Genomic DNA, 66,365 nt, shown 5'->3' with positions numbered 1-66,365 from the left:
GGTGTAGCAAGCGCAAAAAACCGCGTGTTTGGCACTTATTTGGGCCCGTTTGGTCCTATTTTGAGGTCCAGCGGCGGGCACCGTGGGTTAGCGTTTTGCGCCTAAGTCCACGGTGCCCCAGTATGACGGCGGGGGAAGGAGTTTCAGGAGGGATGCGGTTTTGACTTTGGGCATGTGCGGGGGTGCTGGGCGGATGTGGGAAGCGCAAAAACCGCGTGTTTGGCACTTATTTGGGCCCGTTTTGGCCCTATTTTTGAGTCCTTAGGGTTGGAGCTAGGGTTACGGGTACGAGCTAGGGTTAGGTTTATTTCGACCCCTTTGGTCGAATTTGGGTGCAGTCTTCGTTGGGACGTGTTGGGGGCTGTGTGCGGGGGTGGTGAGCGCAAAAACCGCATGTTTGGCACTTATTTGGGACTAACCTAACCTAGCCTGCACAAGTTGAGGTAACGGTGAGTGTTAGGGTTACAGCTAGGGTTAGGTCATTTCGGCCCCTTTTGGTGGATTTGGGTGCGGTTTTGGCCTTTGGGCATGTGCGGGGGTGCTGGGCGGGTGTGGCAAGCGCAAAAAAACGCGTGTTTGGCACTTATTTGGGCCCGTTTTGGCCCTATTTTGAGTCCAGCGGCGGGCACCGTGGGTTAGCGTTTTGCGCCTAAGTCCACGGTGCTTAGTATGACGGCGGGGAAGGAGTTTCAGGAGGATGCGGTTTGACTTTGGGCATGTGCGGGGGTGCTGGGCGGATGTGGGAAGCGCAAAAACCGCGTGTTTGGCACTTATTTGGGCCCGTTTTGGCCCTATTTTGAGTCATTAGGGTTGGAGCTAGGGTTACGGGTACGAGCTAGGGTTAGGTTTATTTCGACCCCTTTGGTCGATTTGGGTGCGGTCTTCGTTGGGACGTGTTGGGGGCTGTGTGCGGGGGTGGTGAGCGCAAAAAACCGCATGTTTGGCACTTATTTGGGACTAACCCTAACCCTAGCCTGCACAAGTTGAGGTAACGGTGAGTGTTAGGGTTACAGCTAGGGTTAGGTCATTTCGGCCCCTTTTGGTGGATTTGGGTGCGGTTTTGGCCTTTGGGCATGTGCGGGGGTGCTGGGCGGGTGTGGCAAGCGCAAAAAACCGCGTGTTTGGCACTTATTTGGGCCCGTTTGGTCCTATTTTGAGTCCAGCGGCGGGCACCGTGGGTTAGCGTTTTGCGCCTAAGTCCACGGTGCTTAGTATGATGACGGCGGGAAGGAGTTTCAGGGTCGATTTGGGTGCGGTCTTCGTTGGGACGTGTTGGGGGGCTGTGTGCGGGGGTGGTGAGCGCAAAAAACCGCATGTTTGGCACTTATTTGGGACTAACCCTAACCCTAGCCTGCACAAGTTGAGGTAACGGTGAGTGTTAGGGTTACAGCTAGGGTTAGGTCATTTCGGCCCCTTTTGGTGGATTTGGGTGCGGTTTTGGCCTTTGGGCATGTGCGGGGGTGCTGGGCGGGTGTGGCAAGCGCAAAAAACCGCGTGTTTGGCACTTATTTGGGCCCGTTTTGGTCCTATTTTGAGTCCAGCGGCGGGCACCGTGGGTTAGCGTTTTGCGCCTAAGTCCACGGTGCTTAGTATGACGGCGGGGGGAAGGAGTTTCGGGAGGGATGCGGTTTGACTTTGGGCATGTGCGGGGGTGCTGGGCGGATGTGGGAAGCGCAAAAAACCGCGTGTTTGGCACTTATTTGGGCCCGTTTTGGCCCTATTTTGAGTCCTTAGGGTTGGAGCTAGGGTTACGGGTACGAGCTAGGGTTAGGTTTATTTCGACCCCTTTGGTCGATTTGGGTGCAGTCTTCGTTGGGACGTGTTGGGGGCTGTGTGCGGGGGTGGTGAGCGCAAAAACCGCATGTTTGGCACTTATTTGGGACTAACCCTAACCTAGCCTGCACAAGTTGAGGTAACGGTGAGTGTTAGGGTTACAGCTAGGGTTAGGTCATTTCGGCCCCTTTTGGTGGATTTAGGTGCGGTTTTGGCCTTTGGGCATGTGCGGGGTGCTGGGCGGGTGTGGCAAGCGCAAAAACCGCGTGTTTGGCACTTATTTGGGCCCGTTTGGTCCTATTTTGAGTCCAGCGGCGGGCACCGTGGGTTAGCGTTTTGCGCCTAAGTCCACGGTGCTTAGTATGACGGCGGGGAAGGAGTTTCGGGAGGGATGCGGTTTGACTTTGGGCATGTGCGGGGGTGCTGGGCGGATGTGGGAAGCGCAAAAAACCGCGTGTTTGGCACTTATTTGGGCCCGTTTTGGCCCTATTTTGAGTCCTTAGGGTTGGAGCTAGGGTTACGGGTACGAGCTAGGGTTAGGTTTATTTCGACCCCTTTGGTCGATTTGGGTGCGGTCTTCGTTGGGACGTGTTGGGGGGCTGTGTGCGGGGGTGGTGAGCGCAAAAAACCGCATGTTTGGCACTTATTTGGGACTAACCCTAACCCTAGCCTGCACAAGTTGAGGTAACGGTGAGTGTTAGGGTTACAGCTAGGGTTAGGTCATTTCGGCCCCTTTTGGTGGATTTGGGTGCGGTTTTGGCCTTTGGGCATGTGCGGGGGTGCTGGGCGGGTGTGGCAAGCGCAAAAAACCGCGTGTTTGGCACTTATTTGGGCCCGTTTTGGTCCTATTTTGAGTCCAGCGGCGGGCACCGTGGGTTAGCGTTTTGCGCCTAAGTCCACGGTGCTTAGTATGACGGCGGGGGGAAGGAGTTTCGGGAGGGATGCGGTTTGACTTTGGGCATGTGCGGGGGTGCTGGGCGGATGTGGGAAGCGCAAAAAACCGCGTGTTTGGCACTTATTTGGGCCCGTTTTGGCCCTATTTTGAGTCCTTAGGGTTGGAGCTAGGGTTACGGGTACGAGCTAGGGTTAGGTTTATTTCGACCCCTTTGGTCGATTTGGGTGCGGTCTTCGTTGGGACGTGTTGGGGGGCTGTGTGCGGGGGTGGTGAGCGCAAAAAACCGCATGTTTGGCACTTATTTGGGACTAACCCTAACCCTAGCCTGCACAAGTTGAGGTAACGGTGAGTGTTAGGGTTACAGCTAGGGTTAGGTCATTTCGGCCCCTTTTGGTGGATTTGGGTGCGGTTTTGGCCTTTGGGCATGTGCGGGGGTGCTGGGCGGGTGTGGCAAGCGCAAAAAACCGCGTGTTTGGCACTTATTTGGGCCCGTTTGGTCCTATTTTGAGTCCAGCGGCGGGCACCGTGGGTTAGCGTTTTGCGCCTAAGTCCACGGTGCTTAGTATGACGGCGGGGAAGGAGTTTCAGGAGGGATGCGGTTTGACTTTGGGCATGTGCGGGGTGCTGGGCGGATGTGGGAAGCGCAAAAAACCGCGTGTTTGGCACTTATTTGGGCCCGTTTTGGCCCTATTTTGAGTCCTTAGGGTTGGAGCTAGGGTTACGGGTACGAGCTAGGGTTAGGTTTATTTCGACCCCTTTGGTCGATTTGGGTGCGGTCTTCGTTGGGACGTGTTGGGGGCTGTGTGCGGGGGTGGTGAGCGCAAAAAACCGCATGTTTGGCACTTATTTGGGACTAACCCTAACCCTAGCCTGCACAAGTTGAGGTAACGGTGAGTGTTAGGGTTACAGCTAGGGTTAGGTCATTTCGGCCCCTTTTGGTGGATTTGGGTGCGGTTTTGGCCTTTGGGCATGTGCGGGGGTGCTGGGCGGGTGTGGCAAGCGCAAAAAACCGCGTGTTTGGCACTTATTTGGGCCCGTTTTGGTCCTATTTTGAGTCCAGCGGCGGGCACCGTGGGTTAGCGTTTTGCGCCTAAGTCCACGGTGCTTAGTATGACGGCGGGGGGAAGGAGTTTCGGGAGGGATGCGGTTTGACTTTGGGCATGTGCGGGGGTGCTGGGCGGATGTGGGAAGCGCAAAAACCGCGTGTTTGGCACTTATTTGGGCCCGTTTTGGCCCTATTTTGAGTCCTTAGGGTTGGAGCTAGGGTTACGGGTACGAGCTAGGGTTAGGTTTATTTCGACCCCTTTGGTCGATTTGGGTGCAGTCTTCGTTGGGACGTGTTGGGGGCTGTGTGCGCGGGGTGGTGAGCGCAAAAACCGCATGTTTGGCACTTATTTGGGACTAACCTAACCCTAGCCTGCACAAGTTGAGGTAACGGTGAGTGTTAGGGTTACAGCTAGGGTTAGGTCATTTCGGCCCCTTTTGGTGGATTTAGGTGCGGTTTTGGCCTTTGGGCATGTGCGGGGGTGCTGGGCGGGTGTGGCAAGCGCAAAAAACCGCGTGTTTGGCACTTATTTGGGCCCGTTTTGGTCCTATTTTGAGTCCAGCGGCGGGCACCGTGGGTTAGCGTTTTGCGCCTAAGTCCACGGTGCTTAGTATGACGGCGGGGAAGGAGTTTCAGGAGGGATGCGGTTTGACTTTGGGCATGTGCGGGGTGCTGGGCGGATGTGGGAAGCGCAAAAACCGCGTGTTTGGCACTTATTTGGGCCCGTTTGGCCCTATTTTGAGTCCTTAGGGTTGGAGCTAGGGTTACGGGTACGAGCTAGGGTTAGGTTTATTTCGACCCCTTTGGTCGATTTGGGTGCAGTCTTCGTTGGGACGTGTTGGGGGCTGTGTGCGGGGGTGGTGAGCGCAAAAACCGCATGTTTGGCACTTATTTGGGACTAACCTAACCCTAGCCTGCACAAGTTGAGGTAACGGTGAGTGTTAGGGTTACAGCTAGGGTTAGGTCATTTCGGCCCCTTTTGGTGGATTTGGGTGCGGTTTTGGCCTTTGGGCATGTGCGGGGTGCTGGGCGGGTGTGGCAAGCGCAAAAACCGCGTGTTTGGCACTTATTTGGGCCCGTTTGGTCCTATTTTGAGTCCAGCGGCGGGCACCGTGGGTTAGCGTTTTGCGCCTAAGTCCACGGTGCTTAGTATGACGGCGGGGAAGGAGTTTCAGGAGGGATGCGGTTTGACTTTGGGCATGTGCGGGGGTGCTGGGCGGATGTGGGAAGCGCAAAAACCGCGTGTTTGGCACTTATTTGGGCCCGTTTGGCCCTATTTTGAGTCCTTAGGGTTGGAGCTAGGGTTACGGGTACGAGCTAGGGTTAGGTTTATTTCGACCCCTTTGGTCGATTTGGGTGCAGTCTTCGTTGGGACGTGTTGGGGGCTGTGTGCGGGGGTGGTGAGCGCAAAAACCGCATGTTTGGCACTTATTTGGGACTAACCTAACCCTAGCCTGCACAAGTTGAGGTAACGGTGAGTGTTAGGGTTACAGCTAGGGTTAGGTCATTTCGGCCCCTTTTGGTGGATTTGGGTGCGGTTTTGGCCTTTGGGCATGTGCGGGGTGCTGGGCGGGTGTGGCAAGCGCAAAAACCGCGTGTTTGGCACTTATTTGGGCCCGTTTGGTCCTATTTTGAGTCCAGCGGCGGGCACCGTGGGTTAGCGTTTTGCGCCTAAGTCCACGGTGCTTAGTATGACGGCGGGGGAAGGAGTTTCGGGAGGGATGCGGTTTGACTTTGGGCATGTGCGGGGGTGCTGGGCGGATGTGGGAAGCGCAAAAACCGCGTGTTTGGCACTTATTTGGGCCCGTTTTGGCCCTATTTTGAGTCCTTAGGGTTGGAGCTAGGGTTACGGGTACGAGCTAGGGTTAGGTTTATTTCGACCCCTTTGGTCGATTTGGGTGCGGTCTTCGTTGGGACGTGTTGGGGGCTGTGTGCGGGGGTGGTGAGCGCAAAAACCGCATGTTTGGCACTTATTTGGGACTAACCTAACCCTAGCCTGCACAAGTTGAGGTAACGGTGAGTGTTAGGGTTACAGCTAGGGTTAGGTCATTTCGGCCCCTTTTGGTGGATTTGGGTGCGGTTTTGGCCTTTGGGCATGTGCGGGGTGCTGGGCGGGTGTGGCAAGCGCAAAAACCGCGTGTTTGGCACTTATTTGGGCCCGTTTTGGTCCTATTTTTTGAGTCCAGCGGCGGGCACCGTGGGTTAGCGTTTTGCGCCTAAGTCCACGGTGCTTAGTATGACGGCGGGGGGAAGGAGGAGTTTCAGGAGGGATGCGGTTTGACTTTGGGCATGTGCGGGGGTGCTGGGCGGATGTGGGAAGCGCAAAAACCGCGTGTTTGGCACTTATTTGGGCCCGTTTGGCCCTATTTTGAGTCCTTAGGGTTGGAGCTAGGGTTACGGGTACGAGCTAGGGTTAGGTTTATTTCGACCCCTTTGGTCGATTTGGGTGCGGTCTTCGTTGGGACGTGTTGGGGGCTGTGTGCGGGGGTGGTGAGCGCAAAAACCGCATGTTTGGCACTTATTTGGGACTAACCCTAACCCTAGCCTGCACAAGTTGAGGTAACGGTGAGTGTTAGGGTTACAGCTAGGGTTAGGTCATTTCGGCCCCTTTTGGTGGATTTGGGTGCGGTTTTGGCCTTTGGGCATGTGCGGGGTGCTGGGCGGGTGTGGCAAGCGCAAAAACCGCGTGTTTGGCACTTATTTGGGCCCGTTTGGTCCTATTTTGAGTCCAGCGGCGGGCACCGTGGGTTAGCGTTTTGCGCCTAAGTCCACGGTGCTTAGTATGACGGCGGGGGGAAGGAGTTTCGGGAGGGATGCGGTTTGACTTTGGGCATGTGCGGGGGTGCTGGGCGGATGTGGGAAGCGCAAAAACCGCGTGTTTGGCACTTATTTGGGCCCGTTTGGCCCTATTTTGAGTCCTTAGGGTTGGAGCTAGGGTTACGGGTACGAGCTAGGGTTAGGTTTATTTCGACCCCTTTGGTCGATTTGGGTGCAGTCTTCGTTGGGACGTGTTGGGGGCTGTGTGCGGGGTGGTGAGCGCAAAAACCGCATGTTTGGCACTTATTTGGGACTAACCTAACCCTAGCCTGCACAAGTTGAGGTAACGGTGAGTGTTAGGGTTACAGCTAGGGTTAGGTCATTTCGGCCCCTTTTGGTGGATTTAGGTGCGGTTTTGGCCTTTGGGCATGTGCGGGGGTGCTGGGCGGGTGTGGCAAGCGCAAAAAACCGCGTGTTTGGCACTTATTTGGGCCCGTTTTGGTCCTATTTTGAGTCCAGCGGCGGGCACCGTGGGTTAGCGTTTTGCGCCTAAGTCCACGGTGCTTAGTATGACGGCGGGGGAGGAGGAGTTCAGGAGGGATGCGGTTTGACTTTGGGCATGTGCGGGGGTGCTGGGCGGATGTGGGAAGCGCAAAAACCGCGTGTTTGGCACTTATTTGGGCCCGTTTGGCCCTATTTTGAGTCCTTAGGGTTGGAGCTAGGGTTACGGGTACGAGCTAGGGTTAGGTTTATTTCGACCCCTTTGGTCGATTTGGGTGCAGTCTTCGTTGGGACGTGTTGGGGGCTGTGTGCGGGGTGGTGAGCGCAAAAACCGCATGTTTGGCACTTATTTGGGACTAACCCTAACCTAGCCTGCACAAGTTGAGGTAACGGTGAGTGTTAGGGTTACAGCTAGGGTTAGGTCATTTCGGCCCCTTTTGGTGGATTTGGGTGCGGTTTTGGCCTTTGGGCATGTGCGGGGGTGCTGGGCGGGTGTGGCAAGCGCAAAAAACCGCGTGTTTGGCACTTATTTGGGCCCGTTTGGGTCCTATTTTGAGTCCAGCGGCGGGCACCGTGGGTTAGCGTTTTGCGCCTAAGTCCACGGTGCTTAGTATGACGGCGGGGGGAAGGTGTTTCGGGAGGGATGCGGTTTGACTTTGGGCATGTGCGGGGGTGCTGGGCGGATGTGGGAAGCGCAAAAACCGCGTGTTTGGCACTTATTTGGGCCCGTTTTGGCCCTATTTTGAGTCCTTAGGGTTGGAGCTAGGGTTACGGGTACGAGCTAGGGTTAGGTTTATTTCGACCCCTTTGGTCGATTTGGGTGCAGTCTTCGTTGGGACGTGTTGGGGGCTGTGTGCGGGGTGGTGAGCGCAAAAAACCGCATGTTTGGCACTTATTTGGGACTAACCCTAACCCTAGCCTGCACAAGTTGAGGTAACGGTGAGTGTTAGGGTTACAGCTAGGGTTAGGTCATTTCGGCCCCTTTTGGTGGATTTGGGTGCGGTTTTGGCCTTTGGGCATGTGCGGGGGTGCTGGGCGGGTGTGGCAAGCGCAAAAAACCGCGTGTTTGGCACTTATTTGGGCCCGTTTTGGTCCTATTTTGAGTCCAGCGGCGGGCACCGTGGGTTAGCGTTTTGCGCCTAAGTCCACGGTGCTTAGTATGACGGCGGGGGGAAGGAGTTTCGGGAGGGATGCGGTTTGACTTTGGGCATGTGCGGGGGTGCTGGGCGGATGTGGGAAGCGCAAAAACCGCGTGTTTGGCACTTATTTGGGCCCGTTTTGGCCCTATTTTGAGTCCTTAGGGTTGGAGCTAGGGTTACGGGTACGAGCTAGGGTTAGGTTTATTTCGACCCCTTTGGTCGATTTGGGTGCGGTCTTCGTTGGGACGTGTTGGGGGGCTGTGTGCGGGGGTGGTGAGCGCAAAAAACCGCATGTTTGGCACTTATTTGGGACTAACCCTAACCCTAGCCTGCACAAGTTGAGGTAACGGTGAGTGTTAGGGTTACAGCTAGGGTTAGGTCATTTCGGCCCCTTTTGGTGGATTTGGGTGCGGTTTTGGCCTTTGGGCATGTGCGGGGGTGCTGGGCGGGTGTGGCAAGCGCAAAAAACCGCGTGTTTGGCACTTATTTGGGCCCGTTTTGGTCCTATTTTGAGTCCAGCGGCGGGCACCGTGGGTTAGCGTTTTGCGCCTAAGTCCACGGTGCTTAGTATGACGGCGGGGGAAGGAGTTTCGGGAGGGATGCGGTTTGACTTTGGGCATGTGCGGGGTGCTGGGCGGATGTGGGAAGCGCAAAAACCGCGTGTTTGGCACTTATTTGGGCCCGTTTTGGCCCTATTTTGAGTCCTTAGGGTTGGAGCTAGGGTTACGGGTACGAGCTAGGGTTAGGTTTATTTCGACCCCTTTGGTCGATTTGGGTGCGGTCTTCGTTGGGACGTGTTGGGGGCTGTGTGCGGGGGTGGTGAGCGCAAAAAACCGCATGTTTGGCACTTATTTGGGACTAACCCTAACCCTAGCCTGCACAAGTTGAGGTAACGGTGAGTGTTAGGGTTACAGCTAGGGTTAGGTCATTTCGGCCCCTTTTGGTGGATTTGGGTGCGGTTTTGGCCTTTGGGCATGTGCGGGGTGCTGGGCGGGTGTGGCAAGCGCAAAAACCGCGTGTTTGGCACTTATTTGGGCCCGTTTGGTCCTATTTTGAGTCCAGCGGCGGGCACCGTGGGTTAGCGTTTTGCGCCTAAGTCCACGGTGCTTAGTATGACAGCGGGGGAAGGAGTTTCAGGAGGGATGCGGTTTGACTTTGGGCATGTGCGGGGTGCTGGGCGGATGTGGGAAGCGCAAAAACCGCGTGTTTGGCACTTATTTGGGCCCGTTTGGCCCTATTTTGAGTCCTTAGGGTTGGAGCTAGGGTTACGGGTACGAGCTAGGGTTAGGTTTATTTCGACCCCTTTGGTCGATTTGGGTGCGGTCTTCGTTGGGACGTGTTGGGGGGCTGTGTGCGGGGGTGGTGAGCGCAAAAAACCGCATGTTTGGCACTTATTTGGGACTAACCCTAACCCTAGCCTGCACAAGTTGAGGTAACGGTGAGTGTTAGGGTTACAGCTAGGGTTAGGTCATTTCGGCCCCTTTTGGTGGATTTGGGTGCGGTTTTGGCCTTTGGGCATGTGCGGGGTGCTGGGCGGGTGTGGCAAGCGCAAAAACCGCGTGTTTGGCACTTATTTGGGCCCGTTTTGGTCCTATTTTGAGTCCAGCGGCGGGCACCGTGGGTTAGCGTTTTGCGCCTAAGTCCACGGTGCTTAGTAGTATGACGGCGGGGGGAGGAGTTTCAGGAGGGATGCGGTTTGACTTTGGGCATGTGCGGGGGTGCTGGGCGGATGTGGGAAGCGCAAAAACCGCGTGTTTGGCACTTATTTGGGCCCGTTTGGCCCTATTTTGAGTCCTTAGGGTTGGAGCTAGGGTTACGGGTACGAGCTAGGGTTAGGTTTATTTCGACCCCTTTGGTCGATTTGGGTGCAGTCTTCGTTGGGACGTGTTGGGGGCTGTGTGCGGGGGTGGTGAGCGCAAAAACCGCATGTTTGGCACTTATTTGGGACTAACCTAACCCTAGCCTGCACAAGTTGAGGTAACGGTGAGTGTTAGGGTTACAGCTAGGGTTAGGTCATTTCGGCCCCTTTTGGTGGATTTGGGTGCGGTTTTGGCCTTTGGGCATGTGCGGGGTGCTGGGCGGGTGTGGCAAGCGCAAAAACCGCGTGTTTGGCACTTATTTGGGCCCGTTTTGGTCCTATTTTGAGTCCAGCGGCGGGCACCGTGGGTTAGCGTTTTGCGCCTAAGTCCACGGTGCTTAGTATGACGGCGGGGAAGGAGTTTCAGGAGGGATGCGGTTTGACTTTGGGCATGTGCGGGGTGCTGGGCGGATGTGGGAAGCGCAAAAACCGCGTGTTTGGCACTTATTTGGGCCCGTTTGGCCCTATTTTGAGTCCTTAGGGTTGGAGCTAGGGTTACGGGTACGAGCTAGGGTTAGGTTTATTTCGACCCCTTTGGTCGATTTGGGTGCGGTCTTCGTTGGGACGTGTTGGGGGGCTGTGTGCGGGGGTGGTGAGCGCAAAAAACCGCATGTTTGGCACTTATTTGGGACTAACCCTAACCCTAGCCTGCACAAGTTGAGGTAACGGTGAGTGTTAGGGTTACAGCTAGGGTTAGGTCATTTCGGCCCCTTTTGGTGGATTTGGGTGCGGTTTTGGCCTTTGGGCATGTGCGGGGGTGCTGGGCGGGTGTGGCAAGCGCAAAAAACCGCGTGTTTGGCACTTATTTGGGCCCGTTTTGGTCCTATTTTGAGTCCAGCGGCGGGCACCGTGGGTTAGCGTTTTGCGCCTAAGTCCACGGTGCTTAGTATGACGGCGGGGGGAAGGAGTTTCGGGAGGGATGCGGTTTGACTTTGGGCATGTGCGGGGGTGCTGGGCGGATGTGGGAAGCGCAAAAAACCGCGTGTTTGGCACTTATTTGGGCCCGTTTTGGCCCTATTTTGAGTCCTTAGGGTTGGAGCTAGGGTTACGGGTACGAGCTAGGGTTAGGTTTATTTCGACCCCTTTGGTCGATTTGGGTGCGGTCTTCGTTGGGACGTGTTGGGGGGCTGTGTGCGGGGGTGGTGAGCGCAAAAAACCGCATGTTTGGCACTTATTTGGGACTATCCCTAACCCTAGCCTGCACAAGTTGAGGTAACGGTGAGTGTTAGGGTTACAGCTAGGGTTAGGTCATTTCGGCCCCTTTTGGTGGATTTGGGTGCGGTTTTGGCCTTTGGGCATGTGCGGGGGTGCTGGGCGGGTGTGGCAAGCGCAAAAAACCGCGTGTTTGGCACTTATTTGGGCCCGTTTTGGTCCTATTTTGAGTCCAGCGGCGGGCACCGTGGGTTAGCGTTTTGCGCCTAAGTCCACGGTGCTTAGTATGACGGCGGGGGGAAGGAGTTTCGGGAGGGATGCGGTTTGACTTTGGGCATGTGCGGGGGTGCTGGGCGGATGTGGGAAGCGCAAAAAACCGCGTGTTTGGCACTTATTTGGGCCCGTTTTGGCCCTATTTTGAGTCCTTAGGGTTGGAGCTAGGGTTACGGGTACGAGCTAGGGTTAGGTTTATTTCGACCCCTTTGGTCGATTTGGGTGCGGTCTTCGTTGGGACGTGTTGGGGGCTGTGTGCGGGGGTGGTGAGCGCAAAAAACCGCATGTTTGGCACTTATTTGGGACTATCCCTAACCCTAGCCTGCACAAGTTGAGGTAACGGTGAGTGTTAGGGTTACAGCTAGGGTTAGGTCATTTCGGCCCCTTTTGGTGGATTTGGGTGCGGTTTTGGCCTTTGGGCATGTGCGGGGGTGCTGGGCGGGTGTGGCAAGCGCAAAAAACCGCGTGTTTGGCACTTATTTGGGCCCGTTTTGGTCCTATTTTGAGTCCAGCGGCGGGCACCGTGGGTTAGCGTTTTGCGCCTAAGGTGCTATACGGCACCTTTCCCTCTAAGAGGTTTGCCACCGAAAGGCGTGTCGGCGAACTAGTTATCAGGCTAGAGTCTCGTTCGTCATCTGAATTAACCAGACAAATCACTCCACCAACTAAGAACGGCCATGCACCACCACCCACTGAATCAAGAGAGAGCTTTCAATCTGTCAATCCTTCCAGTGTCCTGATCAGGTGAGTTTTCCCGTGTTGAGTCAAATTAAGCCGCAGGCTCCACTCCTGGTGGTGCCCTTCCGTCAATTCCTGGGGACAGAATATGTAACGCCCATGACGACTTCAGATAAAAGGGAGCAGCTACCTGTCACCTGCTTACAACGCTGCACCTTACATACAGGAACAGCATTGTTTAGACAGTCACACATTCATATTCAGTATTTAGGCCACAAGCCCACTGCTCATTTTCGACATGGAGTAAAAATATGTAATTCCCTGTTTGTTTTCCAATAAATTGTTTTATCAACCCCCCCAACCATGATCTCATAACGTTCAGAATTTCTCTACACCTAGTGGTTATAACACTTTAACTAAAGCATACATAGGTTGAAATGAGTGTGTTCTTCATGACATAATGGGGTATCTACAGTGAACATGCCACCCCTGTCTCTGTACATTCACCACCAGTAGTTTACAGTAGCATAACAGTAAACCAACCACCCTGTGATGTGTGAAACTGTTGGTTAGTTTCATATTTTAAAATAGCCATATATTTTATCTTTGATATCATTGAATGCGAAGTAAATGTATTAAACTATTATTCGGAAATTGGAAGGGCTGGGGAGTAGAACTATTGCACATCTAGCGAAGTCAGACCAATCTCATGGCACAGACATACGTAACTAACACGACAGGCAAAAATCGCCCGCAATTTCCCCAACCGAGCTAGAGTTTTTCATATTAAACACTACTGTTTCAATGACATAAAGCGCTTGGATATTTATATTGTACACAGACCAACATTTCACTCGAAATGGCAGTTTGGATACAAGCTGACATATTTCTTTGAAGACAGATACTTTCAAGAAAATTACTGAGACGGTCCCCACAAAAGAGAAAATAGTGCAAAGTTTTGCACAGAATCGCGAATCAAACATCGACAGTTTGGAGAAATAACAGCCGCGGTGAGCTTCAGGATATTGTTCCGTACAATATTTACGATATCAAAATAGCGAAGGACTATTTTAATTTTTTAGGAACTACTTTATATCACCGACGGCCCAGGGATACATCCATATTTTTATCATAAGTGAAAAATAGTATTTTAGAGAAAACAGGAACGGGAGAATTCATTTCACGGGACATTCCAAAAGAGGTTCCTACTTCACATGCCATCTATACTAGTCTGGATTCCTATTATTCTTCGTATATTATATATATTTATGATATTCAAGGACTATTATTGCACTGACAATGTCCGATTGCGTAAAACAATATCCTTTACAAGTGTCATAACTTTTATGGCCGGAGTTGCTCCCTTCCACCCGGCATCGGATTTCGCTAATTGCTCATTATCCTACAGGAGTATTCCTAATTTCTTTGCATTGTTCAGGTAAGTCATATTAAGGATATAGAAGACATTATGTGCAAAAGTAAATCACCTTTGTGGCAACATAAAAAGTCCCATATATTTCTAATGACAATTTTAATTAAGCAAAATAATAATAAGAGAGCTTCGGTTTCCGTTCATGGCTCTGCCCAACCAAATCAAGCATGTTGTTGTCGGCTTGTCACAAACTTTTATTAATAAAGATGACTTCAGTGGCTCCGAACAAAACCTTGCACTCAATAAATGCATAAATAACTTTGTGATTGTTTTTAACCGTCGTTACACCAAATCCTGTAATTTGTTCTCGTTTCGAGTCGCCTTCATCTTGTGATACCTTCATGTAATGTGCACTTATTTACAAGTGACAGCTCACCTGTGGGAGTGGGGGTATTGTGTTCTTGGCACTGACGACTGAGAGGGGAATGAGTGGATGAAGTACTTATTAATAATTCCTAATGAGAATATAATTGTTGCCCATTATACTCAATGGAACCCTTAACAGTAGTATGTAACATTGTGATACAATCCTGATACAGTGTGACATTCTCACTGTCACAGTGTTCTACAGTGTTACACAGTTCATCCTTTCTCACCCTTACACCCTCCTTTGTTAAACATTGTTGAAACATTGTTCATCGTTGGTAAGCCCTCCTGGGCTTTAACTGAGTTATTCCACACTTCATATTGAGACTATCAGAGCTGTTGGGTGTTGTATGTAGGTGTGGTATGACATGTCAAATTGCTAAGCCTGTGAAGATTGAAGCTGACTTTCATTCAAAGCATAGGCAGGACTATACAGGAGCCATTATGCAGTGTTTCAACACTGATATGTGCTTCTTCACACAGGACAACAGAGGCAGATATTTACAATAAACAAGAAGCATGTAATTGAAGTTGTTTGTATAAAATGCTTCCTTTTGAGTATGAACAGACACTAATACAGCCAGGCAAGTTGTCTCTGTGTCTCCCAGCACTGACCCTTACAACTCCCAGGCTTTAGTGGAATAACTAACCTGAGTGGCTAATGTGTGTATACTGACAGAAACATGGCAATGGTTAATACACTGAGGGGGTAAATGTATCTATTTGACAAGTGATATTTTAAGCTTACATGAATAAAAAATATGATTTTACCTGTTTCATTTCATTTAATCAAGTGTAGATTGATGCTCATGATGTTGATCACTGGATTGTCTAGTCCAGGCTCGATTATTTACAGACCACTGCCACATAGCTGGAATATTGCTGGGTGCGGAATAAAACTAGACTAACTCACTCACTCACTCACTCACTCACTCACTCATTTAATCAAGTAGCAGCATAAATTAAGCTGAGATACTGACACATGCACACTGGGTTCGTATTCAATGCCAATGAATAAGTTACACAGCAGCCAAGACACTATTGGGTTCAGTAATATACAGTCTTTCTTCAGTTTAATCATTCTCAACACTTTGTTCAAATCAGTAATCAGTATCCAGTATAGTGACAAGCAATATGGTGCATCTAGTATGCTACAGCTGATAAGCTAAAACTGGTATGCAACAGCAGGTATGCTACAGCTGGTATGCTACAGCAGGTATATTTCAGAATCTGTTTATAGAACCAGGGGATTCCAGAGCAAATCACAACCGCTTTTAGGAATATTCCAGCAATATGACTGTGGGGGACAGCAGAAATAGGCTTCACACAATGTACCCATGTGGGGAATCGAACCCGGGTCTTCGGCGTGACAATTGGACGGTTTAACCACTGGGCTACCCTACCACCCCGGGCCAGCTCTGAGTTAAATTACCCTGGTTTATATAATGACCAACAGAAGGACAAACATCCTCCCTGGCTACAGACCAAGCTATATAGATGTTGAGGATTCCAGTGTTAGTGCAGTGACACAACCAGTGTGGTACAGTGTACCTGGTGTTAGTTCACTCATGTTTCTTCAGACCAGTATTGCATAAGTCTCTCTAGCACTTGAATGTTATCACTTTTACACACTACATGATATTTGCTGAACAAAGTATCTTGCTGATTACATGCAGCTGAATAACTCTATCTGTTGTCTCATTATATACTGAGGGAAACAAATAAGGGAACACCTCTTCATGGCGGTGTTCCTCTATTTATTCTCAGATTTCCTCCTACAGCACTTTTCAAAGTTGGTGATGAAAATGGGAAAATATTGAAGGAATGCCTGAACTTTCCTGGGTTCCTTTATTTCTTTCTCTCAGTATACATGTATAAACAAATATCTCACTCAATTCACACTGGTATTTCACAACTCTTATAGGTCAATGGTAGCAGATATAAACAGGTGAGTGATAGCCGGTATAGTAGGCTGTGTAGACAAACTTTATCAAAAACAACTTCTGTATTTCCTGAAGGGGGTCTGCTTGAGGGTGAAGTGACTTGTTATTTGTTCATGACATTATTATGGTTCCCTTGTTTATGGTTGGTGGTCCTTATCCAGTTCTGAGATCAGAGATTAGAGATGAATGCAGCTGCTTGTTATTCCATATGTTCTTGTAGCTGGTTGTAGTTAGTTCCTGGGCTCAGAGGTCCCCAAAATAGTTTATTCTCTGCCAGCTATTATGATAAGGGTCTTGGCTCCCAGTGAGGGTTCTGGTCAAACCCCCTTTCCAACTGGCTGGTCTGGTTGTGGGGAATTAGCTCAGCAAAGAGTTCAAAGTTCCAAGAAGCCAATTACAATTCTATTACCAAGAACAGAATAACATGGGGTGGCCACAGACAGTGGGTACAACCCTCTGGGCTGAGAAACATCTTGTATCTACGTAGTGGTTATGTATACCTTTTGGAATAGTATGTCTGTGAGATGAGTTGAGTTTGTATTACTTTAAGCTATAGTCTTTCTATAATAATAATAATAATAATAATAATAATCTACTTCTATAGCGCCGAGTTCCAGCTAGGCTGCTCACAGGCGCTTGTGCAGATCAGTCTATTTCATTTCAAATAGATGTGTCTTTAAATGTTTTCGAAAAGTTGGTAGACTTGGGGCGGATTTTAGTGACATAGGGAGGTTGTTCCATAGCATGGGAGCTGCACATTCAAAGCAGCGGTCCCCGTATTTGGTCCTGGATGGTCTGGTGATAAGCAGATCTTTATCTTGTGATCTAAGAGTTCTTGTTGGTCTATGGTTGTTTAGAAGAGATGACAAGTAAGATGGAGCAGTGTTGGTCTTCAGGCACTTGTAGATAATGGTAAGCACCTTGAATTTTATGCGTCTGGCAACGGGTAGCCAATGCAGTTCTCTTAACCTGGGGGTGATGTGGTCTCTTCGAGGACAACGAGTTATTATCCTGGCGGCTGTGTTTTGTATAACCTGGAGTCGATGAACCAGGGAAGCTGTTATCCCAAACAAAATTGAATTGGCATAGTCAAGGCGAGATATGACTGTTGCTTGAGTGAGAGTTTTGGCGGTTTCATCTGAAAGATATCGTCTTAGTTTACCAATCTGATGAAGATGATAGTGAGAAGACTGGCACATTTGGGTGACCTGCTTGTTCATGGTCATTTGGGAGTCAAAAACAACTCCTAGATTCTTCACTTGGGAAGAGGCAGGCACATTCACAGGTCCAATATTGACTGAGAATTCTGTCATACGTTCCTGTAAGTGCTTTGGCCCAGCAATGAATACTTCCGTTTTGTTGTCATTTAGTTTGAGAAAGTTAATTCTCATCCAAGTTCTGATGTCACTGATGCAGCTTTCCAGCTTCGTTATCTTGTCCTGAAGTGATACAATCTATGCTATTACTGATTATGATGAAAACTAATATTCTATATTAATATTTTCCTAATATATGAATCCTAATATATCGCTTACAGTGGTAATAATGAATATTTGTATGAATTATTACTCCATGATTACATAATGTCCTCAAGATTAATATCCCACAGTGGTGCTCCACTGACAGCTCAAACCTTCTATGTATATAGAAATTCCTTTTTTTTAATTTGTACTTAAAACTGGCTTGTGTATATGTATAGACTTGGTGTTATTGATATATGGCTGAAGTATTGCCGAGAGGTTTAACAATTTTCTTTCACTCACTCACTCACTCACTCACTCACTCACTCACTCACTCACTCACTCACTCACTCACTCACTCACTCACTCACTCACTCTCACTCACTCACTCACTCACTCACTCACTCACTCACTCACTCACTCACTCACTCACTCACTCACCTACTCACTCAGTGACACAACTTGGTCAGCTCACATTGATGACCTGGTTACAGTACTTGGGCCCTCGTATGCCACAGTTACCCTGACATACCACAGTTACCCTGGTGTTCCACAGTTACCCTGGTATACCACAGTTACCCTGACATACCACAGTTACCCTGATATACAACAGTTACCCTGTATACCACAGTTACCCTGATATACCACAGTTACCCTGGTATGATTACATAGACAACAGACAGTGCCTTAATGCACTTGAAGTGAAGGTTATAAACATCGGAAAATTATACAAAACTTGTTTTTACAGTAGTTGAGTGTAAACTCAAAATGTTGCTGAACCATTGTGGGTGCCTATATTCATGAGTGTCCGCCCACATCACCTGTTTCTGACCAGTAAGAGTGGTACAAGTACTACAATGATCTGGGTGGCTGTGCTTCACAGGCTTTATCCAATTACATAATGTGAGAGGGAAGGGCCAGCTTCCGTGTTCTTCAGAGGTTACACAGAGGTTGAACAAAAACAGAGATCAGTGATTGTAAGATTTACTCAAAGCATTATTTGTGATGTTTTACTTGTTTGTATAATCAGTTACATATACATAAACATCATACATTAATATTCCTATGTACTTACATGCTGTTACACTTGTTGACCATGAATGTTATTCCACCACATTATTACCATAGTAGAATGTTATTGCTTTATTTACTTACAGGGTTTCCTCCAAAACAAGAACTTTAGTTTTCATTATATTTGCACTCAATTTCAGTATGTTACAGAATTTTTGAAATGATTTTTCAGTCATCAGGAATTTCACCACATGTAACAGTGTCATCAGCATTCAATAATAATAACTCCCCCAAAATTGCAACATTCGCATGGCTCTCATTTACATATTTAATATGTATGCCATTCTACCTAAGGTGATCAACAAGGATGGCGAACACAAGGGGACAAATGTCTTCCCCACACTGACATTTAAAGTAACTTAAGCAATTGCTTCCTAATTGTATCATATTGTTATAAAAAAAATTATACATATTATTCAACATGGTTTTAGCACAGGAGAAAACCTTTCCCTTGATTCCCATTTGTTTCAGTTTAAAGGAGATATATTACACAACTGTTTGTGATATGTTATAAAGGAGATATATTACACAACTGTTTGTGATATTTTATAAAGGAGATATATTACACAACTGTTTGTAATATGTTATAAAGGAAATATATTACACAACTGTTTGTGATATGTTATAAAGGAGATATATTACACAACTGTTTGTAATATGTTATAAAGGAGGAAACTAAGTATACATCCACACACAAAAATGTCACATGTGCTTTCATTGTGTTCTAAAAAGTAACAAACAACTGCCCAAATCAGATAGCCAGCTTGTAAGAATTTTGCCATTTTACTTTGTTTACAGTGCTTATATCTAAATGTTTGATCCACATTTTTCAGTTGGTGAGTCTAAAATGAAACATACAACTTTATGAATGACAGTAACTTCCCTCTGTGGCACTTGTCTCTGTCACACATCACTGATGTCATAGGCCACAGAGGGAAATCGAGTAGAGGCCATGTGCCACAGAGGTACGGGTGACCAGTTTCAATTAACAATATGTGAATGGCTGAAGTTTTTTAGTGCTTAATTAACTAAGTGTTAGCGGGGTATAATTAATTAATTGTTAAATCGCTACTGATGGTAGTGTGGTAATTGTGGCCTCAGAGGGAAGTGCCACAGAGGTACTAAACAACTTCTTGTTTATTGCATAGAGCTGATTACATAAAAAGAGGAATTAATCAAACTATAGACTGTATCAAAGCACCCAATAGGCTCGTTGTAACTACTTAATATATTTTGTCTATTGTTGTATTTGAAGTGGATTTAATGTAATGAATTGTCACAAATGTATTGAGAATCTTCTCTATGCACAGCATCTGTAGACCCTGAAATTGAATCATTCCTGGTTTATATATTTTATATAACTGTAGTAAATGCTGACAACCATATACATGATACACACTGTTTATATATTTATATAACTGTAGTAGATGCTGACAACCATATACATGATACACACTGTTTATATATTTATATAACTGTAGTAGATGCTGACAACCATATACATCATATACACTGTTTATATATTTATATAACTGTAGTAGATGCTGACAACCATATACATCATATACACTGTTTATATATTTATATAACTGTAGTAGATGCTGACAACCATATATATGATATTCACTGTTTATATATTTATATAACTGTAGTAGATGCTGACAACCATATACATGATACACACTGTCTATATATTTATATAACTGTAGTAGATGCTGACAACCATATACATCATATACACTGTCTATATATTTATATAACTGTAGTAGATGCTGACAACCATATACATCATATACACTGTTTATATATTTATATAACTGTTGTAGATGCTGATAACCATATACATGATACACACTGTTTATATATTTATATAACTGTAGTAGATGCTGACAACCATATACATGATATACACTGTTTATATATTTATATAACTGTAGTAGATGCTGACAACCATATACATGATATACACTGTTTATATATTTATATAACTGTAGTAGATGCTGACAACCATATATTTCATATACACTGTTTATATATTTATATAACTGTAGTAGATGCTGATAACCATATACATGATATACACTGTTTATATATTTATATAACTGCAGTAGATGCTGACAACCATATACATGATACACACTGTTTATATATTTATAACACTGTAGTAGATGCTGACAACCATATAAATCATATACACTGTTTATATATTTATAACACTGTAGTAGATGCTGACAACCATATAAATCATATACACTGTTTATATATTTATAACACTGTAGTAGATGCTGACAACCATATATTTCATATACACTGTTTATATATTTTTCCTTATCCTGACTCATGCTCTTTTGCTTGTCTTCTTCTTCTTGCGAACATAGTGGAACACTTGTATCTCCTTAATTGAAGCTCCCTTCAATGTAAAATCACTAATTGGTACTCACCAAGAGTTGCCTCCCTTGCCCTTTTGGCGGGAACAGGTGTCGCCACCCTCTGGCCTCATGCTTCACTCTCTCCTTCTTCGCCCAGTGAGCAGGATGTGAGAGCGCCTGTGTCTCCTTACACACTATATCCTTTGGTTTTTCTTAGTTTATTACCTCTTATAGGTTACTATAGAGGTATAGCTAGTATCCTTCATTAATTTGCATTGATAATTAATCGTATTTCTACTGTTTATTCACGTGAGTTCGTGATTGTTCAGCTAGATGAAAATCTGTACTATTTGCAGTTTACGTTTTTCTGTTGCTGACCCGCATGTATTATGCCCTAGTTGTGCTACGCCTTGTGCGTTTGATTCACGTTGCAGTTACTGCATTAATCTATCCAATTCTGCTTTTCATAAATATCTTTGCGTCGTGAGGGCGTACTGCAGATAGGTCCGCAAACAAGGGTTAGACATGGCGATACATCGGATTCCCCATCCAGTCAGCTGCTGTCGATCGACCCCCTCCCGTCTGGTGTTCCGCTAGAGACTCCGTCAGAAGATGGGCGTGGGATGCAGTCCGCCACCTCTAAGAAGCGTCCTGCCTCCCCAGACGTCCCGTCATTGCAGCTAAAGTCCAAGAGGGCCACGGCGTCTTCTCAACGCAGACTTTGGACCCCAGGGCAGCGTCGACATCAAAGGGGAAGTCTGAAGTCGTCAAGAACTTTCTCAGCCGAGATCGTTCCAGCCGCTGAACTGGGCCTCTACGATGATCAGCCGATCATCATCCCTGACGTCACGCCACAAGAAGCGACCGGTGACAGCTACAGTGACATCAGCAGAGATCGCCATGCAGCCTGATGTCTCTACACTGATGTCAGACGACTTCCCTGAGGGCTCAGCAGCTGTCATCGCCAGAGAGGGCACCGACCACTTCGTCGCCAGACCATCCCAGACGAGCTGTTGCGGCAGATCATGTCCATGATGGAGGGCCACTACAGACGAGAGAAGCAGCCAGCCCAGGGCCTGAGCAGCGCAGACGACACCCCAGAGGCACCCCAGTCAGCGTAGCAGCCACGACGAAGCAGCCGAGAAGGAAGTCACAGACCACCTCGGCGAAGGACTCAGATGTACAGTCTTCCAGCGAAGGCCTTGCGAAGCGGGGAGAGATCGTCACCGTCCTCGGCCTCATCCTCAGATGCAGACTCAGACCACCAGGCGTCACGGAAGCCGTCCACGGAAGTCAAGGCGCCGCTCCCCAGGTCGGGCGCAGAGGAAGCTGCCGCGAAGGCCGTCCACACAGATCGTCATCGTCCAGAAGGACGTCGAGGGACTACTCAAGAGCTTCACGAAGCTATCAACATTCTCCTCGCAGATCTCCAAGAAGGTCATCCCATAGACGCAGATCACCTAGACGATCTCCACGCCGTTCACCACGCCGATCTCCACGTACATCACCTCGCAGGTCACCACACAAGTCGGCACGCAAGTCTACAGTCAGGTCTCCCCAAGTGTCACCCGACATAGAGATAGCAGCCCACAGTTCACCATCAGAAGAGCATCAACCTCTCATCACCGATGCTGGTACAGAAGATGATGGAGGCATCATCTTCTCAGACGCTGAGATAAGATATTGGATGGTAAACAACCTAGATTTATCTTCACCGTCCAAGAGTGGCAACTCAGCACAGACATACCTGATGAAGGAAGACGATGCAGACGTCGTCACCCTACCTCCGATCGACCCGATTGCTGCGGTGCCACAGAATCTAGATACAGCCTTCCTTAAAGCCACGAAAGTGCAGACACCACATCTGCCGAACTTTCACGCTAAGAAGTTCTCCACGCACAACATGGACCCCTTCCTGAAGGCACAAGACATCGATGACAACTACAAGCTGATCAGCGATGTTAAGAACAAGAACTACAAGATTGGCGATGCATAAGCTGGTGCAGATAGAAAACATGGCGAGCGCATGTTTTGGCCTAAATAGATCTAGAGCGATCAATGAGACACTTATCAGCAGATTTCGTAATCGACCTCTGAAGATGATAGGATGATCTACTCGGCCCTACTGATGCAAAAGAAGGACCAGCAGTTCCTTACAGATCATCTCACATCTGTCTCAGCAGCGCTGACCTTAGCTCGTCGTCAAGGCCTCCTCGCTTCCTGCAGCTGGGGTGAGAACTTTACAGCTCCACTTTATACAGCCCGTGGTCGTCCCCATACATCTTTGACGGAGGAAATAGACAAAGTCTCCAAGAAAGTCACTAAGGACTCCAGAGAAGTCCTTATGATCAAGTCGATGGACACGCTAGCCAGCGTCATCAGACAGACTTCACAAAGATACTCAGGGAGATCTAAGTTCGGGGACTACAGAAGCGGGATAGGAAGATAGCCAGCGCCAGGAAAAGATTCTTTTAAATTAAGCCCATATGGCAACTATAGAGGAGGGTCAGGAAGAGGCAGGACACCCAGAGGTTCCCGCAACTATAAGCGCTGAAAGACAGGTTCGAACGACTGGAGTCTTCCACCCCCAGCCGTTCCAGTACAACCGTCACAAGTGGGTGGACGCCTCCAACTACACTGGGAGAACTGGGGAATGTTACAAGACCCTTATGTCTCCAACATTCTTCAACAGTTTCGTATCCCACTACAGGCCACGCCTCAGCTGACAGTCAACCCTCACAAGTTCGACTTACAGGCACAACAACTACCAAAGTTAAGAGAGGCTGTTACATCACTCATAACCAAGCAGGCCATAGAAGTACTAGATCAAGTATACATCGAATCCAGGCTTCTACTCCCCAGTTTTCCTAGTACCCAAGAAAAACTCCAAGAAGAAATACAGACTCATTTACAACATGAGCTTTTTCAACAGGAACTATCTACGCAAACCACCAAAGTTTCGCATGATACACCTTCCTCAGTTACGGCAGTTGATTTGCCCCATGGATTACATGGCCAGTATAGATCTGCAAGACGCATATCTACACAGCCCAATACATCCCGAATCCAGGAAATATCTAAGATTTACACTAGACGGGCTACATTACCAATGGAAAGTACTCCCATTCGGAATATCATCAGCCCCCTGGCTATTCAAGAGGATAACGAAACCTATTGTCACCTATCTACATCGTCTAGGGCTCGCAGTGCGTTCTACCTCGACGACGGGATACAAGTAGATCAAGATCCACAGCGTCTCAAACTACAGTTAAACTACATCATAAAGCTACTAACACAGCTAGGATGGTTAGTAAACTTACTCAAGTCGGACCTAGTACCATCGCAAGATCTGCAGTTCCTAGGCATCCGATTTATCACGAATCTCAACTGTATCATCGTACCAGAAGACCGTTGGCTCAAGATCCAACAGACCATTCCGCCAGCTCTACTCTCTCCGTTACCACTACGACAATGGCAGAGCTTGTTGGGTCTCCTTATATCAGCCAAAGACATGACAGTCAGAGGCAGATTACAGTTACGCCCATTACAGGTCTTCATCAATGCTCATCTCGACGACCTACAACCATTCAGTCTACCGAAACGTCTCAGACCTCATCTACTATGGTGGACCAGGAGGTCGAATGTCTGCGAAGGTATTTGTTTAGAAGAGCAGGAATTCAAAACCCATCTATATGTAGACGCGTCGCTCCAAGGTTGGGGAGCTCATCTCGCCAACCGGGCGACATCAGGGTTATGGAATCAGCAAGAAAGCAAGCTCCATATAAACATGTTAGAGATGAAAGCTGTAATCAGCGCCATACTTCATTGGAGCACCATTCTACAGAATCGCGCTTAATGATTCATACCGACAACTTCGACAGTGGCGTTCTATGTGAACAAACAAGGTTCAACGAGATCACTGAACCTATTGACTTTAAGCTTTCAACTGTTCGATCTAATCCACGATCTAAACCTACATGTCAGAGCATGTCACATTCCCGGAGCCAAATGTACTAGCAGATGCACTCTCACGGCCACATCAACCGTCACCGACAGAATGGATGCTCAATACAGAAATATTTGCACAGATAATCAAGCAAATAGGAGCGCCGCTAGTAGATCTATTAAGCCACACGCTTCAACAATCAGCTACCGACATTAGGTGTCACCAGTCCCAGACCCACAAGCATGGGAAGCGGACGCTCTAAGCATATCCTGGGAAGGCCTCAATGCGTCGCGCGTTTCCGCCGCCAGCAATAATACCTCAAGTGTTACAGAAAATCAGACAAACACAGAGCCTCCAACTCACTTTGGTCGCGCCCTACTGGCCCGCCAGAATGTGGTTTCCCATTCTAATTCAAGAAATCGGTCAACCAACACTAGAGCTACCCAAGTGCTCAAATCTATTAATACATCCACACACCAAACAGGTGCACGGAAGCCCAGAAGTATTCCAACTTCATGTATGGACTGTATTAAAATGTGTTTAAACAAGAGAGGATATTCTACCAGGGCGACAAAGCGGTCAACGCTTGCCTTACGCAATTCTACCGTGGCAATGCGGCGACAAGTGGCACAGTTTTGAAAATTACGCAGCAAATAAGGGATTTACAGCAAGAGATGCTACTCATCCACAAGTGGCAGATTATTTGTGTTACTTACGGCAAAACAAACATTTAAAAGGTTCGACATTGTCAACATATCTTGCAGCTTAGTTCTGTGATTACTATGAGAGCGGGTGTCAAATTGACTAAAACTCCAGAGTTACTGGCCTTACTACGTGCTTTCGATTGGAGGACCAAAAGCGGAAGTTCCACGCCCCAGCTTGGGATCTGAATATAGTGTTACAACACCTCACAAGTGAGGCTTATGAACCGTTGGAATCGACAAACTTTGAATTTCTCTCACAGAAAGCGCTTTTCCTGTTATCTCTAGCCACAGCAGCCAGGATGTCGGAAATTCACGCACTAGATTATGAGAGGATACAGTTTGATGACAATCAAAACACAGCACACCTGGGACTAAGATGGGATTTCATCGCCAAAATCAACTACCAGGTCAACCAGACAGGTTATTCCATATCCCTGCACTATCCTCGATTCTCGGATCTCAAGATACACTGGACTTATCTCTATGCCCAGTCAGAGCTCTCAAAATCTATTTCTGACGTTCCAAAACAAAGGCGAAGATTTCTCAAGCGATTATTCATTCCCTTGTCGGCAACAACTCAGACAGAAGTCTCTCGTACCACCATATCTATATGGATAAGAACTGTCATGCTTGCCTACACAAGGCAGCAGGACTGGACCCTCCAACAGCATCAAATCCCCATGAGATCAGGGCATTGGCTTCCACTCTGCGCCCTACGGTAACTGTTCATTGAATACAATTATGGAAGGATGCTTTTGGAAATCTAACATGGTGTTTGCTAATCACTACCTGAGATATCACCACCGAGGGCGTCTCAGGTATTCACCATTTCGGTCCCTTGGTCCTCGCTGGCAGCAGTTGACAGTCCCGTAAACGTTAACCGCGTAGTCTTCACGAGATTAATATGCATAATTGCTACATGCATTATCTAGCTTATAACTCTACGGAGTTCTAGCACTATGTATATACTTAGCTTAGGTCTACTCACCCTTAAGCTTTACTGATGATTATGTTCAGTTGTATAGCTTCTCTATCAGAGTCGCTTTGATATTGTTATTTGATAATATCACAGTATATTATTATTGTAAATACCCCAGTATGGCAATATAACCTATGGCTTATAATAGAGGAATTATCCTAAGTCTATGCCTTTATGAAGTTCCCGTAGGGGTTATTACAGTTATATCTATATAAATCACTAATTCTATAAATCCAAAGTATTCTGTTTTGTCCACCTCCGTTTCCGTAGGATTCTACAAGCAAAAGAGCATGAGTCAGGATAAGGAATAATAAGTAATTTTTAGAGTAAAATTGATATTTTATACTTATCCTGACTCATGAGGTTAGCCCTCCCATCCTCCCCACATAACACTTTGGATTTCCCTGTAAATTCAAGTGTTGGGCTCGCAAAATCAGGAGAGAGTGAAGCATGAGGCCAGAGGGTGGCGACACCTGTTCCTGCCAAAGGGCAAGGGAGGCAACTCTTGGTGAGTACCAATTAGTGATTTTACATTGAAGGGAGCTTCAATTAAGGAGATACAAGTGTTCCAATATGTTCGCAAGAAGAAGAAGACAAGCAAAAGAGCATGAGTCAGGATAAGTATAAAATATCAATTTTACTCTAAAAATTACATATTTTTTCTTATCCTGACTCATGTTTATTTGCTTGTCTTCTTCTTCTGGCGAACCTAGTGGAACACTTGTATCTCCCAATTGAAGCTCCCTTCAATAAAAAATCACTCATTAGTACTCACCCCGAGTTATCTCCCTTTCCTCAAGCGCGGGAAGGAGGGCGCCACCCAAGCCCATGTGCCTCGCTCTCTCCTTCTTCGCCCAGTGAGCTGGACGTGAGAGCACCTGTGTCTCCCAACACATATATCCTTATTTAAATCTAGTTTAGTTCCTCTTATACGTTAGTATAGAGGTAGTACTAGTATATTTATTCTATTTGCATTGATTATTAATTGTGTTTCTGCTGTTTACTCACGCTTTGCCGTGATTGTTCGGTAGGCTACATTAATGAAAATTTGCACAGATTGTAAACTACGTTACTCTGATAACGATCCTCATTTAAAATGCCCTAGTTGCATTACTCCATGTTCCTTTGATTCTCGTTGTAAATTGTGTAACAATTTACCTATCTCTGCCTTTGACAAATATTTATGTTCCGTTTACAGACGGAAGGCAGATAAATCTCGTAAACAGATTTCAAACATGGCTAATAGTTCGCAAATTAATGTTTCATGTCAACTGTTGACTGAGGACTCGTCACCGGCTGGTGTCTCAGTCCAAGTCGAGGAAACCAGACATATCATCTCGTACTCTGCGTACTCCAAGATCTACACCGTCATCTAAAGGGAAGTCAACTAAATCTAATAAATTTGCCTCTGATATCTTACCAGTTACAGAATTAGCATTATATGATGATGATATGCCTATTATCATTCCAGAAGTTCGTCACAAGAAACGGCCCGTTTCTGCGACTATCACCTCAGCGTAGACGAACACACAACCGGAGATGCCGACGCTATCACCTATACATTTATCTGAGGGTCCCGTCACCTCTGCAGAGAGACATCCCTCATCAGCATGAAACGTCCCAGATGACTTGATCATCCACATTATGAGAATGATGGAAGACCTCTGACGGCTTACAGAGGCCTCAGAGCCACGGGCCCCAGAGCCCACCCCATACTAAGTCATACAGGGCCCCAGAGCCCGCTTGACTTCAGCGTAGAGACCCCTGAGCCCATAGGCAGCCTCTCAGCGAAGGGCAACCCTGCCGGAGTGAGCTCTTTGCATAAGGTATCCCAGGCCGCCTCGAGGAAGGAGCTAGAGTCTGACCCTTTGCAAAGGCTTGCGGAGAAGGAGTGCTTAGCCCTATGCGCATCTTGTCATGTCGAAGAGCGCGTTAAGCAAAGCAAGCACTCATATGTCAGATCGGACACTGACTCCAGACATTAGCGCCAAGGCGAAGGCTAAGTGGTTCTAGAACGCCTAGAAGACGTTCACGCAGTCCTCAACGTTCGAGAAGCCCAGAACGTCAGCGAAGCCATCACCGTTCTCGTAGCCCACAGTCTCCGCGAAGGATGTCTTCTCCAAGATCTGCATACACTAGCCATTCGTCAGTCCGTTCTCCTCAGTCCTCACATAGATCTTCTTACAGATCGAGGTCTCCGACATACGACCATACGTCAGAGGAAGACGATGGTATCATTTTCTCAGAGGCTGAGATAAGGTATTGGATGGTAAATGAATTACAACTGGCCTCTCCCTCCAAGAACGAGGATACAGCCCAAACTTACCTGATGAAAGATGATGACGTAGATCATATCACCATACCTCCTGTGGATCCTATCGCAGCTGTTCCTGCTAAACTGGATACAACTTTCTCCAAATCTACTAAATCCCATCTTCCTCACTTACCGATCTTCAATGCCAAGCATTTTTATGGACATAATATGGAGCCTTTTTTCAAGACTCAGGAGATTGATGAAAACTTCAAGATTATCAGTGATTCCAAGTCCAGAAGTTATAGGATTGACGATCGCAAGTTGGCCCAGTTAGATACCATTGCCAGAAGAATGTTCTTCGGACTTAATAGATCTAGGACTATTAACGAAACTCTCATCACCAAGTTCAAGAACTCTACGGATGAGGAGGACAGGATGATCTATTCAGCTCTACTTATGCAGAAGAAAGATCAACAATTCCTTACAGACCATCTTTCAGCTCTTACTGAAACTACTACCATGGCACGTCGGCAAGGATTACTAGCCTCATGCTCTTGGAATAATCAATTCACAGAGCCCCTGTACACAGCTCCATGGTCTTCACCTTTACTGTTTGGTGGCAACATTAACAAGGTCTCCAAGGAAGTATCTAAAGATTCTAGAGAAGTACTCATGATTAGATCTATGGATCGTTAGCCAGCGTCTTCAAACATTCAGCACAGAGGTACTCGGGTAAGGCTAATTTCTCAGGGCTACAGAGAGCACGGGATAAGAAATTAGCGGCCGCTAATAATCCCAAGGATTCTTTTCGTCACCCCTACAACAAGTTCAGAGGAGGATCAGCTAGAGGCAGATCATCCAGAGGTGGCCGTGGATATAAACGATGAAAGTCAGGTTCGGAACGACTGGAGTCTTCCCCCCCCAGTCGTCCCAGTACAACCGTCTCAAGTGGGTGGATGACTACAACTTCACTGGGAAAACTGGGGAATACTTCAAGACCCGTATGTATCCAACATCCTTCGGTACGGATATCGTCTACAACTCAAGGCCAAGCCACCGTTAACAGTCAACCCACCAGGGTTCAACGTTCATCTGGCACTACTACCGATGTTAAGAGAAACAGTACAGTCTCTACTAAACAAACAGGCCTTAGAAGTTCTCGATCATCAAAACGTCATACCAGGTTTCTACTCCCCAGTCTTCCTAGTGCCGAAAAAGAATTCCAAAGAGAAGTATCGTCTCATTTACAACATGAGCACATTCAACAGAGAATTTCTATGCAAACCACCAGCGTTTCGCATGATACATTTACCTCAATTTCGTCATCTAATTCGTCCACTAGATTACATGGTAAGTATAGATCTGCAGGTCGCATACCTACACATTCCGATTCATCCCAGTTCAAGGAAATATCTGAGATTCATGCTAGACGGCATACACTACCAATGGAAAGTACCTCCCTTCGGAATCACTTCGGCCCCATGGATATTCACAAGAATAACCAAGCCTATGGTCTCATATCTACATCGTCAAGGCCTGCGGAGTGCATTTTACCTAGACGACGGCATACAGGTGGATCCACATCCACAGCGTCTCAGACTACAGCTGAAATTTACAATCAAGCTACTAACGCAGTTAGGCTGGTTAGTAAATCTACTCAAGTCGGACCTAGAGCCCACGCAGGATCTGCAGTTTCTAGGTATACGATTCCTTACAGCTCAGAACCGTATGATAGTCCCGGAGGACAGATGGATCAAGATACAACAACTGATCCCCCAAGCCCTACTCTCTCCGTTACCACTACGACAGTGGCAGAGTCTACTGGGACTACTCACATCGGCTCAAGACTTGACACTCAGAGGCAGGCTCAATTGCGTCCATTACAAGTCCTCATCAATGCCCATCTCGAGGACTCTCTACCGTTCAGTCTACCAGATTACGTCAAACCACATCTACTCTGGTGGACCAAGAGATTGAATGTCTGCGCAGGCTTCTCCTTACTAGAGCGGAATCGGAAACACATCTTTACGTGGATCGTCACTAAAAGGTTGGGGAGCCCACCTTTCCGGCAGGACAGCGTCAGGCCTATGGAGCATTCAAGAGAGCTTATGTCACATAAATCTGCTAGAGATGCAAGCAGTCATAAACGCCATAGATCACTGGAGCAACCTATTACAGAACGCTCAGTTAATGATTCATACAGACAACTCCACAGTGGCGTTCTATGTGAACAAACAAGGGTCAACAAGATCACTGAATCTACTCACTTTCGATGTTTCAAACTGTTCGATCTAGTCGACAGTCTAAACATACGTATCAAAGCCTGCCACATTCCAGGAGCAAAGAATGTGTTAGCAGACGCTCTCTCTCGGCCACACCAACCATCGCCGACAGAATGGATGCTCCACACAGAGATATTCAATCAGATAATAATGGAAATAGGATCTCCTCTGATAGATCTATTTGCCACCCGATTCAACAATCAACTGACAACCTTAATTATCGCCAGTGCCAGACCCACTAGCATGGGCAGCGGGCGCACTAAGCATATCATGGGAGGGACTAAGCGCGTCGCTTTCCCCGCCTCCTGCGTTGATCCCACAAGTCTTGCTAAAAATCAGTCAAGCGAAGAGCCTCGATCTCATTTTGGTCTCGCCTTACTGGCCAGCGAGAGCGTGGTTTCCAGACCTCATCACGAAGAATTGGAAAACCAGTACTTCAGCTCCCACTGCGCTCCAATCTACTGATACATCCGCACACCAAACAAGTGCACAAAACACCAGAAGCATTCCGACTTCACGTGTGGATTATATCAAAGTGTTTGAATAAGAGAGTTATTCCAACAGGCGTGGCGAAGGCGGTCAGCTTGCACTACGTAACTCCACTCGTAATTTATACTATAATAAATGGCTCCAGATTTGTCAATTATGCGGCTAAGAAAGGATTTTCAGTCAGATTTGCTACACATCCTCAAGTGGCAGATTTCTTATGTTTCCTCGTCAAACTAAGAATCTCAAAGGATCTACACTGTCCACTTATCTTGCAGCCATAAGCTCAGTCATTACTATGAGAGCGGGCGTCAAACTGACCAAGACACGGAGTTACTTCGCCTTGCTACGTGCCTTCCGATTGGAAGATCAGAAACGGAAGTTTCAAGCGCCAGCCTGGGATCTAAATGTGGTACTTCAACACCTCACAAGTGAGGCTTATGAACCGTTGTTATCTGAGTCATATGAATCATTGACCCACAAAACCTTATTCCTGCTAGCGTTAGCCACTGCCGCCAGAATGTCGGAAATTCACGCTTTGGACTATGAGAGAACACGATTTGATGATATTCATAACATCGCTCATCTGGGACTTCGCTGGGATTTTATAGCGAAAAATCAACTACCAGGTCAACCAGACAGGTTGTTCCATGTCCCAGCTCTCTCATTCATACTTGGGCCGCAGGATACGATGGACTTATCACTTTGCCCTGTACGTGCACTGAAAATATATCTCCAAAGATCCAAGCAAAGTAGAGGGAAATTCAAAAGATTGTTTATCCCTATATCTACCGCTTCACAGACAGAAGTGTCGCGCACTACCATTTCTATTTGGATCAGAACTGTCATACTAAGAGCCAACAAGGCAGCTGGACTGAACCCTCCAAGTGCTGCTAATCCACACGAAATTAGAGCACTAGCCTCAACTTTGGCCTTACATGGAAATTGTTCCTTGAATACCATTATGGAGGGATGTTTTTGGAGGTCCCGAGATGGTGTTTGCAAACCATTATCTGAGAGATATCACCACCAAGGATGTCTCAGGTATCCACCATTTCGGTCCCATGGTCCTCGCTCAACAGTTGACAGTTCCACGGAGAAGATAAGTCTATCTTGCTGATTTTATACTTATCTGATAACAGTACTAATAGCTTTAGGCTATCTATACATATATTTGCTTAAGTTAAAATATTATCTTAAGCTCAGTACTATGATTCTTTATCATAATATATATATACCTACAACTCTTACGAGTTCTACTATTATATATATGTTCAGCTTAAGTTATTCCTTAAGTTCTATCATATGTTCATTTCATAACATGTATTAGTTAACAAACTCTCAGTAGTTGGTTACTATTATACAGCTTAAGTTATCATTATACCTTAGGCACAGTTATGTTATAGTTTATATATATGCATATTGTAAGCTTACTACTTTGGTTCTTATAAAAGTATTCATTATAAACTATCAGCAGTTTATACTACCACATTAATGGCTTTAGCTTAATTAATGTTCTATATACTTTTATTATATTCAGTAAATTGTAATAACCTATTTAAAGGCAGCTGTTAAATTAAGAGCAGGAATTCAGTTCAGTGCCTTCATGAAGTTCCCTTAGGGTTATTACAATCATCTCAGTTCAAATCACTAATTAGTAAAATCCAAAGTATATATAATCCCACCTCATACTTATCCTGACTCATGAGGTAAGCCCTCCCGTCCTCCCCACTTAACACTTTGGATTTCTCGGGAAAAATAAAGTGTTGGGCTCAAAACAAAAAAGGAGAGAGTGAGGCACATGGGCTTGGGTGGCGCCCTCCTTCCCGCGCTTACGGAAAGGGAGATAACTCGGGGTGAGTACTAATGAGTGATTTTTTATTGAAGGGAGCTTCAATTGGGAGATACAAGTGTTCCACTAGGTTCGCCAGAAGAAGAAGACAAGCAAATAAACATGAGTCAGGATAAGTATAAAAATATTAATTTTACTCTAAAAATTTCATATTTATATAACTGTAGTAGATGCTGATAACCATATACATGATATACACTGTTTATATATTTATATAACTGTAGTAGATGCTGACAACCATATACATGATATTCACTGTTTATATATTTATATAACTGTAGTAGATGCTGACAACCATATACATGATATACACTGTTTACATATTTATATAACTGTTGTAGATGCTGACAACCATATACATGATATACACTGTCTATACATTTATATAACTGTAGTAGATGCTGATAACCATATACATGATATACACTGTTTATATATTTATATAACTGTTGTAGATGCTGACAACCATATACATGATATACACTGTCTATACATTTATATAACTGTAGTAGATCTGTTGTAGATGCTGACAACCATATACATGATATACACTGTTTATATATTTATATAACTGTAGTAGATGCTGACAACCATATACATGATATACACTGTTTATATATTTATATAACTGTAGTAGATGCTGACAACCATATACATGATATACACTGTTTATATATTTATATAACTGTTGTAGATGCTGACAACCATATACATGATATACACTGTCTATATATTTATTTAACTGTAGTAGATGCTGACAACCATATACATCATATACTATGTTTATATATTTATATAACTGTAGTAGATGCTGACAACCATATACATGATATACACTGTTTATATATTTATATAACTGTTGTAGATGCTGACAACCATATACATGATATACACTGTCTATATATTTATATAACTGTTGTAGATGCTGACAACCATATACATGATATACACTGTTTATATATTGATATAACTGTTGTATATGCTGACAACCATATACATGATATACACTGTTTATATATTTATATAACTGTAGTAGATGCTGACAACCATATACATCATATACTATGTTTATATATTTATATAACTGTAGTAGATGCTGACAACCATATACATGATATACACTGTTTATATATTTATATAACTGTTGTAGATGCTGACAACCATATACATGATATACACTGTCTATATATTTATATAACTGTTGTAGATGCTGACAACCATATACATGATATACACTGTTTATATATTGATATAACTGTTGTATATGCTGACAACCATATACATGATATACACTGTTTATATATTTATATAACTGTAGTAGATGCTGATAACCATATACATGATACACACTGTTGAGTATACAATCAGGATAACTTACCTGAATAAAGATGTGTTACACACTGATGATACAAATATTTTTTGCATGTTTCTGCATGGGGAAGTGTGTGAAATATCAAACATGACAGGTATATTTGAGTATAATACTGTCTGGTTTTTTTACTAGTTTGTTGTTAAAATAAATTGGGTGTGCAATATATAACAAACTTTATGGATAACAACTTCTTTTAGTTCGTGAGTGCGAATTTTCGATACAGTTTCTTGTACCGTTGTCAAGCTTGATTGGAACATGAAGAGAAGAGGGTGTATATATACTGAATGTAACAAAGAAAACAACATTTAATTCACATAACTGGCTTGGCAGTAAGCTGATGAAGCCAGTGAGTTGACAAAGTCAAGGCATGCCATGGAAGCCAGTGATGTACAAATAATGAGATACAGTAGATTGGGCTTGGTGGAGGAGGTGAGGTGAAATTGGGTTTAACGTTGTGCTTGAGAATATTTCGCTCATATGACGATGTGCATGTGTGTGTATGTGTATGTGCAGCTGCTTGTACTAGCCCAGACTGAAGCTTGTTTTATAGTGCTAGCCCACTGAGATACCATGCCGCAGTGAAGCATGAATATCCAACTCAGACACATTATACTGACTCCGAGCCGACCAGTGCTTGCTGTACCCATTAATGCCGAGCGCCAAGCAGGGACCAGCAAGTACCATATTTTAACGTCTTTTGGTATGACACGGTCGGGGATCGAACCCGCGACCTTCTGCTCTCCGCTTGGTGGAGGAGTGCATCATAAGCGGATGGAATGAAGTATTGTTGGTCTCGGTTGTTGACGGGCTTTTGGCGTTTGATGTGGATGGCTTTGGTGAGCTTGAGTTTAGTCTGTTGGATTGTTAGCAAGAATGGTGATGTCAGTCCACTCTATTTGATGATTGAGGCTTGCTTTGATGTGGTCAGAGATGGCTGATTTGCTGTTGAAATTGGTGACGGAAGTCTTTTTCTTGTGTGTTGATTGGTCGGGATGTTTCACCTATGTAACTCTGTCCACAATCACAGTTTATTTTGATTTTGTTGATGAGTCAAGAATGAGCTGATTAATTCTGTTGCTAGAAGTTCACCTTGAAGAATTGAATTCAAGTAAAAACCATTGGTATAGAAATATTTATCTGATCTTATTAAGTCATAACAGGGACAAGAAAAGCAGTAATGGAGAGATACTTCCCATGGATACCCACATGCACAATTCAGATTATTTGAAATATGTCTACTAAAACAATGAGAGTTCAAGTCACTACAACCCAACCGGAGGCAAGCATGGATTATTTTACAAAATATAGATCCAAATGTTTTCATCAACATTTCCTTGTTTGATCTGTAATGTATTAATTCCATAAACTGTCAAATTAGAAAACTAATCAATCTGTGTTCAGTAGTTTCAGTGTTGACATCAGACTGATCGTCTTCACTTGACAGCTCCTCCTGGCTTTCTTTGCTGCTGTCATGATTATTTTGACTAACCACGGGCTCATATTGGTATGGACGAATATGTGTAAGGCCATTGAGCAAAAATTCAACCTTTTTGTGGGTGTTATTGTCTGTGGATGAGGGGTGGGTGATAAGACCGGTTAACCGGTATATTGCAATTCGAACTTCACAATAAGATATATTGCGGTACACTTTTGGTACACCGGTTCTCCTGATACGATCGGTAATTTTCGTCATGTAGTGAAAACTACTAATACCATTTGCATTTCCTTTATAATATTGGGGCGGTGGGGTAGTCTAATGGTTAAAGTGTTGGCTCTTCACGCCGAAGACCCGGGTTCGAATCCCCACATGGGTACAATGAGTGAAGCCCATTTCTGGTGTCCCCCGCCGTGATATTGCTGGAATATTGCTAAAAGCGGCGTAAAACCAAACTCAGTCAGTCAGTCAGCCTTTAAATGATTATACGTTAATAGTTTTGAGAATGTTTATTGGTCATATAATGGCATTTGCGTGACTCTTAAACCATGTAAATAAAAAACTAGATTGGTACCGGCACTTGTTGTAAGAATAAACAAACCAAAATGGCGGACGCCGCTGCAGATGCTTTCTCTGCAGTTCCAAACTTTAGAGCGAAGTCTTTAATTTGGAAACATTTTCAATTGATCTCTTGCACAATCACATCTGAGTCCTGACAGTGGCCAGTGGCATCATTTCAAAAGAAAAGAAACAGTAATTTCATTACCTTAAACCATGTATTACACTTCCACAATATATTGCAATACACATTGCAATACCCCAACACATATCGCAATATATCGTAATACAAAAATTTTGGCAATACCCAACCCTACTGTCTATGCCATCGAGAATGTTAATAAACTTCTAAACATGAAGAGCGATTAGCAGCAAGTCGACTGGCTACCATGATGTCAGGTCATGTGATAACAACTCTGCTCATTAACTGTCAGTAGTTTCCCGAATGCTAGTACTTTTTTAACGATTTTTGCTATTAAGATTGACGTTTGTCTTCTTCACGTTACTAATTTTGGTATGCCCTATAAATGATTAAAGTATTTTACTGTACATCTACTTTAGCTACAGATGTGCTCACCATACAGTGACAAAGGCCTTATTTAAAATGTTTGGACAAAGTATTTTACTTTGGTTAATCATAATAATTTCATTAAAAAATATTATCTGTGCTTTGAAAAATTGTTTGGAAACTGGCCTAGGAAGGGCTTAAAATATCATGAGTTTCTATAAAACTGTTATTAACTGTTATATCCTATGATATTAAGATGTTGTCATGAATAATTAGGAAAACGACTACTATGGTTATAGGTCTGCAGGCACAGAGGTGTAGAGATAGACTGAATTGAAATATTCAGTGTGAAAGTAGCTCACATATCCATACCGCCAATAATTATTCCCAATGCAATCTACACATATCCATAATTATTACATTTACCACATGCATACTTCATTGAAGATGGTGAGTGTATCACCATGTGGTGCGGGGAACCTTGGTGCACCCTTGGAGTAAAGTTGGTGTGGGCACCTTGGTGCACCCTTGGAGTGAAGTTGGTTACACCATGTGATAGTGAGTGTATCACCATGTGGTGTGGGGAACCTTGGTGCACCCTTGGAGTGAAGTTGGTTACACCATGTGATAGTGAGTGTATCACCATGTGGTGTGGGGCACCTTGGTGCACCCTTGGAGTGAAGTTGGTTACACCACGTGATAGTGAGTGTATCACCATGTGGTATGGGGGAACCTTGGTGTACCCTTGGAGTGAAGTTGGTTTGGGGGACCTTGGTGCACCATGTGATGGTTAGTGAGTGTATCACCATGTGGTGTGGGGAACCTTGGTGCACCCTTGGAGTGAAGTTGGTTACACCATGTGATAGTGAGTGTATCACCATGTGGTGTGGGGGCACCTTGGTGCACCCTTGGAGTAAAGTTGGTTACACCATGTGATAGTGAGTGTATCACCATGTGGTGTGGGGCACCTTGGTGCACCCTTGGAGTGAAGTTGGTTACACCATGTGATAGTGGGTGTATCACCATGTGGTGTGGGGCACCTTGCTGCACCCTTGGAGTAAAGTTGGTGTGGGGCACCTTGGTGCACCCTTGGAGTAAAGTTGGTTACACCACGTGATAGTGAGTGTATCACCATGTGGTGCGGGGAACCTTGGTGCACCCTTGGAGTAAAAGTTGGTGTGGGGCACCTTGGTGCACCCTTGGAGTGAAGTTAGTTTACACCATGTGATAGTGAGTGTATCACCATGTGGTGTGGGGAACCTTGGTGCACCCTTGGAGTGAAGTTAGTTTACACCATGTGATAGTGAGTGTATCACCATGTGGTGTGGGGCACCTTGGTGCACCCTTGGAGTGAAGTTGGTTACACCATGTGATAGTGAGTGTATCACCATGTGGTGTGGGGCACCTTGCTGCACCCTTGGAGGTAAAGTTGGTGTGGGGCACCTTGGTGCACCCTTGGATGTAAGTTGGTTTACACCATGTGATGGTGAGTGTATCACCATGTGGTGCGGGGAACCTTGGTGCACCCTTGGAGTGAGTGAAGTTGGTGTGGGGCACCTTGGTGCACCCTTGGAGTGAAGTTGGTTACACCATGTGATAGTGAGTGTATCACCATGTGGTGTGGGGAACCTTGGTGCACCCTTGGAGTGAAGTTGGTTACACCATGTGATAGTGAGTGTATCACCATGTGGTGTGGGGCACCTTGCTGCACCCTTGGGTGTAGTGAAGTTGGTTACACCATGTGATAGTGAGTGTATCACCATGTGGTGTGGGGAACCTTGGTGCACCCTTGGAGTAAAGTTGGTTTACACCATGTGATAGTGAGTGTATCACCATGTGGTGTGGGGAGCACCTTGCTGCACCCTTGGAGTAAAGTTGGTGAGGGGCACCTTGGTGCACCCTTGGAGTAAAGTTGGTTACACCACGTGATAGTGAGTGTATCACCATGTGGTGTGGGGAACCTTGGTGCACCCTTGGAGTAAAGTTGGTGTGGGGCACCTTGGTGCACCCTTGGAGTGAAGTTGGTTACACCATGTGATAGTGAGTGTATCACCATGTGGTGTGGGGAACCTTGGTGCACCCTTGGAGTAAAGTTGGTTACACCATGTGATAGTGAGTGTATCACCATGTGGTGTGGGGCACCTTGCTGCACCCTTGGAGTGAAGTTGGTGTGGGGTCACCTTGTGGTGCACCCTTGGAGTGAAGTTGGTTACACCATGTGATAGTGAGTGTATCACCATGTGGTGTGGGGCACCTTGCTGCACCCTTGGAGTGAAGTTGGTTACACCATGTGATAGTGAGTGTATCACCATGTGGTGTGGGGAACCTTGCTGCACCCTTGGAGTAAAGTTGGTGTGGGGCACCTTGGTGCACCCTTGGAGTAAAGTTGGTTACACCACGTGATAGTGAGTGTATCACCATGTGGTGCGGGGAACCTTGGTGCACCCTTGGAGTAAAGTTGGTGTGGGGCACCTTGGTGCACCCTTGGAGTGAAGTTGGTTACACCATGTGATAGTGAGTGTATCACCATGTGGTGTGGGGGAACCTTGGTGCACCCTTGGAGTGAAGTTGGTTACACCATGTGATAGTGAGTGTATCACCATGTGGTGTGGGGCACCTTGCTGCACCCTTGGAGTGAAGTTGGTTACACCATGTGATAGTGAGTGTATCACCATGTGGTGTGGGGAACCTTGCTGCACCCTTGGAGTGAAGTTGGTTACACCATGTGATAGTGAGTGTATCACCATGTGGTGTGGGGCACCTTGGTGCACCCTTGGAGTAAAAGAAGTTGGTGTGGGGCACCTTGCGAAGTGAAGTTGGTTACACCATGTGATAGTGAGTGTATCACCATGTGGTGCGGGGAACCTTGGTGCACCCTTTGAGTAAAAGTTGGTGTGGGGCACCTTGGTGCACCCTTTGAGTGAAGTTGGTTACACCATGTGATAGTGAGTGTATCACCATGTGGTGTGGGGAACCTTGGTGCACCCTTGGAGTAAGTTGGTTACACCATGTGATAGTGAGTGTATCACCATGTGGTGTGGGGCACCTTGGTGCACCCTTGGATGTGGTTACACCATGTGATAGTGAGTGTATCACCATGTGGTGTGGGGCACCTTGCTGCACCCTTGGAGTAAAGTTGGTGTGGGGCACCTTGGTGCACCCTTGGAGTGAAGTTGGTTACACCATGTGATAGTGAGTGTATCACCATGTGGTGTGGGGAACCTTGGTGCACCCTTGGAGTGAAGTTGGTTACACCATGTGATAGTGAGTGTATCACCATGTGGTGTGGGGCACCTTGCTGCACCCTTGGAGTGAAGTTGGTTACACCATGTGATAGTGAGTGTATCACCATGTGGTGTGGGGAACCTTGCTGCACCCTTGGAGTAAAGTTGGTGTGGGGCACCTTGGTGCACCCTTGGAGTAAGTTGGTTACACCATGATAGTGAGTGTATCACCATGTGGTGTGGGGAACCTTGGTGCACCCTTGGAGTAAAGTTGGTGTGGGGCACCTTGGTGCACCCTTGGAGTGAAGTTGGTTAGACCATGTGATAGTGAGTGTATCACCATGTGGTGTGGGGGAACCTTGGTGCACCCTTGGAGTGAAGTTGGTTACACCATGTGATAGTGAGTGTATCACCATGTGGTGTGGGGCACCTTGCTGCACCCTTGGAGTGAAGTTGGTTACACCATGTGATAGTGAGTGTATCACCATGTGGTGTGGGGAACCTTGCACCCTTGGAGTGAAGTTGGTTACACCATGTGATAGTGAGTGTATCACCATGTGGTGTGGGGCACCTTGGTGCACCCTTGGAGTGAAGTTGGTTACACCATGTGATAGTGAGTGTATCACCATGTGGTGTGGGGAACCTTGGTGCACCCTTGGAGTAAAGTTGGTGTGGGGCACCTTGGTGCTTGGATTTGAGTGAAGTTGGTTACACCATGTGATAGTGAGTGTATCACCATGTGGTGTGGGGAACCTTGGTGCACCCTTGGAGTGAAGTTGGTTACACCATGTGATAGTGAGTGTATCACCATGTGGTGTGGGGCACCTTGCTGCACCCTTGGAGTGAAGTTGGTTACACCATGTGATAGTGAGTGTATCACCATATGGTGTGGGGAACCTTGCTGCACCCTTGGAGTAAAGTTGGTGTGGGGCACCTTGGTGCACCCTTGGAGTAAAGTTGGTTACACCACGTGATAGTGAGTGTATCACCATGTGGTGCGGGGAACCTTGGTGCACCCTTGGAGTAAAGTTGGTGTGGGGCACCTTGGTGCACCCTTGGAGTGAAGTTGGTTACACCATGTGATAGTGAGTGTATCACCATGTGGTGTGGGGAACCTTGGTGCACCCTTGGAGTGAAGTTGGTTACACCATGTGATAGTGAGTGTATCACCATGTGGTGTGGGGCACCTTGCTGCACCCTTGGAGTGAAGTTGGTTACACCATGTGATAGTGAGTGTATCACCATGTGGTGTGGGGAACCTTGCTGCACCCTTGGAGTGAAGTTGGTTAGACCATGTGATAGTGAGTGTATCACCATGTGGTGTGGGGCACCTTGGTGCACCCTTGGAGTGAAGTTGGTTACACCACGTGATAGTGAGTGTATCACCATGTGGTGGGGGAACCTTGGTGCACCCTTGGAGTGAAGTTGGTTACACCATGTGATAGTGAGTGTATCACCATGTGGTGTGGGGAACCTTGGTGCACCCTTGGAGTGAAGTTGGTTACACCATGTGATAGTGAGTGTATCACCATGTGGTGTGGGGCACCTTGCTGCACCCTTGGAGTGAAGTTGGTTACACCATGTGATAGTGAGTGTATCACCATGTGGTGTGGGGAACCTTGCTGCACCCTTGGAGTAAAGTTGGTGTGGGGCACCTTGGTGCACCACTTGGGCTGGACACCCGCTTGGAGTTTGGTTACACGCATTGATAGTGAGTGTATCACCATGTGGTGTGGGGAACCTTGGTGCACCCTTGAGTTGGTGTGGGGGCACCTTGGTGCACCCTTTGAAGTTGGTTACACCATGTGATAGTGAGTGTATCACCATGTGGTGTGGGGAACCTTGCTGCACCCTTGGAGTGAAGTTGGTTTGGTTACACCATGTGATAGTGAGTGTATCACCATGTGGTGTGGGGGAACCTTGGTGCACCCTTGGAGTAAAGTTGGTTACACCATGTGATAGTGAGTGTATCACCATGTGGTGTGGGGCACCTTGCTGCACCCTTGGAGTAAAGTTGGTGTGGGGCACCTTGGTGCACCCTTGGAGTAAAGTTGGTTACACCATGTGATAGTGAGTGTATCACCATGTGGTGTGGGGAATCTTGGTGCACCCTTGGAGTAAAGTTGGTGTGGGGCACCTTGGTGCACCCTTGGAGTGAAGTTGGTTACACCATGTGATAGTGAGTGTATCACCATATGGTGTGGGGAACCTTGCTGCACCCTTGGAGTAAAGTTGGTGTGGGGCACCTTGGTGCACCCTTGGAGTGAAGTTGGTTACACCATGTGATAGTGAGTGTATCACCATGTGGTGCGGGAACCTTTGGTGCACCCTTGGAGTAAAGTTGGTGTGGGGCACCTTGGTGCACCCTTGGAGTGAAGTTGGTTAGACCATGTGATAGTGTGTGTATCACCATGTGGTGTGGGGAACCTTGGTGCACCCTTGGAGTGAAGTTGGTTACACCATGTGATAGTGAGTGTATCACCATGTGGTGTGGGGCACCTTGCTGCACCCTTGGAGTGAAGTTGGTTACACCATGTGATAGTGAGTGTATCACCATGTGGTGTGGGGAACCTTGCTGCACCCTTGGAGTGAAGTTGGTTAGACCATGTGATAGTGAGTGTATCACCATGTGGTGTGGGGCACCTTGGTGCACCCTTGGAGTGAAGTTGGTTACACCACGTGATAGTGAGTGTATCACCATGTGGTGTGGGGCACCTTGGTGCACCCTTGGAGTAAAGTTGGTTACACCATGTGATAGTGAGTGTATCACCATGTGGTGTGGGGCACCTTGCTGCACCCTTGGAGTGAAGGTCACCAATTATGTTTAATCAAAATATTAGTTGTACAGCTGCATTTAGCTGCAAGCTCTTATATTTCATTTTGTCATTTGCAATAGTTTGTTCTTCTTTATCAGTTCTTGTAGTTGCGTTAGGTATTTAATGTTTATTATCTTATATACCATGGGTATCGAAGGTGAAGGTTAAAGGGCAATGAATATCCAAGGTCAGAGGTAAACACACTGAAATACTGGTAAGCACAAAGGTGAGTGAGTAAAATGATACTGTTGTATTGGTATGTAATTTTCCTGAACTCTTGGTCATTTCCAAGACTTCCATTTACCAGTACAATACTAACTAACGAACATTTTGTACATATTTATATATATAAGTCCATCATAATTATTTTCCATCCCAGTGTTCTATCACACAGTAAGCCTGGAACAGTGACCAATCCACATAAATGTCAGTATTTACTCATCTGGTGATTAGCACTGCTGTTTAGGGCAACCAAAAAATAATCTGCTGAGAAAGTTAAAATAAATGGTATAATGCTGTAATACTTCAATTCATGGGTTGAATGTGGTGACAATGTGGCAACATGAAGACAATGTGGCAAGGTATTGACAAATATGACAAAGTGGTAATAATGTAGCAAATGTTATTATACTGTGGCAACATGGAGACAATGTGGCAAGGTATTGACATATATTACAATGTGGTATCAACATAGCAAATGTTATTATACTGTGGCAATATGGAGACAAGTGCTAAATATGGATTCAGTGTGGCGATTGTGGTGAGACTGTGGCAAAGTGGCAACAATGTGTGTTGCTCAAATTCCATATTTTCTAAATCAACAATTAATTAAATCAAATATGTTCTCTTTGAACTCATTTTGACGTAGAAACATGATAAAGTAAAGCAACACTCACATCTGAGTTCTGCCATTATAATGAACTGTGTGCTGGTCTGAACATGGAGACCTACCCTACTGTCAACATGTGCTGCTGTGTGCTGGTCTGAACATGGAGACCTACCCTACTGTCAACATGTGCTGCTGTGTGCTGGTCTGAACATGGAGACCTACCCTACTGTCAACATGTGCTGCTGTGTGCTGGTCTGAACATGGAGACCTACCCTACTGTCAACATGTGCTGCTGTGTGCTGGTCTGAACATGGAGACCTACCCTACTGTCAACATGTGCTGCTGTGTGCTGGTCTGAACATGGAGACCTACCCTACTGTCAACATGTGCTGCTGATCATGTTAACCCCAAACCTCTGTCTTGGTGAATGTTTAACAGTCCAAGAGAATAACCCATTATACCAAAGGCACATGTACAGGTGTTGACATTTGTAAAATATTATAGTTGACTCTTACTTTAATTGGATTAAGTTGCTGAACTGAGTGTTCTGCATGTACAATGTGTGTTTCAAATTATGGTAAATGAGATGGTTCATTGCTTCAAATATATCAAATATAATGTCAGAAATCCAGGAAATATTGTGATTCCTTCTACCAGATGAACACATCCAACATGTTCTTTCATTCTTTCATCTGTAGGTTTAGAGAACACTGTTGCTGCAGCAGGTAGAAGCTACATCTGTATCCTCGGTCAGGTCATACCTACAGGAACAACAATGTGTTGCACCTTTATAAGTTTCTTATCGTGTTAGAAAGTTGATTATTTATCATGCTCAATTAAGATCTACAAAGAGTCTGCTAACTATAATTTATACAGAAGACAGAGTACAAGGTGATCCAATGTGTCCATGTGGTGATCCATGTCAGAACCTGTTTCATTATTTATACAGAATACAGAGTACAAGGTGATCTAGTGTGTCAAGGGGCGGTGGGGTAGTCTAGTGGTTAAAGCGTTGGCTCGTCACGCCGAAGACCCGGGTTCGAATCCCCACATGGGTACAATGAGTGAAACCCATTTCTGGTGTCCCCCGCCGTGATATTGCTGGAATATTGCTAAAAACGGCGTAAAACCAAACTCAGTCAGTCAGTCAGTCAGTCTAGTGTGTCCATGTGGTGATCCATGTCAGAACTTGTTTCATTATTTATACAGAATACAGAGTACAAGGTGATCTAGTGTGTCCATGTGGTGATCCATGTCAGAACCTGTTTCATTATTTATACAGAATACAGAGTACAAGGTGATCCAATGTGTCCATGTGGTGATCCATGTCAGAACTTGTTTCATTATTTATACAGAATACAGAGTACAAGGTGATCCAATGTGTCCATGTGGTGATCCATGTCAGAACTTGTTTCATTATTTATACAGAATACAGAGTACAAGGTGATCTAGTGTGTCCATGTGGTGATCCATGTCAGAACTTGTTTCATTATTTATACAGAATACAGAGTACAAGGTGATCTAGTGTGTCCATGTGGTGATCCATGTCAGAACTTGTTTCATTATTTATACAGAATACAGAGTACAAGGTGATCTAGTGTGTCCATGTGGTGATCCATGTCAGAACCTGTTTCATTATTCATACAGAATACAGAGTACAAGGTGATCCAGTGTGTCCATGTGGTGATCCATGTCAGAACTTGTTTCATTATTTATACAGAATACAGAGTACAAGGTGATCTAGTGTGTCCATGTGGTGATCCATGTCAGAACTTGTTTCATTATTTATACAGAATACAGAGTACAAGGTGATCCAGTGTGTCCATGTGGTGATCCATGTCAGAACTTGTTTCATTATTTATACAGAATACAGTGTACAACGTGATCTAGTGTGTCCATGTGGTGATCCATGTCAGAACTTGTTTCATTATTTATACAGAATACAGAGTACAAGGTGATCTAGTGTCCATGTGGTGATCCATGTCAGAACTCATTTCATTATTTATACAGAATACAGAGTACAAGGTGATCCAGTGTGTCCATGTGGTGATCCATGTCAGAACTTGTTTCATTATTTATACAGAATACAGAGTACAAGGTGATCTAAGTGTGTCCATGTGGTGATCCATGTCAGAACTTGTTTCATTATTTATACAGAATACAGAGTACAAGGTGATCCAAGTGTGTCCATGTGGTGATCCATGTCAGAACTTGTTTCATTATTTATACAGAATACAGAGTACAAGGTGATCCAATGTGTCCATGTGGTGATCCATGTCAGAACTTGTTTCATTATTTATACAGAATACAGAGTACAACGTGATCCAATGTGTCCATGTGGTGATCCATGTCAGAACTTGTTTCATTATTTATACAGAATACAGAGTACAAAGGTGATCCAATGTGTCCATGTGGTGATCCATGTCAGAACTTGTTTCATTATTTATACAGAATACAGAGTACAAGCGTGATCCAATGTGTCCATGTGGTGATCCATGTCAGAACTTGTTTCATTATTTATACAGAATACAGAGTACAAGGTGATCCAATGTGTCCATGTGGTGATCCATGTCAGAACTTGTTTCATTATTTATACAGAATACAGAGTACAAGGTGATCCAATGTGTCCATGTGGTGATCCATGTCAGAACTTGTTTCATTATTTATACAGAATACAGAGTACAAAGGTGATCCAATGTGTCCATGTGGTGATCCATGTCAGAACTTGTTTCATTATTTATACAGAATACAGAGTACAAGGTGATCCAATGTGTCCATGTGGTGATCCATGTCAGAACTTGTTTCATTATTTATACAGAATACAGAGTACAAGGTGATCTAGTGTGTCCATGTGGTGATCCATGTCAGAACTTGTTTCATTATTTATACAGAATACAGAGTACAAGGTGATCCAATGTGTCCATGTGGTGATCCATGTCAGAACTTCTTTCATTATTTATACAGAATACAGAGTACAAGGTGATCTAGTGTGTCCATGTGGTGATCCATGTCAGAACTTGTTTCATTATTTATACAGAATACAGAGTACAAGGTGATCTAGTGTGTCCATGTGGTGATCCATGTCAGAACTTGTTTCATTATTTATACAGAATACAGAGTACAAGGTGATCTAGTGTGTCCATGTGGTGATCCATGTCAGAACTTGTTTCATTATTTATACAGAATACAGAGTACAAGGTGATCCAGTGTGTCCATGTGGTGATCCATGTCAGAACCTGTTTAATTATTTATGCAGAATACAGAGTACAAGGTGATCTAGTGTGTCCATGTGGTGATCCATGTCAGAACTTGTTTCATTATTTATACAGAATACAGAGTACAAGGTGATCCAATGTGTCCATGTGGTGATCCATGAGAGAACTTGTTTCATTATTTATACAGAATACAGAGTACAAGGTGATCTAGTGTGTCCATGTGGTGATCCATGTCAGAACTTGTTTCATTATTTATACAGAATACAGAGTACAAGGTGATCTAGTGTGTCCATGTGGTGATCCATGTTAGAACCTGTTTCATTATTTATACAGAATACAGAGTACAAGGTGATCTAGTGTGTCCATGTGGTGATCCATGTCAGAACTTGTTTCATTATTTATACAGAATACAGAGTACAAGGTGATCTAGTGTGTCCATGTGGTGATCCATGTTAGAACTTGATTCATTATTTATACAGAATACAGAGTGCAAGGTGATCCAGTGTGTCCATGTGGTGATCCATGAGAGAACTTGTTTCATTATTTATTAGAGTGTCCATCACAGAAAATTTGTTAAGTTAGATTTAAGTTGGAAAAATCAACATATTTTTATGCAGTGCAAATGCCACACAAAGAGATTCTAGTAGCTCATGTTTTCACTACAATCCTGTCATATACTGGTATGTATATATATACCTGCCCATCATTAACTGCACACAGTTGTGTAAATATTAGGGAGCGAGAGTCCCTAGATACGTTTCATTCTGAATAAAATATGTTCAAATTAAACCTGTACTGTTATCAACATGGACATGCATGTATAATAGTCATCTGTCAAGGGAGCACTAAAAGGTATTATAATATTGTATTTGTATACAACCACTATATATAGTGTGGCAAAGATGTGCCATTAAGCACATACTGGTAGTGGTCATTCCTTTGGACTCTTCATGTCAGTACACCTGACATGGTAGTGGTGGTGCCCTGGAACACCTAGAGCCAGTGCACCTGTCTACTGTACATCATGGTAGTGATGGTGCCATGGAACACCTGTGTCAGTACACCTGTCTACAGCACATCATGGTAGTGGTGGTGCCATGGAACACCTGTGTCAGTACACCTGTCTACAGCACATCATGGTAGTGGTGGTGCCATGGAACACCTGTGTCAGTACACCTGTCTACAGCACATCATGGTATTGGTGGTGCCATGGAACACCTGTGTCAGTACACCTGTCTACAGCACATCATGGTAGTGGTGGTGCCATGGAACACCTGTGTCAGTACACCTGTCTACAGCACATCATGGTAGTGGTGGTGCCGTGGAGCACCTAGAGTGAGTACACCTGTCTACAGCACATCATGGTAGTGGTAATGCCATGGAACACCTGTGTCAGTACACCTGTCTACAGCACATCATGGTAGTGGTGGTGGTGCCATGGAGCACCTAGAGTGAGTACACCTGTCTATAGCACATCATGGTAGTGATGGTGCCATGGAACACCTGTGTTAGTACACCTGTCTACAGCACATCATGGTAGTGGTGGTGCCATGGAACACCTGTGTTAGTACACCTGTCTACAGCACATCATGGTAGTGATGGTGCCATGGAACACCTGTGTCAGTACACCTGTCTACAGCACATCATGGTAGTGGTGGTGCCATGGAACACCTGTGTCAGTACACCTGTCTACAACACATCATGGTAGTGGTGGTGCCGTGGAGCACCTCGAGTGAGTACACCTGTCTACAGCACATCATGGTAGTGGTGGTGCCATGGAACATCTGTGTCAGTACACCTGTCTACAGCACATCATGGTAGTGGTGGTGCCGTGGAGCACCTAGAGTGAGTACACCTGTCTACAGCACATCATGGTAGTGGTGGTGCCATGGAACATATGTGTCAGTACACCTGTCTACAGCACATCATGGTAGTGGTGGTGCCATGGAACATCTGTGTCAGTACACCTGTCTACAGCACATCATGGTAGTGGTGGTGCCGTGGAGCACCTAGAGTGAGTACACCTGTCTACAGCACATCGTGGTAGTGGTGGTGCCATGGAACCCCTGTGTCAGTACACCTGTCTACAGCACATCATGGTAGTGGTGGTGCCGTGGAGCACCTAGAGTGAGTACACCTGTCTACAGCACATCGTGGTAGTGGTGGTGCCATGGAACCCTGTGTCAGTACACCTGTCTACAGCACATCATGGTAGTGGTGGTGCCGTGGAGCACCTAGAGTGCTACAGCACATCATGGTAGTGGTGGTGCCATGGAGCACCTAGAGTGAGTACACATGTCTACAGCACATCATGGTAGTGGTGGTGCCATGGAACATCTGTGTCAGTACACCTGTCTACAGCACATCATGGTAGTGGTGGTGCCGTGGAGCACCTAGAGTGAGTACACCTGTCTACAGCACATCATGGTAGTGGTGGTGCCATGGAACACCTGTGTCAGTACACCTGTCTACAGCACATCATGGTAGTGGTGGTGCCATGGAATACCTGTGTCAGTACACCTGTCTATAGCACATCAAGGTAGTGGTGGTGCCGTGGAGCACCTAGAGTGAGTACACCTGTCTACAGCACATCATGGGAGAGTGGAATATATGGAGTATTACTTAGATTATAGACAAATACTATTTGTCCTTATAAAAAAAAATTTCATCAGGACAATACTTGCCATTTCTTTACACTAGGAGATGACGTAAAGAGATTGGTGAACACTGACTTGCTTCAAAGTATTTGTTTTTCAACTTGTATCAATTGGTCATAAGTTTTTGGAATTTCTTTGAGAGACCAGTTGCTCAGTAACATGCACATAGAGATGTTGTTTTAATAAGATTGAGTTTGGACATACAGTTAGACATGTGACAGGAGGATGCTGATGTTCCCACTAGACAACAGCAGCAGTGAGTGGACAATAATTAGTGGTCCTGTGTGTACTTCACTGGTCCAAAATAACATTCAAGATTTTTTTAACTATCAATACAAAATTCACTGGCCACCAGGACTACTGCAAACTTATCATTTGGCGGTACTGATGAATTTTTAGCCAGGGACCACAGGACCAGCGTAAAGTCACACACTGGGATGGTGTGCATATCAATTTGTCTCACTCTGAAAGATATCTTGATTAAACTGGTGATTATAATCCCGAACTGGTATTAAATGTTGTTATATTGGCTATATAAATCACATATGCATTTGCCAATGCAACTACTGTCTGTTTGATTTTATTTGAGACCGATGAATTGCTCATTAACACAAAAATCTAATAATTGCAACAAAACCAAATTTTGCACAGTCACATGAAATCAACAGACCAACTCTGATGATTTGTCTCATAATTTTGGACACCTGAATAAAAATGACCAATCATAAATGGTAACTTTAAATAACAGAAATCTTTCGCTATATTTTATGAGGGGGGGACCACTTGCTGGTAGCACAGCCAGGTAATCAACAAGCGTGTGTAGTGAAATTTCACATGTGCAACTTGCACACCTGGCTCTTCTACCAGCAAGCAGCCCCCCTTCCCCCCTCCCCCCCCTTCTTAAAAAAAAGCGAAATATGATTGGAAATTGTTTACACCTCATGAATTTAAGTGATCCATTCATCTAACTCTTGACCTGTGAAGATCCGGGTTAGAATTTGTCTTCAGCAACCCATGCTTGTTGTAAGAGGTGAAAAACGGGATGGGGTAGTCAGGCTCACTGAGTTGGTTGACATATGTCATTATATGCCAATTGCGCAGGTCGATGCTCATGCTGTCGATCACTGGATTATCTTGCCTAGACTCAATTATTTACAGACTGCCACCATGTAGCTGGAATATTGCTGAATGTGTGGTTAACCAACCAACAAACAAATCACCTAATTCTTTCTGCCATTCCTTTGATGACTCATGGAATCACTTAGGGGAGATAACTGACACTATTTTCTGGTGTTGACATTTTATATGAACTCTATGAACTCTCTCTTATATGAAGTCATGAGATAATAGAGCATGAGTGCAGTTACTGATTTGCCTGTATCCTATGTTTAACAACATGTTCAATTCCATTCAGGATGGAAAATAGAATATGAGGAAAATATAGAGATAAAATACGGAAGACTTCTGCCATCAGCACCAATGGTGAGTGTCTGCTGTGGACAGGATATCAGCGGAGGTATGGGGGTGTAAAGTATGGCCAGATTAATGTTAAGTTAACCACCGGTGGTAAATGGAGAGCTGTCCATGTTCACAGGTTAGTGTATATGCTAGCCACCTACCAGGTACGTTTAGATGAAGATGTGTCCCATCTCTGTGGGAACACCTTGTGTGTGACCAAGGGGCACCTGCTACTGGAGCCCCACACAATTAACCTACGCAGGAAGTCCTGCATGGTCAGTGGTGTGTGTGTAGGGCATGGGGTGGAGGTACCAAGGTGCTTGGTGACCCTCAAGCCCAGAGGGCATGGGGTGGAGGTACCAAGGTGCTTGGTGACCTTCAAGCTGTGAGGGCATGGGGTGGAGGTACCAAGGTGCTTGGTGACCCTCAAGCTGTGAGGGCATGGGGTGGAGGTACCAAGGTGCTTGGTGACCCTCAAGCTGTGAGGGCATGGGGTGGAGGTACCAAGGTGCTTGGTGACCTTCAAGCTGTGAGGGAATGGGGTGGAGGTACCAAGGTGCTTGGTGACCCCTCAAGCTGTGAGGGCATGGGGTGGAGGTACCAAGGTGCTTGGTGACCCTCAAGCTGTGAGGGGCATGGGGTGGAGGTACCAAGGTGCTTGGTGACCCTCAAGCTGTGAGGGCATGGGGTGGAGGTACCAAGGTGCTTGGTGGCCCCTCAAGCTGTGAGGACATGGGGTGGAGGTACCAAGGTGCTTGGTGGCCCTCAAGCTGTGAGGGCATGGGGTGGAGCTACCAAGGTGCTTGGTGACCCTCAAGCTGTGAGGGCATGGGGTGGAGGTACCAAGGTGCTTGGTGGCCCTCAAGCTGTGAGAGCATGGGGTGGAGCTACCAAGGTGCTTGGTGACCCTCAAGCTGTGAGGGCATGGGGTGGAGGTACCAAGGTGCTTGGTGACCCTCAAGCTGTGAGGGCATGGAGTGGAGGTACCAAGGTGCTTGGTGACCCTCAAGCTGTGAGGGCATGGGGTGGAGGTACCAAGGTGCTTGGTGACCCTCTAGCTGTGAGGGCATGGGGTGGAGGTACCAAAGGTGCTTGGTGACCCTCAAGCTGTGAGGGCATGGGGTGGAGGTACCAAGGTGCTTGGTGACCCTCAAGCTGTGAGGGCATGGGGTGGAGGTACCAAGGTGCTTGGTGACCCTCAAGCTGTGAGGGCATGGGGTGGAGGTACCAAGGTGCTTGGTGACCCTCAAGCTGTGAGGGCATGGGGTGGAGGTACCAAGGTGCTTGGTGACCCTCAAGCTGTGAGGGCATGGGGTGGAGGTACCACCAGGGGTGCTTGGTGACCCTCAAGCTGTGAGGGCATGGGGTGGAGGTACCAAGGTGCTTGGTGACCCTCAAGCTGTGAGGGCATGGGGTGGAGGTACCAAGGTGCTTGGTGACCCCTCAAGCTGTGAGGGCATGGGGTGGAGGTACCAAGGTGCTTGGTGACCCTCAAGCTGTGAGGGCATGGGGTGGAGGTACCAAGGTGCTTGGTGACCCTCAAGCTGTGAGGGCATGGGGTGGAGGTACCAAGGTGCTTGGTGACCCTCAAGCTGTGAGGGCATGGGGTGGAGGTACCAAGGTGCTTGGTGACCCTCAAGCTGTGAGGGCATGGGGTGGAGGTACCAAGGTGCTTGGTGACCCTCAAGCTGTGAGGGCATGGGGTGGAGGTACCAAGGTGCTTGGTGACCCTCAAGCTGTGAGGGCATGGGGTGGAGGTACCAAGGTGCTTGGTGACCCTCAAGCTGTGAGGGCATGGGGTGGAGGTACCAAGGTGCTTGGTGACCCTCAAGCTGTGAGGGCATGGGGTGGAGGTACCAAGGTGCTTGGTGACCCTCAAGCTGTGAGGGCATGGGGTGGAGGTACCAAGGTGCTTGGTGACCCTCAAGCTGTGAGGGCATGGGGTGGAGGTACCAAGGTGCTTGGTGACCCTCAAGCTGTGAGGGCATGGGGTGGAGGTACCAAGGTGCTTGGTGACCCTCAAGCTGTGAGGGCATGGGGTGGAGGTACCAAGGTGCTTGGTGACCCTCAAGCTGTGAGGGCATGGGGTGGAGGTACCAAGGTGCTTGGTGACCCTCAAGCTGTGAGGGCATGGGGTGGAGGTACCAAGGTGCTTGGTGACCCTCAAGCTGTGAGGGCATGGGGTGGAGGTACCAAGGTGCTTGGTGACCCTCAAGCTGTGAGGGCATGGGGTGGAGGTGGAGGTGCTTGGTGACCCTCAAGCTGTGAGGGCATGGAGGTACCCTCAAGCTGTGAGGGCATGGGGTGGAGGTACCAAGGTGCTTGGTGACCCTCAAGCTGTGAGGGCATGGGGTGGAGGTACCAAGGTGCTTGGTGACCCTCAAGCTGTGAGGGCATGGGGTGGAGGTACCAAGGTGCTTGGTGACCCCTCAAGCTGTGAGGGCATGGGGTGGAGGTACCAAGGTGCTTGGTGACCCTCAAGCTGTGAGGGCATGGGGTGGAGGTACCAAGGTGCTTGGTGACCCTCAAGCTGTGAGGGCATGGGGTGGAGGTACCAAGGTGCTTGGTGACCCTCAAGCTGTGAGGGCATGGGGTGGAGGTACCAAGGTGCTTGGTGACCCCTCAAGCTGTGAGGGCATGGGGTGGAGGTACCAAGGTGCTTGGTGACCCCCTCAAGCTGTGAGGGCATGGGGTGGAGGTACCAAGGTGCTTGGTGACCCTCAAGCTGTGAGGGCATGGGGTGGAGGTACCAAGGTGCTTGGTGACCCCTCAAGCTGTGAGGGCATGGGGTGGAGGTACCAAGGTGCTTGGTGACCCTCAAGCTGTGAGGGCATGGGGTGGAGGTACCAAGGTGCTTGGTGACCCTCAAGCTGTGAGGGCATGGGGTGGAGGTACCAAGGTGCTTGGTGACCCTCAAGCTGTGAGGGCATGGGGTGGAGGTACCAAGGTGCTTGGTGACCCTCAAGCTGTGAGGGCATGGGGTGGAGGTACCAAGGTGCTTGGTGACCCTCAAGCTGTGAGGGCATGGGGTGGAGGTACCAAGGTGCTTGGTGACCCTCAAGCTGTGAGGGCATGGGGTGGAGGTACCAAGGTGCTTGGTGGCCCTCAAGCTGTGAGGGCATGGGGTGGAGGTACCAAGGTGCTTGGTGACCCTCAAGCTGTGAGGGCATGGGGTGGAGGCACCAAGGTGCTTGGTGACCCTCAAGCTGTGAGGGCATGGGGTGGAGGTACCAAGGTGCTTGGTGACCCTCAAGCTGTGAGGGCATGGGGTGGAGGTACCAAGGTGCTTGGTGACCCTCAAGCTGTGAGGGCATGGGGTGGAGGTACCAAGGTGCTTGGTGACCCTCAAGCTGTGAGGGCATGGGGTGGAGGTACCAAGGTGCTTGGTGACCCTCAAGCTGTGAGGGGCATGGGGTGGAGGTACCAAGGTGCTTGGTGGCCCCCAAGCTGTGAGGGCATGGGGTGGAGGTACCAAGGTGCTTGGTGACCCTCAAGCTGTGAGGGCATGGGGTGGAGGTACCAAGGTGCTTGGTGACCCTCAAGCTGTGAGGGCATGGGGTGGAGGTACCAAGGTGCTTGGTGACCCTCAAGCTGTGAGGGCATGGGGTGGAGGTACCAAGGTGCTTGGTGACCCTCAAGCTGTGAGGGCATGGGGTGGAGGTACCAAGGTGCTTGGTGGCCCTCAAGCTGTGAGGGCATGGGGTGGAGGTACCAAGGTGCTTGGTGACCCTCAAGCTGTGAGGGCATGGGGTGGAGGTACCAAGGTGCTTGGTGACCCTCAAGCTGTGAGGGCATGGGGTGGAGGTACCAAGGTGCTTGGTGACCCTCAAGCTGTGAGGGCATGGGGTGGAGGTACCAAGGTGCTTGGTGACCCTCAAGCTGTGAGGGCATGGGGTGGAGGTACCAAGGTGCTTGGTGACCCTCAAGCTGTGAGGGCATGGGGTGGAGGTACCAAGGTGCTTGGTGACCCTCAAGCTGTGAGAAGGCTTCTTCTTCTGTATGCCTTTCAAATTTCTGACTCATCAACTTTTGTATGTGGGTAAGTTCAAGTTAGTTTGTTAGTCTGTTCATATGACTGTGAAATGATAGTTTGGTTTAAACTGCATCAAATGTTCATGTATACAGTGGGTCATATAATTTTTTAAATCTCATATTGAGACACAAATGTTCTTTGTATGTATATTCTAACAAAGAACACATGGTACTACTAATAAATGTTCTGGAAAAGTCAAATTACTTGTTGTTTAGTCTGTTATGAGAGAGTGTTTTTTTGTAATTTGCATTATCATTGATTAGGTGATAGTTATTATTGGGTCACAATGTTCAAAGTTTTTAGTGTGGGTTTTGGCTCGCGTCTCGCATCATATGTGTTCAATGGCAGTAGTATTTTTAGCAGTACGCCTTTCGGATAGCACTTCAGAGTTGCCTCCCTTGGCTGGCTCTATTTTGTTTTGACTTTCTGTCATGTGTTCGAGGAAATCGCTGCTGAAAGAATAATGAGAGAGCCTAGCTTTGCTAGAATGCTCGATAACTGTGTAAGAGCTATATGAAGGCTGGTTGTTGAGTAGTGCGAGATGGATTTATCATATGACTGGACTTGTACACATCTGTCTGCCGACTGGAGTTATACACATCTGCCTAGCGTTGTAAACATTTCAAGACCGTGTTTGTCTATTCATCTACTGTCATTGTAAACAACCTTCAATCAGTATATCTGTTCTCACCGTGAATGTCAAGACTCTGGTGAGTTAATATTTTATATTTGTGACCCAATATTTTAGATTTGCAACTCAATTGCATTGTACTAGAAATCTGTATTGTCATTCATTGTAGTTTGCTCATTGTTTGCTCAATATATTATTGAATAATTTAGACTTGTCTGTGTTCTATTTTGCTGGTTCATTGGGGATTCTTAAACCTTTTGTCACGGCAAATTATTAACCGTAACACTATGGCCAATACGACAACGTAAAACCACCTCATCACGTCTTGACTGACAACCCAAGCAGGTATAACCAATTGTTGGCTTCAATTCATGAAGTTTATTTCTTCCTACATGGGTGTCCCCTGTATTTTGCATGAGGTCCTGAATATAACTTTTGATGGTTGGTTTAAAATCACTGTACAGGATCAGTAGTGGAGATAAGGGCTTGTCAAGAGCTGCTTTAGCTGCAGCATCGGCTTTTTGTGTTACCTGCTATGCCCACGTGACCCGGCAACCAGCAGAGGATGATGTCACATTGGCCAGTAGAAAGATCATTGTAAATTCTAAAATGTCGAAGATGATAGGGTGACTTGAAGTAACATTTTGAAATGCTTGAAGGCAAGATAATGAATGTGTAAAATGATGAAGTTTTTGGAAGGATTTTAATATAGGTCAAAGCCGTGAAGATAGCTTTCGCCACAGCAGTGAAAATGGAAGTATTGTGGGGAATTCTTGAGGAGACAGTCTTGGATTAAATCACTGTGGCACTGGCAACTTGGCCATCATCGTTGGATCCGTCTGTGAAAATGGATCTATAGGGGTTATACTTGGAATGTAACTAGTTGTATTCCTGTTGGAACACCAAAGGATTTGTTTCGGACTTTTTGAGTTTGGTGAGGGTAAGTTAGACCTGTGGTTTCACCATCTGCCATTGTGGCGAAGCCAGAAGCCGGTAAGGTGCTATGATGTTGAGATCAGTTTTAGCTACAGATGTGTGTGGTTGTATTCTGAATCCAAGTGATGGAACCAGTCTTGGTAGCTTAGGAAACAGGTTACATAGAGAAGGTTGGAAACACAACTGTATACTGGATTGGATTTATTTAATTTAGTGATGTACTGCAGTGAAGGTTTAATGCTGCGTTGTTCAAGGGAAGGTTGGATTGGATTGATTTAATTGCGTGGTATACTGCAGTGAAAGTTTAATGCGGCGTTGTTCAAGGAAAGGTCTGTTACTCTTCGCATATTCTAAATTGCTTTTGCAGGCTCCACCACAGACAATGGAGCCATTATCTAGTTTAGAGTGAACCAATGTTCTGTACAAGTGAAGGAGGGTAGTCTGATCCCCTCCCCACTCTGTATTTGAAACAGCACTTCAAGCACGTTGTTTTCAAATAATTGATGTGTGGTAAGAATGTCAGGTGGCGGTCGAATATAAGTCCCAGGAATTTGGCCTCTTCTACTACCTTGAAGGGAATACCATTTAAAGATAGGTCTGGATCCTTGTGTGGTTTGTATTTACGAGAAAAGTGAATACAATTTGTTTTGGATTTTGAAAACTTAAAGCAATTTTTCATTGGCCCACTTTTGTATTTTGTTAAGGTAGAGTTGTGGCTGCCTTTCTATTGCGTGCATATTCTTACTACGGCATGAAATATTGAAAACATCCATGAAAAGGGACCCATCAACACAACTGTTCAACACGTTAGTGAAGCTGTTAATTTTTTGCTAAAAAGTGTGACAGACAGGATGCTGCCTTGAGGGATGCCCAGGTCTTGGTGGAAATAATCAGACAATGTGGAACCCATCCATACTTGAAATTGTCTGTTATTTAATAACTGAGATATGAACTGAGGTAACCTGCCCCTCAATCCAAATTCATACAAATCTCTTAGGATACCATGTTTCCACGTTGTATCATATGCTTTTTCTAAGATGAAAAAGATAGATACAGTAAGTTGTTTGTTGACAATGGAATTTTCGATAAATGATTCCAGATGCACCAGATGGTCAATGGTACTTCGGTTCTTTCGGAAACCACATTGGAGGTCAATAAGGAGGTTATTGGTCTCCAAGTACCAGATTTATCGATTGTTGACCATGCGCTCAGTGGTTTTAAAAACACAGCTAGTAAGTGATAGAGGACAGTAGTTTGAGGGATCAGTATGATCCCAGCTAGGGATCTGGTATAGGCATGAAAATGGCATTATACCACAAACGATGAAAGTTTCCGGTTGTCCAAATGTCATCAAATATATTGAGTAGGGTGTCCAAACTTGAGTCAGGTAGGTGTTTCAGAAGCTGATAATGAATATCATCAGCTCCTGCCGCATTGGCGTGAGGTAGCCCCAGGACAGTACGTAATTAATGGAGAGAAAACGTTTCATTGCAATCCTCACCATTAAAAGCTAAAACTGACTGATTTCTTTTCTTGTTAGGGGTATGGTATTTCTGGAACTAAGTGTTATAATTTGATGAGGAGGAGTTGTTTGCCAAAGTTTCGCCAAGTTTGTTTGCAATTTCAAATTTATTTGTTAAAAGAGCATCACCATCTTTGAGATGGTGAACACCAGATTTTGATCCCTTGTCCTTAATGTTTTGAAAAATGTTCCACACTTAGGACATAGGTGTGCGGGAGTTGATTTTGGACACATATTTCCTCCATGACTGGCGTTTGGTTTGCTTAAAGGTACGTCTTGCCCCTGGCATTTGTCATTTTAACAGCATTCAGGTTATGCACAGTAAGATGTCAGAAATATTTTTCCGCCTTATTCCTAATGACGAAGGATGACTGGAGAACTCATAAGAAATCTAAGTGTTGTCACGCGTGTAACACACCACTGGACAGTACCACTGGACAGTACCACATCATGGGTAAATACAGAGGCGCCGCCCACAATGCGTGTAGCTTGAAGCTTAGAATAAACCCCCAAACAATACAAATTGTGTTTCATAATCTCAGAGGTAACATGGTGGTTGATATCATAAAATGATCTTGACCCTTTTGTTAGTTTAATAAGATCATTCCAAGGGGAACATATTGGTCATTTTGTGTATGAATGATTTCTTTCCAATTGTTGGAATACTGAGGATGACGTGTTGCGAAACTGGTGATTTAACCAGAGAGGTTGCATAAGAATTTTGTTTATGTTGATATCATTCACTACATAACCCTTTATATATCTATGCCATTCATCGACCGCCTCTGTGGCGTAGTGGTAAGAGCGTCCGCCCGGAGAGCGGAAGGTCGCGGGTTCGATCCCCGACCGCGTCATACCAAAAGACGTTAAAATATGGTACTTGTTGGTCCCTGCCTGGCGCTCGGCATTAATGGGTACAACAAGGACTGGTCGGCTCAGAGTCAGTATAATGTGTCTGAGTGGGGTATTCATGCTTCACTGCGGCATGGTATCTCAGTGGGCTAGCACTATAAAACCAGCTTAAGTCTGGGCTAGTACAAGCAGCCGCAGATACACATACACATGCATGCACGTCGTCATATGAGCGAAATATTCTCAAGCACGACGTAAAACCCAATTTCACCTCACCTATGCCATTCATCAAGTGCATCTTTCCAGAACGGATTTATAATTTTGTATTTTTTGTTCATATTCGCTCCTAACTGAAGGATTTGTTCTATTCAAAAACAGGCTAGTCTATAGTAGTTTCATTTTAAAACATATATCTTTCGATATATAAATCGATTCGTTATATTTTGTCCCTCTTATCATTCCATGTGAAGTTAAAACAATAGCGTATTCAAGTTTGTTATAAACTTGTTTGGTGGATTTGGGAGAGAAAGAGAGAATAGGAACACGAGTAGCCAAAGTTTTAAGAAGTTATTTTTCCAATGAGAGTTAAATTTCGTTTCTTCCAGTTCAAAAGAATTATTTTTTATATTTTTAGGTCTCTTTTTGGTATTGATCACCCAAAGGTTTTGTAAGTCTGCATTTAGTTTTATTCCCAGAACATCAAACTTTTCGCTATGCCAATCTAGTTTAAAATCATAGGATAAAGTTGTCTTACTGCCTGCCATTGCCCCAAGCCAAACTGCTTTGGTTTTGTCCATATTTATTTTCAGACCAGAAATATTTGTAAATGTTATAAGTGTTTTCATAGCTTCATTACGAGATGCTTCCGAACCATCCAAGAATAATTCAGTATCATCAGCATACTGGCCAATAACATATGCTCGATTTTATTTAGCACAATTCCCTTTATGGTTTCGTTATTTCTTATTATTATCCCTAGTATTTCGGCAACGAGTAAGAATAAATATGGGGAGATTGGATCACCCTGCCTATAAGCCCTTTCATTTTCAAAAAATGTTCACAAATGTCCATTCTGAACAATACATGAAGCATCTGATATCAATATATACTATCCCAAAAAAAGGGGATATTCCATTTCACAAGCATTGTTCAAGTAAATACAAATGATTATCAAGGAAAGTATTATCCACCCTTTGAGAGGAATCATTTTCCGTAATAATTATCACCCAAACACAGCACTGACATGCCCACAATATGCATGTGGTAACTGTGATGATCATGGGGGTTGAATCTGAAATTTGCACGATGTTAGATGTGACGTTTCTCGTCATTAACAGAAGAAATTGGAATGAGCAAACATCAATTTGGTTGTTTTAGAACTCTGTTAACAACTTTGAGACATGCGCAGACTTTCTCAAGATGACAGGTAACGTGCCCTTGGCATGCTACAGGTCGGCACAACACAGACCCTTGTGGCACGAAGTTTGAACGTCCGTCATCAGTAGATTATGGTCCAGATACCATGACACACAATCTGTCAACGACAGACAATGCTCAGGTAGACCAAGGGCGACAACTGCGGCTCAGGATAGATTTATCCGTACTACAGCCTTGAAAAATCATCTCATAACAGCCAATCAGATTAGAGATCGACTGCAAGCAGGTGCTTGTGTTAGAGTGAGTGACCAGACCATCAGAAATTGACTGCATAGTGGTCAATGACACGCACGGCGTCCTCGTGTCATCCCCTGCTTGAGGGATGGTCACATTAGGGCAAGACGTCTTTGGTGTTTAGAACGCCAACGCTGGGATTATCGACGTTGGAACAATGTAATGTTCTCTGATGAGTGCAGATTCGTGTTAGGCTTCGTTGATAGACGCAACAGGGTTTGGCGTAGACGTAACGAACGTTTCCACGATGTCAACGTCATTAGGCATGATCGTTTTGGAGGGGGATCAGTAATGGTGTGGGGTGGCATCACTGCGGCTGGAGTTACATGTTGTTGCTGGACGTGTCACAGGTCAGTACTACTGAGACAACATCCTGGCAGCCCATGTTGTGCCATTTGCTTGACGCCATGGCCGCCGTTTCATCTTCCAAGATGACAATGCCAGATGTCACAGGGCTGGGATTGTCACTGAATACCTCCAACAGCAGAATCTCACCAGATTAACATGGCCAGCCTTAAGTCCAGACCTTTCGCCCATCGAGCATGTCGGGGACATGCTTGGACAGCGCTTACGGCGACATCAACAACGACCCACTGCTCTCCAAGAACTGGCTGCTGCATTGCAAGACGAGTGGAATAATGTCAATCAAAATGACTTGCGACGCATCATAAGGAGTATGCCACGTCGGATCCGTGCTTGTTTGGCCAACAGAGGGGGATTTACCCATTATTGACTTGATTTTTTACCATATGGTAAATTTGAAGATTGACCCCTGGTGTAGTTTGACCCATACCACAGAATGTCCTTGTTTGTTTGGCACTATCAAATGTATGGAATAAAATTCCATATGGTCCCTTAACAGTTCTTCATCATTTGTTCCGTTCTCGTTTTCACATGTTGCCTCTCATCAGCCATCAAAGTCCAATATCCCCTACATTTTTTGGATAGTATTTACCCATTTCAGTATGCTACTTCCAAACCCAAATTTATCCAGTACCATCGTAATGCATTTATTAGAGACGGTGTCAAAGGCTTTTTCAAAATCAATCGGGATAAATAAACCTTTGTTGTTCTGTATTTTAGCTTCGAAGCTGGTGTCGTAGAGGACTCCGATATTTTCTGTTATGCATCTTACTGGGATGAAACCTGTTTGGTTTTCGTTAAATTGTATTTTTTCTTTAAAATATTTGACACGCAAATACAGCCAATCTTATTATATGGCGCAGAAATATGGGGTATGCAGAATGTGGGGTATGCAGAATATGGGGTATGCAGAATATGGGGTATGCAGAATAGTGGGGTATGCAGAAATGTGGGGTATGCAGAATATGGGATATGCACACATTTGATAAATGAGAAAGAGTTCATTCAATTGCATGTAAAGATTTTTAAATGTGAGCCCACAAACCCCGAATGCAATTGTATATGGGGAACGTGGCAGGTATCAGCTGTATATTAACGCAATGTGTAAAACATTAAGATATTAGCTACGTGTTTTAAATATGCATGAAAAACGGATGCCACTTCGTGTATATAAAATGCAATTATATTATTTTAACTGTGGTTACACTACTTGTGCATCATATATTAGTAATATTTTATTCTCACATGGTTTTGGTTATGTATGGATGTTTCAATCTGTAGGAGATATATCCTCCTTTATTAATGCCTTTAAAAATGTTGCTATTAATATGTTCTTCCAATCTTGGACTTGTACTCTGAATAATAGCTCCAGATATTGTATTTGTATCGTGAATATAAAGCATTTTACCTCCTGAGAAATATATAGATTGCATTATTGACAAACGACTTAAGAATATATGTCTTAAGTTCAGATGTGGTTTATTAAGATTAAAATATAATGAAGGGAGATGGAAAGGAATAGATAGATCTCAACGTTTATGCCCATATTGTAATTTGGGTACTGAAGGCGAGTACAATTTATTATTCATTTGTACATTGTATAGCACTCTATGAATTAAATACTTTCCATGTGTATAGCATCAAAATCCATACAAGTACAAATTTAGATCTGTTCTATCAACGAATTATTTAGTAATTGTAAAAAAGCTTAAGTAAATTCTTATGGCATGCATATAAATGAAGAGTGAGTATATGTAACATTTGAGATGATAGATATCACATATACAATATTTGTTCACCATAATATATATATCTATAATGTGATGTTTTGTAAACTATGGCAATACTGCAAGTAGTCCATTGTATATACAACTGCATATGGGAGTGAGGCCTTCGTACTGGAAATCAACACTTGACTTGAAATTTTCGTAAAAAATCATCACTTTATTTATTACTGCTTCTCCAACTGTTATTTCATGACCATTATCAGTAAAAACAGATTTTATAGCTTTGTGGTGTAGTTTGTATTCTCCAGATGGCAAAAGTAGTTATTAGGTTTCTCCCCTTTATCATACTATACTCAGCAGCAAAAGAAATTCTCAGTACGAATTCAAAATTAGATATGAACTGTAATCAAATTATTGCAGAAACTGACATAATAAGCTGATCAAAAACATTTTTTGTGTACAATATCTGGACACATCTGTGAACAGAACAGTTCTCCATTGCCTATATCGCCAGTTTTGGTGTTGTAGGGCAAACTGTACACGTTCACGCCGATGATGAGGGGTGAGAATAGGTCCATGGTAAGGTCTACGGCAATGGAGGTTCCTGCTGTTAAGACGTCAGCGGACTGAATCAGTCCTGATTGGTCTTCCGTGTGTTCCCACTGTCTGGCGTGCTGTTTGGCCAGTGTGGCCAGCTTCAAGTCTCTCTGCGCCTGGTTCCTCTGAGCTGTCATGAGTCGCGGCATCCTGCTGCCGTTGTAATGTGAATGTTTCAACCAGGTTTGGGGGTGCATTTTATAGGGCTGGTCCTTGTGAACAGCACATGCAGCATGAGTTGCATGAAAAACATGGAGAACACTGTACCATCTCCGAGATTAGGTTGCGTTTTAGGGAAGGAATGTCTTTGCTCAGGTAAAGTTGGAGATGCTGTCAAAAATTTACAGTCAAAACATTAAATGAGTTTACAGTTATCCGTTTCTGTGAAGGAAAATGCCAAACTGACGTTTCTTTTGCTGCTTAGTATATTACGAATTTGTATTCCATTCATTTATTCTTCTTTTATGTTTTCAAGTTTGATTTTATCTTTTGAAAGATTTGAGAGAAGTGTTTCATCAAAATTTTGGAAAGCATTTCTTATTTCACCGTCACTAGACATTCTTGCCACACATAAAATATTTGAAAAACAAAGTGCTTGAAGGCCCTTGACTTGAGGGGATCAGACTAACGAACCTCTCTATGAAACTTCCCAAACTGCCAAGACTGGTTCCACCACTTTGAATCAGAATTCAACCACATATATCTGCAGCTAACATTGATCTCGATATCATAGCACCTTACCGGCTTTTGTCTTCCCCACCCTGGCAGATGGTGAAACCACAAGTGGATCTTACCCTCACCAAACTAAAAAAAGTCCGAAACAAATCCTTTGGCGTTCCAACAGGAATACAACGAGTTACGTTCTAAGTATACCACCCATAGATCCATTTTCACAGAAGGATCCAAGGATGATGGCCAAGTTGCCAGTGCTACAGTCATTGGATCCAACACTGTCTCCTCTAGAATTCCCGACAATAGCTCCATTTTCACTGCTGAGGCCAAAGGTATCTTCACAGCATTGACCTATATCAAACAACAGAACCATTCCAAAAACTTCAGGTACTTCATAATGTTACTTCAAGTCACCCTATTATCCTGGACATTTTAAAACTTTACAACAATCTTTCTACTGGCCGGGACCCAATTTCACCGTACCTTTTTCTTTTTGTTGCCGAAATTCTAGGCATTATGATCCGTGAGAATTCTGATATCAAGGGTATTGTACTAAACCGTAAGGAATATAAACTAGGCCAATATGCTGATGACACTCAGCTTTTCCTGGATGGCACAGACGATAGTCTAAAGGCAGCTATGGATACACTCTCTCTTTTTTATAGGATCTCTGGATTGAAAATTAATGTTGATAAAACTAAAGCAATATGGTTAGGGGCTATGATTAATAGTAAAGATATTATCTGTAGGGAATATATATTGGATTGGGTTTCTGGTAACTTTGAGGTGTTGGGTATAGTATTAAATGCTAAGTTGAACGACCTCTGGGTCATAAACACAAAAAGAATGGCTCAAATACTGAATACATTAGGAAATTGGCTAAGAAGACATTTAACTGTTATCGGAAAATTACAGTTATTAAAACTCTAGCTCTTTCCTCCTTGGTTCATATCTTCACAGCTCTACCTAATCCACCAAATGCTTTTATTAAAGATTTAGAGCAAAAATTTTCTCTTTTCTATGGAATGGGAAACCCGATAAAATAAAAAGAGTAACATTAAAAAGGACCACCGGGAGGGGAATTAGGATGACAGATATCCTTTCTTTCATCGATTCACTAAAAATAACAGCATTGAAAAGATGCCTTTGTAGAGCTCCTCTAATAACCCTTGCAATGTTCCCATTATATCATTACTTCAATTAGGAGCTAATAGTGATCTATCTAAGGAAGTGGATAACCTTTATTGGAAGGATGTGTTTCAGGCATGGACGAGGTATATATCATCTTTTAAAATTGATCAACATGACTATGAGAAAATACTTCATGAACCGTTGTGGCTAAACCATCAATTTGTTAACTCTTCTCTGTTTATCTCTAGTTGGTTTAATAAGGGTGTTACTGAGATTAAAGACTTATGTAACTCTGATGGACTACTATCTTTTGATGACTTTAAGAATAGATTTAAAGTTAAAGGTACCTTTTTGGATTACAATAGAGTTTTGAGTAGTATTCCCAATACATGGAAAGCCACATTAAATGACTATAAACTAGAAAATCAAAATCTTGGTATTAATGAAGCGATATTAACTCTGCTTACACCTTCAAAAGGCTGTAGAATATTTTACGACAAATTGATCAAATCATATAGATTGCCTGATGTGTGTAGAAAATGGGAAGTTGTGATAAATATTGCTATACCCTGGGACGCTATTTTCTTAAATTATAGAAAATGTACTAAGGATATTAAACTCTTGGATTTTCAGTACAGATTCATTCACAAAGCTATCTACACAAGAAAAGAACTAGTAAAGATGAAAATAATTGATAATGATCACTGTATATTCTGTAAAAAGAATCTGAGGACATTGTACATGTGTATGTTTCATGTGATATTGTCCAGACTTTTTGGAATGACTTAAGTACATATATTAAAAACACTGTTAATATTAATATCCTATTTACAAAATTTACTATATTACTGGGGATTAACACTGGCTACCTTTTTATTGATAATATCATTCTTGCCGGAAAAGATTCATATATTTATCTAGTATTAATGATAGAAAACCATCC

The 66,365-nt window shown here is 45.1% G+C and overlaps 1 long non-coding RNA gene across 1 annotated transcript; it reads left to right on the top strand.

The window, feature by feature from the left end:
• The first annotated feature begins 11,960 nt into the window (after nucleotides 1-11,960).
• On the top strand, nucleotides 11,961-15,392 carry LOC124265752. Its single transcript, XR_006895525.1, has 3 exons — nucleotides 11,961-12,126; nucleotides 14,576-14,578; nucleotides 15,383-15,392. It is a non-coding gene; the product is annotated as an uncharacterized LOC124265752 (long non-coding RNA).
• The last annotated feature ends 50,973 nt before the right edge of the window (nucleotides 15,393-66,365 follow it).

This window comes from Haliotis rubra, unplaced genomic scaffold (genome assembly GCF_003918875.1).
Source record: "Haliotis rubra isolate DU_JTF1 unplaced genomic scaffold, ASM391887v1 Scf991, whole genome shotgun sequence".
NCBI classification, from domain to species: domain Eukaryota; kingdom Metazoa; phylum Mollusca; class Gastropoda; order Lepetellida; family Haliotidae; genus Haliotis; species Haliotis rubra.
Note: the sequence above shows the minus strand (reverse complement) of the source record. Positions and strands in the feature narration are given on the sequence as shown.